Source organism: Condylostylus longicornis, unplaced genomic scaffold, assembly GCF_029603195.1.
Source record: "Condylostylus longicornis isolate FDR11 unplaced genomic scaffold, ASM2960319v2 ptg000289l, whole genome shotgun sequence".
In the NCBI taxonomy this organism is placed as follows: domain Eukaryota; kingdom Metazoa; phylum Arthropoda; class Insecta; order Diptera; family Dolichopodidae; genus Condylostylus; species Condylostylus longicornis.
The window spans coordinates 38676-110764 of NW_026578253.1; the positions used below are offsets into that span (position 1 = coordinate 38676).

Sequence of the window (72089 nt, forward strand, 5' to 3'; positions counted from 1 at the left end):
TGAAACACATCAAAGCATTTCTTGTTGAATCGCATTACTTGAGAAAATCAGTTACAAAAACCTATATTGATGGAGACTTAAATGTACCGAAAATGTATCGCCTTTTCAAGACTTCGTTTGAAGAAAAAAATCAGGAATGCAAAATAACTGAAAGGCAATACCGCGATATATTTAACATTCAATTTAACGTAGGTTTTTTTGGACCGAAAAAGGACCAGTGTGATACTTGTATGGCCTGCGATAATTTAAGTGATTCTCAGAAAAGTAAAGTAAAAATCAAATCTGCTCACCTTCAACATTTAGCAAACAAAAATAATTCTCGAAAGTTAAAAATAAAAGATAAAAAAAAAAGGCAGAAGAAAACCAGAACGTAGACACAGGTGTATTTGATTTCCAGAAAATTCTGTCAACGCCCCAAGCTGAAACTTCGGTTTTTTACTATAAAAGAAAGTACAATACTTACAACTTCACAATATACAGTATGGCAAGTAAAACGGGATATTGCTACGTATGGCATGAAATTATTGCGAAAAAAGGTCGAAGTTTTTAGCTGTTTAAAAAAGTATATTGAAATGAAGACAAAAGAAGGCTGTAATGAGTTCTATTTTTGGTCAGGCAATTGTGCTGGCCAAAATCGCAACAAAACTTTATTTTCTTTTCATGCTTGGGCTGCAAATAAATATAACGTAAGCATAACCCATATATACTTAGAAAAGGGCCACACACAAAATGAAGGGGATAGCGTTCACGCAAACATCGAAAAAAGGAAAAAAGGTACGGATGTTTTTGTGCCAGAGCAATGGTATTCCCTTATAAGATGTTCCAAAATTAACTCTCCATTTTATATTGTCATAGAAATAACACAAAATGATTTTTTTAAATTTTAAAGTAATATCAAACCTTCTCGATTTCGTTAAAAATACATGTAATCTCATTTTTGAAGCAGAAAATTATCAATGTATTGCAATTATAAATCGTACACAAAGGATCAGAATATCAAAAAAATACGTGGATTTAAATTCTGAAATTCCATTACAATATAATAATTTATTACCAATTTTTTACGCCAAATATGATGATTTGTTATTTCTTTGTACTAAAAATTACGTTAATACTTCATATTTTTACAAAAATTTGCCGCATATTAACTGTGAAAATCTTAAAGCAGAAGAAGAAGGCGACGAAGAACATTAAAATTATAATTTAATTTTATATTTTGTCAATCTTTCTTTTTATCAATATTCAAAAAATGAATTATTTGTGTTGAATAAAATGAAGATTTTAATTAATTTTTTTTTATCAAATTTTATTATAAGTAAAATTTTTTATTTTCCAGCTAAAATAATTTCTTTGGACGTTGGTAGACTGAAATGAAAAAATGTTCCAAATAAAAGTATTACAAAATTTTTTGTTATAGAAATAAACCGAATTTATGACAAATAAAACTATTCCAAACGACTTTGAAATAAACATTTTTAAAATTTTTCCGAATAAGACTATTACAAATAGGTTTTCGCTTCGTATCTTCTTGCAATTTATTTTAAATCTTGAGTTCATTTAACTCAAGATTTTTACAATGAATTTGGTTTCAAAATATTTACCTTCAAAATATATAATACACTTCCTATACTAAAGTTTCCCATATGGCTGTAATTCACGAAAAACAGAAAAATCGCTCTCCTGAAACATTCACTTTTGTAAAAGTGATACTATTGACTGGGATAGTCGATATGTATGATTTAATGTAAAAGAAACTGACATAAATAATAGTTTTTTGTAAACAAATTTTTTTCTATGATTCCAAGCAATTTCTTTGAATTCAAATTCAAAGTATTGCAGCTTACGCTATGCTTATATAGCATTTATTCTATATCAATGTCAGTGTATATCTGTATACACATTCTTATACATGCGTACATTGTTAAAGTGAATAACAAATTATTGCATATTTTACTATCTCTTTAAACCAAATTTATTTTTGAGAAAAAACAAATTATGGCACCAGTACATGATTATTAATAAATTTTTCTTAACATCCAAATTGCAAATGTAATCGCAAACCTAGCACTAGTAAAGCGTGTGAAAGCAATGTTTAAGAAGCAAACTTGTTGCTTTGTAAAAAATATAAATTTGCTTATAATTTGCATTTTGGATAAGAATTTGAGCTTTATGATTTACGTCATACTTATTATTGTCATATAATTTTTTTTAATATGCATATTATAATAATCCTCACGCTTTTTTAATTTACTTACCTTTTTTAGCACTTTTCCAAAAAATTTTTTGAAAAAAGTGCTTATTAGTTTCACTCTGTCCGTCCGTCCGTCCGTCCGTCCGTCCGTCCGTCCGTGGACACTTTTTTTGTTTACAAAACTTCTACACCCTTTAAGATAGAAAGCTGAAATTTCATACGTACATAGATCTTTACTAGAAACTTATTTCCGTAGAACAAAATTTTTACCTATCTCCCCCCCTCTAGAAGTGATACCCCCCAAAACCCTAAAAATGGCCTTTTTAACTATTTGTTGCAATGAAACCATAAGCATTTTTGAAATTTCGCAAACGCAGAAAGGCAGTGGCTTGCTTCCCCTAGCGCGATATACTATAGTTAAACTTTAGAAAAACAAAATGGCCGTTTAAATTTACCGTTATCTAAAGTCCTTTTTTTCCAAATTTTTGATGTCATTTTTCTTCTAGACCCCAGCCTGTAGAAGCTTGAAATTTTAGGAGCTTTTAGACATTAACAAATAGTTCATTTCGTTAGAAGAAAATTTTTTTCCATCTGCACCCCCTCTCAAGTTATCACCTCTTGAAATTCGTAAAATTTGAATTTTTGACACCTTATATTTCCGAAACCGCAAGCTTTTCCAAATTTTTATAAACGAAAAAGCTAACGGTAAATTCCATGAAATTAAAAAATATAATTATTTTTCTTAACTCACACAATTAACCCTTAAAATCGAGCATTATGTTAACCCCTTTTTATATTAATTTTTGCTTTATTTCAAAGACTGCATATATGCGTCATCCTAAATATATGCAATTCTAGAAATAGTTTTGTATATGAATGAAAATAATTTTAATAGTTTGATAGCTATACATAGACTGTATTTAAAAGCAGAATTTTCACTTGTTGAAGGGAAAAGTGCTACAATACAAACCATTGCTTTGACCCAACTTTATGATTTTTTAAAATTTCAAAGACTCAAAAACACTTTACCAAATACGAATGCAAACTAAAAAAAAAAATAAATTTGTTCTAGAAGTACCAGCTTGTTTTGCGCTGGTAAAACGTGAAAAGTGCAATATGGATCATACAACATTATCATTTTTGTAATTTGAATCTTGTCACATTACTTATTTTACGCTTTATTTGCAAATTGGATGTTAAAGTACGTGTGTATGGATATCAGACAATGAGATCAGTAGAATAACAGATTGATGTAGTAAAATGACATACCTTTATTTTGTTTGTTTTGATTCTACTGTGAAGGTTTTCCAATGATATTTCACAATTTTTTGTCGCGTTAATCATTATTTTTATATTATACGTATAGTACATAGGCGTGAAATATGCAAATCAAAAGCTTTCAACATTGTTATGGGCATAACCATAGACTATATAAAAGTACGATTTTTATAATTTACCCTTGTCAGCGCTTGTGCTAATTTAGGTATAAATTATGTTATGAATAAAGGAATAATATGATAATATTTTAAATTAAAAATATATTAGTAATCAATGAAGAAGGTACAACGATTGGGGGGTAGAACAAAAAATGGAGTAAACTTAAAAAGATTACTGGTATCTTCAAAACAAATAAATTTTTATTAAGTATAATTTATTTAAAATATTATTCAATTATATCTATTTTTTTCAGCTTTGCAATAATTGAGTTGATTTTGGTGGAATTATTATAGTTGCCAGCTATTTGTGATGGAATTACAATTTTTAATCCTTTAACTAATTCATTTGGAATATCCCAACGAGTAAATTACGTTGGTGTTTCCAATGTGGAAGGTTGCATTTAAAAATTTGGTATAGCTAAAATTTTCCTGATTTGATATTTCCTATTCTATTGTTGTTAGCTAAATCTTTAATATCCTTATCAGGTGCATTTTTTTTCAAATTTTCTTGCTTAGGTAAATTAGTTAAGTTTTGATTTGTAATGGTAGTAGTTAGTCCATTAATGGATCTCACAATAGGTTTAAATGTCTTCTTTAAAGCATTTTCTTGTGTTATTTTTTGAACATTCACAACATTATATTTTTTATGTAAATCTTTTCTGATTTTAATCAAAGTATTTATATTGATAACATAACACCACGTTACAAGGCGTAATTGCTTCATGAAAACAAAAGTTAGGTTTAGAATTAGTTTTTAATATTGATAACACAAATTAGTCCTTTTTTTAGAATTTTAAAAGATAATCAATACAATATTATGAATCTTATCATCATTATTTATGTTCAATGTCCATTATTTGAAATAATAGTTTTTTACGCAGCTCAATGTTCATTAACTTAAATAATATTTTTTCACGCATTTATATTTTAAAAATGAAATTTTACATAATTATAATTAAATCGTACTATATGTATGATTTAATGTAAAAGGGACTGACATAAATAATAATATTGATAACATAACACCACGTTACGTCTCAAACCGGTACCCCAATCATGTCCAATTTAAATATGGTTCTGGCAGTTACTACAAAATTAGTTTTTGAGTTATTTAGCTTAATTAGTTTTTGAGTTATCGATGGGACGGACGGACGGACAGACAAAGCTAAAACAACTCAGAATTCGACGCTGATCAAAAACATACAGTCTATATCTCAGAGCATTATTTCTTAGCGTTACAAATGGTAAGGCAAATTTAGTATACCCTTCGAACATACGTTCGTACGGGTATAAAAATTATGTTAATTATTCAATTGGGTTATAATGTCATTTCAGTGCTAGTGCTATATAATGGTAATGCACATATAAAAAATAATTTTTTAAAGGACCATTCTCTAACCGGGTTTCTCTAACGTATGTAAGGTTTTTGAAGAATCTTAAGAAAACTTGTTAAAGAAATGCAAACTTTGTTTGTTAAACGAAAGATTAATATAGAAAAATATAATATTATTTTTTCTAAAGATTAAATGATTTAAAAAATTTAGTAAAAATGTAGGACATATTATAAAGTTTCTGTTTTCGATGTGAATTATGTATTCATAATAAAATTATGAAATATAATTGCGAAATAACGCTAATTTAGTTAGCGTTACTTCGCAATTTAGAAATTAATTTTGTTAACTAAAAATTTGGGTTTGGTGCCTAAGATATTAACAACCGTAAAAAAGTATACAAAAAACCGAAAATACTATATTTTTATTCCAACGAATGTAATCCTATAGAAGGATTGATTTAAAACAAAATTGTGTGCACATACAGCGGCGAGCGGAAGTCTTCAAATAATTACAAAATTTTTTTTTAATTTTTTTTTTATTTTCTTAAAGAATCCAATTTTATCACATAACATAAATTTTAGGTGCAATATTGATTTAATAATTCATAAAATTATTTTTTATTTTCAAATTAGAAGTGTCTCTTGGGACAGTTTCTAAAAAAAAAAATAATTTTAACGATTGATGGGACATAGACCCAGCTGTGAAAATAAATAAAATAATGACAAAAGAGTTATATTTAGAACTCTTGCGAACTTATTTGCCTACTTTTGTAGAAGAATGTGCTTATCTGGTCGACGAAATAGTTTCTCAGCAAGACAACAACTCAAAGCATACGGCAAAAATCGTTCAAAATCGTTACTGACGAACTTTTCGTATAATTCGGACGGCACAAAATGAAGCTCTACTAAGAGCCAAATTCATATTTTTCTAGGTATGTTAACTAAAGGTTTATTAGTGTCCTCAAAATTGTAAAGAAGACGCATTTTTATAATCTTATAGAATATATTTACTAATCTAGACAATATACATCGTGGTCGGTTATGTGCTGATCACATCAAATTTTTTTTATACTATTCTACTAATAAATCGAACATCAAATATGAAATTTCCCTTTCTTATACTTACTTATTTATTTTCATTTACGTAAGCATTAAATTTTTATCTAACAAATGTTGGAGCAATTTTAGGTACATATTATGTACATGTGAAATAAATTTTAATTGAGTTTGCAAAATGCTTTTGAAAAAAAATAATATATACTACTGCAAAGTACAATGAATCTGCAATATGTATCGATAATTATGTGCATATGTAAATACTAAGATTGTAATACATTTATTGATATGTTATGACCTTCGTATAAGGGTTGGCATCAGTCTGTGGTTTTTTTATGTAGTTTCCGAAAAGTAAAATATTACAAAATGTACGAATCAGAATATTCAACACAGAAGCAAATAAAAATTCTTGTTTAGAATGTTAAGAACATACATGTGCTAAATATTCTATACGTGCAAAACTAAACGCGCTCACTTAATTATTCCTAATAATTTTTAGCACTTTTCCAAAAAATTTAAAAAAAAAAGTATTTATTAGTTTCACTCTGTCCATCCGTCCGTCTGTCTGTTCTTGTGTCTGTTTACAAAACTTCTACACCCTTGAAGATAGAAACCTGAAATTTTATATGTACATAGATCTTTACTAGAAACTAATTTTCATAGAACATAATTTTTACCTATCTCCCCCCTCCAAAAGTTATACCACCCAAAAAACTTTAAAATGCCATTTTTCAACTATTTATTGTAGTAGAACCATATTAATTTTTTGAATTTTGCAAACGTAGAAAAGTAGTGAGTTGCTTCTTCTATCACGGCATACTATGCTTGAACTCATTCGTCGTTTCATCGTTCATCATTGAGAATCGTAGCAGCAAAGTTATAAGTAAAAAATTAATATAATTGCAAAAAATTAATTAAAGTGTATATAAAATGTATATAAAATTAATAAATGTAATGCCATAAATGTATAACGAGGATAAAAGGAGAGACAGGAATACAATGTGCTGAGGTATAAGAAAAAGTGTATCACAGTACAGTAAAATGTTGTGGTTTGGACCAATCGGCGCTAAGGGTTATGGATAGTAACCCAAATCTCAAATTCATTTGTGACGACTGAATTCAGTACATACAGAATGGGGACAATATCTGTCAGAGTATGGGGCGCAATGTAGCAAAAAATTCAGAGTATCTCAAAGAATACAAATTGCAATTCGAAAGTGCACTCAAGAAAAATGAAATAAAAATTAAAGAACCTCTACAGGCGATCGAGCTTAGTTATATGAAAAGATTAGAAAGCATATCTAAAGAACAAGAAAGGAAAATGGAAGAAATAAAACAAATATCTCAGGGATTCAAAACAGAAACGGAAAAACTAATGCAACGTTGAAGTCGGCACTTCAAAAAAATATTGAATAGTGTCATGAAGCAAAAAATGCTTAATAGTAGCACATAATAATATATCGTTCGCTGAAATAATGAAAAAAGCAGGAAGTATAAAAACAATACCTTCAATGAAAAAAGTAGTGCCACTGGTCGTTAAACCTAAGACAAAAAATCAAACGTGTCACATTACAAGAAGTGAATTAAACAAGAAGGTTGATCCAAAAAATTTGAAAATAATAAATATTGTGAATAAAAAAATTGCATGTCATTGATTGAAGCTGATAACAAAGAAGAACGGGAAAAAATTAAAAAAAGTATTAGAGGGAAACTTAAAAGAAAAATATGAAATAAAAATCCCAGTAGATGAGAACAAAGAATTCAACGCTGTTATGGAAATAGATAGAGAATCCTTCCCCAAAGTAATTGAAAATGAAAAAGTATGCATAGGATGGGAAAGATGTAAAGTATTTAATGCAGTGCCTGTTCTTCGATGTCACAAATGTAAGGGCTATAACCATAAAGCATTTGAGTGCAAAACTGATGAAACCTGTTTAAATTGTCATGGTAAACATAAAACCTCCGAGTGCAAAGTAGAAAAAAGTGACAAGTGTATAAACTGTTCGAAAGCAAACGACAAATTTAAACTTGGATTGGATGAACCATGATACGTTGGATAAACTATGCCCTGCGTATTTAAAAAAGTTGAATATGCTAAAGGAGAAAATGAGATACTAGCAATTACAGATACATGCCGATAACCATAACAATTCAAAAGCATACGACTTTAAAACACCAGTATCAGATAACACGAATTGCAAAAAAAACATTTAGTAGAAAATCGTTTAACGACATATTCAAATAATGCAGCAACTGTAAGTGTAAATCGAGTAGTTCATTATATTCAATGAGAAAGTACTGAATAAATGCTTTACAAAATTAAAACATAAATGTATGAATATAAATAAAAATAACAACAATAATAATGGTTATAATAATGATAACAATAATAATAATAAAAGCAATAATAATAATAAAATAATAATCATTAATATGAATAATAAAGTTAACAGTAACTATAACGATAATGATGTTGATGTGCACAATATTATTTTGAATGATGGTAATAATGGAAATTTCAATGTTGTCGACGAATAATACAAGTAAGTCTACCAGTGAAAATTTGAAAATGTATTCCAATTGGATATAAGGTGAAACATTACACCCAGCCATTGAAACAAAAGCAAATATAGCTACATCTCAGAATATAAAAGCTATATTAGTCCAATATTCTCACCAGTTGCAAAATTAACACAAAAAGCGCTAGAACAAGGTGATATAGGTAAATGATTTTTAAGGAATTTTAGGTAAATGATTTTTGAAGAAAATAATTTAGATTTTGATATTAGTTATAGTGATAGTTCTGACTTAAATTGTAGTAGTGTATTTGAATCTTTCTCTGATACTAACATGTTTTTTATTGTACAGCAAAATATAAGAAGCCTAAGACGAAACTTTGATTTATTGCTAGTGCGTTTAGAAACTCTTGTTAACAAGCCGGACTTAATTTTTGTTTCTGAAATTTGGATTTTCGAAAATGAAATAGTTGATTATAACATTCCTGATTACACTTTTTTTACTAATACTAATGAGTCGTATGCTGCTGGTGGTGTGGGTGTGTTCGTAAAAAATAAATATTCGAATTCAATTCTTACAAATTATAGTCTTGTATCTGCTGATATTTTGAACATTGATTGCAAAATTAATGATATTTCTTTTTCTTTTATGTGTGTATACAGACTACACAGTTGTTCTGTTAATATATTTCTTAATGAGTTCAAAAATTTGGTTTCAAATATAAATTCTTCTATCTAAAAAATCTAGATTATTTAAACAATATAGAAAGTGTTGACTATTATCTCTCAATTTTAGGCGATAACGCCTTGTTTTCTTTTATTAATGAGCTTACTAGAATTAGTTCTGGCTCTTGTTTAGATCATATTAATGCTCGTTTCGATTTTATTGCTGTGAAGTTGTGTGAAAAGGGAGTTTTCAATTTTGAAATTACGGATCATTGCATAATTCTTTAAAAGTTGATAAAACAGACAATGCTCCTAGTACGGCTTCAATTACAAAAATATATTTTAAAAGGCTAAATAATATGCTTCTCTTTGAATTTTGCGATACTGTTTACAATGAAACAAACGCTAGTTCGGCATACAATAAATTTATTGTAATTTGGTCAACTATATATATTTCTCAATGTGCTTTTAGTTATAGACCTAGTGTGAAAAGTAAAAAGTTAAAACCATGGATGAATGATGTTTTGCTGAGAAAAGTAAAATTAAAGAAAAAATTTAAGTTATATAAGCACAATTCTAATTGTAGATTAACAAGTAAAAACGTTTCAGTCAGTATAAACCGATTGAATTATACCCTGCACCTTTCGTTATTGTGTAGCAATTACACGAACCCGTGAAATCATTCTATAGAAACTTCACGGATATGTCTGACCTATAATTGGACATCCGACTGCCAAGTTTCATGAATCTGACTTTATTATTTTTCCAAATATTAAAAATAAGCTTTTAGGCTTGTATGGTATCTACTCGAACCTGTCAAGCAATTCCACCAAAACTTCAGAAATATATCTGACCTGTAACTCGACATACAAGTGCCAAGTTTCATGAATCTGACTTTATTATTTTTCCAAATATTTAAAATAAGCTTTTGGAGTTGTATGGCAAGTACCCGAACCTGTCAAGCAATTCCACTAAAACCTCACAAATATATCTGATCTACAATCGGACACACAACTGCCAAGTTTCATGAATCTGACTTTATTATTTTTCCAAATATTAAGAATAAGCTTTTAGACTTGTATGGGAGCTACACGAACCTGCCAAGCAATCCCACCAAAACTTTAGAAATATGTCTGACCTATGATTGGACACACGACTGCCAAGTCTCATGAATCTGACTTTATTATTTTTCCAAATATTAAGAATAAACTTTTAGACTTATATGGGAGCTACTCGAACCTGCCAAGCAATTCCACCAAAACTTCAGAAATATATCTGACCTATAACTCGACATACAACTGCCAAGTTTCATGAATCTGACTTTATTATTTTTCCAAATATTTAAAATAAGCTTTTGGAGTTGTATGGCAAGTACCCGAACCTGTCAAGGAATTTCAATAAAACTTCACAAATATATCTGATCTACAATCGGACACGCAACTGCCAAGTTTCATGAATCTGACTTTATTATTTTGCCAAATATTTAAAATTAGCTTCTGGAGTTGTATGGCAGGTACCCGAACCGGTGCAGCTATCCCATTATAATTTTTAGAGCATGTGTAGAATATAATTGGACACATGTATACAAAATTTTATATTTATAGCTTTATTAGTTTTCGAAATATTTAAAATAAACTCTTTGAGCTGTATGGCAGCTACCCGAACCCGTTGTCCGAATTAGTCCAATAACAATAGGGTTCGTCCTTGGCACAAAAGAAAAAACTTGTGAAAGTTTGGTGTCGATTGCATTATTCGTTTTTGAGTTATCGTGCGATCGGACGGACGGACGGACGGACGGACGGACGGACATGTCTAAATCGACTCAGAATTTTACGCTGAGCAAGAATATATATATATGTCCATACCGCAGATGACTCCTTCAAGTAGTTACAAACTCCATACCAAAGTTAATATACCCTTCACGAAGTGCAGGGTATAAAAACGCGTTACAAAAAGCTGTGCTAAGAAATAAAAAAAGAAATTCCTGAACGCCGTGATAAATTTTATCAAAATGAATTTATTAAATGTAAAAATGACATAAGGTACGAATGGAGGCTAGTTAATAACTTGCTCAACAAGAACTCGGGAAATAATAAGAAAATAGAATTAATACATTGTGGGCAGTTGATGACAGATGAGTTTCTGATTGAAATGAATTTAATGATAATTTTTCTTCGCTTGCTACCAAGTTGTCTTCTGATTTAGGTTCTAATTGCGATTATAGTACAATTGGAATAAATAGCGTTCGTAACAGTTTCTTCTTTGATAGCTTCTCGGTTCCTGAGATTCTCCGAATTATTCTGTCTTTAAAAAACTCAAATTCCATGGGTATTGATAAAATTTCCAATAAATTATTAAAGGAAATCGCATTTAATGTTGTCGAACCTCTGGTATATTTTCAATTTCAGTGTGCTTTCAGGCTTATTTTCAAACCAGTTAAAATCGGCAGTTGTGATTCCTCTGTTCAAAAAAGGCGAAAAGTCTGATACAAACAACTATAGACCCATTTCCCTGCTTCCTACAATTTCAAAAGTTTTCGAAAAGGCAATGAAAATTAGAACATCAAAATATTTAAACGAATTGCAGTTTTTTAGCTCGAAACATTTTGGCTTTAAAAAAGGTATGTCAACTGAAGTGCATTGTTAAATTTTTTTCGCAAATAAATGCAGGTCTAGATAATAAACTAAATTGTGCAGGTCTTTTTGTTGATAAGGCTTTCGACATGGTGAATCATAAAATTCTCTTAAATAAATTATTTGCGCTAGGTTTTCGTGATTTTATATTTGATTGGTTTAAATCCTACTTAGAATGTAAAACACAAAGAGTCAAAATAGGTAGCAAATTTAATAGTGTTCAATGTATTAGGTTGGGGGTCCCACAGGGGTCAGTTTTGGCACCTATACTGTTTCTTATATATATTAATTCGATTTTTGATCTGGAGTTTTAGGGTAATTTAACAGCTTTTGCTGATGATCTTGCCATTTCCTGTTCTTACAATAGTCCACTCAATTTATCGTGTGCGATCAATAAAGATCTTAGCTTGTTAAGATGATATTGGTTCTTTCGGCATAGGCTAATTGTTAGTGATAAAACAAAATTAATGTTTTTTAATCTTACACAGAAGAAACTTTTTGATATCAATCTTGTTTTCCATTCATCTGGTTGCAAAAGTGATTTTATGAATAGTTATTATAACCTTAGTGACACAAATAAACATTCTGTCTGTTGTAACTCTGCATGCTTCCCTATAGAAATAGTTAATCAATTCAACTATTTAGGTGTGTTTATTGATAGTATGTTGAATTGATCAGGACATACAAATGCTCTAAAATCTTATTTGTGCTCTGCCATACGTAATTTTTATCGTTTAAATAGAATTTGTTCCCAGAAAATTCTATTGATGTTTTATTATGGTATTTTTAATCTAAGTTACAATATGGCATAAGTTGTTGGGGTGGTACATATAAAAATAAAATTTATCCACTATTGATTTTGCAAGGGACGGTTGCGACGTCGTGGTACTGGACGGCGACGACATGCCCAAACAGCATGTCTGCGTCACTTACGTACCAAAGGACGAGACAACCGTCAGTCTCTCCAGGGACAAATTTCTAAGTAGGATAGGGAAGCAAAATCCCGGCCTCAAGATAAGTTCCTGGAGGGTGCTGAGGATGAATAAGGAAAAGGACGGGGGCTACTCCATCACCTTTGAAAATGGCGGCAAGGGAAACGGAAGGACCATCGACCAGCATGCCAAATACAAGCGTCCCGGGTGAACCAAAAGGGCTCAAGTCCATTGGAAAGCCCGGAACTGCTTCGGTATTTGCTGTTGGAGGGGCTAACGTGGCACGGCAAAAGAGGCTGTGGCAGGGCAAGCGCCCACCAAGATGTGTAAAAAGGCGGTAATGGGAGGTTAGGCTCATGTGAAGCCGGAGGAAATTATATGGCTGTGAGGTGCATCCAAATAAATCTACAGCATGCTAGGGCATGCTGTAGATTTATTTGGATCTTCTGATGTTCTAGCTCACAGATTTATGAAGGACCACCTCGATATTGCCCTTATCCAAGAGCCTTACATAGTGAAGGATCAGGTTAAGGGCCTAACAGGTGAGCTATTGTATGATAATACAATTGGGGGCAGGCCTAGGACTTGCCTTTTGTTTAGTAAAAGGCTAACGTATTTTCCCAATCCAGATTACTGTTCTAAGGATCAAGTAGCTGCGTTGGTGAAGGTGAAGTCCTCCGGGGGCTGGAAGTTCATTGTGTGCTCATCCTACCTCCCGGGGGACTGTGCCCACCCGGACGAGCAACTGAAGGATCTAGTGGACTTTTGTGGAAGGAGGAACTTCTAACTTATAATAGGAAGTGATGCCAATGAGCACCACACCGTCTGGGGAAGCAGCAATATAAACAAAAGAGGTGAGTGCCTACTTGAATTTATATATAGCAATAAATTAATGATTTTTAACCGAAGGGTCTCGGGTTCAAACCCCGGTCAGGTCACTATAAAAATTATATTCAATATTATATAACTTAATATGCAATACTAATAAATATTAAACAAGTAATTTTCAAATATTCATAATATTCGATACTAAAAACTAAGAAAAATAAACAGTAAATATTAATAACCTCAAATAATTAATATAAATAAAACTACGGCAGGCTAGTCACCTACCTAGCTAACTCTCTATGACTATAGAAACTAGGGCATGATAGATATCATGCACTAGCCCTATACTCCTCCTAGGAGTGAAGAAGGAAAAAAAAAAAAAAAAATAAATTAATGATTATGAATGAGGGCTATAGGCCGACATTCATAAATGCAATTAGGGAAGAGGTCCTTGACATCACCCTTTGCACTGAATTTATCGGCAATAGGGTTGGTGAATGGCATGTCTCAAATGAGACATCCATGTCCGATCATAGGCAGATTAGGTTTGATATCATGGTCTCCGGGGGCCAGGCAAAAGAAATATATCGGGTACCCCGATCCACAGCTTGGAGTCAATTCGAAACGCTCCTCATGGATGGGATTGGATCCGTTCCTGCTTCTGTCAGAACAGTGATGGATATCGAACTGGCCAGCGAGGCCCTGACGCCGGCTTTTACTAATGCCTACCACGGGAGCTGTCGCGCTAAGCCGGGGCGGAGCAATAGGAAGTGCCCGTGGTGGAATGAAGAGCTTTTAAGGCTTAGACTTAAGACCAGAAAGCTATTCAATAAGACCAAGGCGTCGGGTTCGTGGGAAGAGTATAAAGACTCACTCACAAAATACAATAAAGAAATTAGAAAAGCGAAGAGAATCTCGTGGAGGTCGTTTTGCAAGGGCATTGAAGAACTCTCCAGCAGTGCGCGTCTTCACAGGGTGCTTTCCAAAAAGTACGCTAGCGAATTGGGTCTAATGGAACGTCCTGATGGCTCCATGACTGAGAACGGAAAGCAGACGTTGGAGCTTATGGCGTCAACGCACTTTCCTGACTCGGAGATTCTTCGGAATCACTCAAATGCGGTCATTGAACCGAGGGCATAATGGCCCAGGAGGAATGACTGGTAACGATCCCGTCTAGTCTTCACGATGGGCAGGATTAGATGGGCTGTTTTCTCTTTCCGGCCCTTCAAATCTCCAGGTGATGACGGGATATATCCTGCATTTTTGCAGATGGGTTTCCAACATATCGCCAGAGCACTGTTGGAAATTTTTCGTGCCAGCTATGCGTGGGGTTACATCCCTCAGACATGGAGGGTGGCTAAAGTGACGTATGTTCCGAAGGTGGGTAAGCGACCAAGCAACCACCCAAGGTCTTTCCGTCCAATCAGCCTTACTTCTTTTCTATTGAAAGCAATGGAAAAAGTGATTGATAGATTTATACGGGCCGATGCACTGGGAAACAAGCCTTTGTATGAATCTCAGTACGCCTATCAGTCGGGAAGGTCTACTGTACTCGCTCTGCAGAGTCTGGTGGGGGTCCTTGAAAACTCACTGGAGGTGCGGGAGGTGGCAGTTGGCTGCTTCGTTGATATAGAGGGAGCTTTTGACAACACTCCATATCATGTCATCTGTGAGTCGTTGCACAAACGAGGGATTGATGCGACGACTAGCAGATGGGTTAATCGGATGCTACAGGATAGGATTATTAAGTCCACCATAGCTGACGATATACTCTTCATCTCCGCTGCAAAAGGATGTCCGCAGGGCGGGGTTCTTTCGCCCCTCCTGTGGTCCATTGCAGTGGATGATCTAATGGCTGCTCTCAGGGGCTCCGGAGCGCGTGTCTGGGGATACGCAGAATTCCCAAAGCAAAATTTACGTGTTGTGGAAAGGTGGTGCAAAGGCGTTGAGTTAAATATAAATCCAAGCAAGAGCACTTTGGTCGCCTTCACCAGACGCAGAAGCAGTGATAGATTAACGAGCCCAATTCTGTTTGGTGAACGTATTAGTTACTCTAGAGAGGTGAAGTATCTGGGGGTAACCCTGGATGATCGTCTCTCTTGGATAGAGTTATCGGGAGAGCTACGGCGGCCTTGTGGATGTGTAGGAGCTTCATCGGGTGGACCTGGGGAATTAGTCCCAGAATAGCACTTTGGCTATATACGGCCCTTGCTAGATCCATCGTCACCTATGCGTCGATTGTATGGTGCCGTAAGGCTCAGCAGGCGGGTGTGCGGGCCAAGCTGGAAAATCTACAGAGGCTGGCCTGCCTGGGAGTGACCGGGGCAATGCGGACGGCTCCCACCGCTGCATTGGAGGTGATGATCGGATTGCCGCCACTGCACCTCCATATATTGAAGGAAGCTCGGCTAGTGACTTACCGACTTCTCTCTGGCGAGGACGGGGCAGATCTAAAGTTGGCCCACAGAACTCACAGAGACTTCATTGAGAGCGATTCAATTCTAAGAATAACCATGTCGGATACCTGTCTGCCGCGGTACAACTTCGACCACAGGTACAGGGTTATGTTTTCCGATCGATAGACGTGGGATCGGGGTGGTCCGGTACTTATTTCGGGTTCGAGCGTGTGGTATGCGGACGGCTCCAAAACGGAGTCGGGTGTGGGCTCGGGAGTATACGGTGTCCGCCCGGACACGCGTGTATATGCAACCCTTGACCCGTATTGCACAGTGTTCCAGGCCGAAATACATGCAATAGAGATCTGTCTGAGAATCAATTTGGAAAGGGGGTATAGAAACCGCACCATCTATGTGTTCTCAGACAGCAGGGCTCCACTGCTGGCGCTTCGTTCAGCTCAGGTTACATCCAAGCTGGTCTGGAGCTGCCTTGCTGCACTTATGGAATTGGCATCGGAGAACAGAGTGACGCTCATTTGGGTCCCGGGCCATAGTGGCCATGTGGGCAACGAAGTTGCCGATGAGCTGGCGCGGAGGGGATCTGGGGCTGACTTTGTGCAGCCGCTGCCTTTCTGCGGTCTGCCTTCTTCAGCCGTGGGGGCCAGGCTTGCCTGCCTGCTCGCGACGGAATGCGGCCGTCACTGGCGAGACACGAAAGGGTGCCGTCATGCGAAAGTGTTGGAGAGTTGCTGGGGATGAACAGGAGCCGGGTTCCCACTATTGCGAATTTCTTCACGGGGCACTGCCCAGTGAAGTACCACCTGCATAGGCTGGGGAAGTTGGGCTCCCCCCTGTGCAGATTTTGTGGCGGTGGCGATAAGACCGCAGTGCACATTCTTTGCGACTGTCCGGCACTGGCTGTTCGGCGCCGCAATTGTCTTGGACATGGGTCCCTCAGTGTTCGGGAACTGTTGTCCAACTCTCTAAGGGATATCTCTGGCTCTGTGATTGGGACGGGTATATTATAGGCGGGAAAGGGGGGGGCTACAATAAGTCAAAAATGGCTGCGGTGGCTTGGGGGGTTACTTCTGTCCCACTCGGTTCCCTTAGAATCTAAGAATCTAAGAATTGATTTTGCAAAAATGTGCAATTAGAAAAATTTGCAACAAGCATCGTTTATTTCAAAGTATGGATTTATTCAGAAACTTCAAAATTCTTCCAGTTAGACAACTTTAATATTATAAGGTTTTTTACCTAAGAGGTGGTTACTTAAGTAGTAGAGTTTCAAATCGCTATGGTTTACGTATTAATCAAAGATTCTTAGTTAATGTTCTATTAAAATAAATTATCGCAACTTCTTTGATATAACTTCTGTTCGCTTGTTTAATAAACTTTCTGAGCAAATACGTGCTACTAGAAATTTAAATAATTTTGTTAAAAACAAATGTAAAAGATTGGTTTTTCGGTTTTGAATTTTAGATAATTTATTAACTAGCCTAATTTGATTTAACCTTATTTAGTGAAATCCTTAATCCAAATCATGTTTTGTAAATTATAAATTGAAATACATATGTATAAGTAAATCTAAATAGTATGAATGAATTTTAATTTTTTTTGAATTTAATTATATTTTGTAGTAGTAATAATTATAGATACATAGAAACAAATAGTTTTATTATTTATATAATAATTTTTGCGTAAATAATTTGTAGCATTTACACTATTTTATAAAATAACACTGCCATATTTCTTGTTCTCTTAGTTTAGCAAACCTTGTAATGATATAGAGAATAAAGTATTAAATAAATAAAAAACTTAAAAAAAAACAAAATGACCGTTATATAAAATCCGTTTTTTACAAGTTTTTGATGTCGTTTTTCTCCTAAACCCCAAGTTGTAAAAGTCTGAAACAGCTTTCAGACATTAATAAATAGTTCATTTCGTTAGAAGAAAATTTTTTTCCACCTCCTCCCCCTCTCAAAGTATCGCCTCACGAAATTCGTAAAATTTGAATATTTGGCACCTTATATTAGCAAAACCGCAAGATTTTTCAAATTTCTATAAAAAAAAAATTTAAAATTCTATAAATATAAAAATATGCTATAAAAAATATAATTATTTTTCTTAATCCACACAATTAATCCTTAAAATCGAGCTTCATAAACCGTTCATTCAAAATATATGCAATCCTAGAAATAGTTTCGTATATGAATGAAAAATTATTTATTTTTCATTCATATGCGAAACTATTTCTTCAACTTTCTTGTATTTTATTTCTATATTTTTATTCTATTTGCATATGTACATACATATATCAATCATTTATCATATATATGTATATGCAAATACACAAAATAAATATGTAAATGAACGCATGATACATCATATATTCAAAACAAGATTGCAAAAAATTATGCCGCACGAAAGGGCAAAAATTTACGTTTTGAAAGACTACCTTGCTAACAAAATGTTGTCATAAAAAATAAAACTTTGATCTGGTAACCGCAAAGTTTATTTCTCTGATTATTGTTAAAATTTCAAGGATTTCCAGTTTTAGTAACTTGTGAGTATTCAATTTTTCTTTTAAAATTTAAGAAAGTTAGTAAGCAAGTCTAGGTTAATTAAGTAAATTTTTTCAGAATTTAAAACTTCCATTTAACGTACAATTTAATTTTACCACGATGTCTGTAAACAACAATTTTTTTTAAGGGTATTTAGGTTAGGAAAAGTGTGGTCTGCAAACAACACTTTTTTTTTGTTTAAGAAAAATACCAATAATTTAAGAATGTCAATATCAAGAATTTGGGAGTTTTCGGAAAAGCTGTTAAATTAGAGTTAGGTAGAAATCTACTTGAATGGCAACCCAGCTGATTGTAAGAAAAAACAAGTAAAAACGTAGAAGAAAATCACCTTTGATAAAGTGCGTATGTAGCGCACGAAATATATTAGCGAAAAAAAATAAAAGTATTTTATTCCGAATAAAAGGAAGTTTTCTTTTCATAACAATAAAAAAAAAAGAATTATATTTCGGAAAAATTATCAAACATTGATAAAAAAACAATTTTTTGAAGTAAAAACGTTTCAGTCGGTATAAACCGATTGAATTATACCCTGCACCTTTCGTTATTGTGTAGCAATTACTCGAACCTGTGAAATCATTCTATAGAAACTTCACGGACATGTCTGACCTATAATTGGACATCCGACTGCCAAGTTTCATGAATCTTATTTTATAATTTTTCCAAATATTCAAAATTAGCTTTTGGAGTTGTATGGAGATTACCTGTCAAACAATTCCATCAAAACTTCACAAATATATCTGGTCTATAATCGGACACACAACCGCCAAGTTTCATGAATCTGACTTTATTATTTTTCCAAATATTAAAAATAACCTTTTAGACTTGTATGGGATCTACTCGAACCTGTTATCAAAACAATTCCATCAAAACTTCAGAAATATGTCTGACCTATAACTCTACACACAACTGCCAAGTTTCATGAATCTGACTTTATTATTTTTGCAGATATTTAAAATAAGCTTTTAGACTTGTATGGGAGCTACTCGAACCTGTCAAGCAATTCCACCATAACTTCAGAAATATATCTAATCTATAACTCGACATACAACTGCCAAGTTCCATGAATCTGACTTTATTATTTTTCCAAATATTGAAAATAAGCTTTTGGAGTTGTATAGCAATTACTCAAACCTGTGAAACCATTCTATAGAAACTTCACGGATATGTCTGATCTATAACTGAACACACAACTACCAAGTTTCGTGAATCTGACTTTATTATTTTTCCAAATATTTAAAATAAGCTTTTGGACTTGAATGGGAGCTACTCGAATCTGTCAAGCAATTCCACCAAAACTTCAGAAATATCTTTGACCTATAATTGGACACACGACTGCCAAGTTTCATGAATCTGACTTGATTATTCTTCCAAATATTTAATATTAGCTTCTGGAGTTGTATGGCAGGTACCCGAACCTGTCAAGCAATTCCACTAAAACTTCAGAAATATATCTGACCTATAATTGGACACATGACTGCCAAGTTTCATGAATCTGACTTTATTCTTTTGCCGAATATAAAAAATTTTCTTTTGGAGTTGTATGCAGTCACCCGAAGCGGTGCAGCTATCCCATTAAAATTTTTAGAGCATATGTAGAATATAAATGGACACATGTATACATAATTTTATATTTGTACCTTTATTAGTTTTTAAAATATTTAAAATAAACTCTTTGAGTTGTATGGCAGCTACCCGAACCCGTTGTCCGAATTGGTCCAATAACAATAGGGTTCGTCCTTGGCACAAAAGAAACAACTTGTGAAAGTTTGGTGTCGAATTTTACGCTGAGCAAGAATATATATATATATGTCCATACCGCAGATGACTCCTTCAAGTAGTTGCAAACTCCATACCAAAATTAATATACCCTTCACGAAGTGCAAGGTATAAAAATTATATATACATACATACAAATTCCTTTTTATCTATGAAATAGTAAACAACAATTATGTATGTCCTATAACCTTAAAAATTTATTTCAATTTTTTTTTTGTAAAAACATTTACGTAACAATACTTAAATAGTTATTTCAACTTCTTTTTAAATATTTTTCAAATTCTTTCATTCACAAAAAATAATGATATAAGGTACTAATAGAAAATTTCTATACATTTATTATACATATGATGAACCTTATTCTAGTTATCGCGTAACTTATGTGACATTTGTCGTTGTCGCTGTCACATCATTTGAAATGTAGTAATCTGGTTATCGAGTGACGTGAGTGCGAGAAATAATCTAAAATGAAATGTTCCAAGAAATTTTGGCGAGTAAAATTCAAACTAAAAAAAATTTCAGTGTATATATTCATATTTTTAAATAATAAAAAAAAATTCATTTGCGTTATGGTTTACGGATTTAACTGATTCCGGCAGTGATGAAATAAAAAAAACAACAATTAAGCATCAAAAGATTTAAGATTAGGAACAGCTCTAATCCATTGGATTTGCCAAATGCAGTGTAAGCAAATACAATAATTTTTTCAAGCAAGTTAGTTACAAACATTTTATTTTGTTCACAAATTTATAAACTATTCTTCCAAAGGACTTCCAAAGGAGGCCTTTGTATATTTACTGAATATATTCGTGGGAAAAACGAGTACCCGTAAAAGGCGTTCTCTGTCATGAAATTTCTAATTCTTTAAATTTATAAATACTTTCGCGCTAAAAACAAAAATTAAATTATAAATTTTATGATTTAATTTATGTATAAAATTTATTATTTTTTGTAATTTTGTTAAATTGTTTTGTTTTAACTTGCATTTTTGGTGTTTCCTTCTTGCTTGTCGCTTGTTAAATACATTTCGACAAAAAACGTCGCTTCACTACGACATATCTCAAATCAGAACGACAACTGGAATATAACTGAAACACATTTTCCCGCTATTCCGCGACAAGAGCCACTGCGATCAAAAATTCAGTTGAACCTTTTAAAAACTCAGTTTTGTCCAGATTTACATGAAAATTTTTATCACATCGTTGATTTATAAGTCGAAAAGTGATCTATAATTCTCTACTAGTATTTTTAACTTTTCTTGCGTTTCTGCATTTAGATGTTCATTTCTGATTTCTAATTTGTTTCTCCTTTAAGGGAATGTGGATATTTGGTGCTATTTTCATTGTGTTATTTTTTCTGTCAATAACTGCTTCTATTCCCTTTAATGTATCATCTCCTATAATAACGTCAAAAATTTTAAGTTCAGGTAGCGCGAAGAATGTGGTTTTGGTGGAGTTATTGGTGGTTTTGGAGAGTTTGGTGGAGTTACCTATGCTGTTGAAGAATTTACCTGTTATCTTTTTAGTAAGTTTAATATTCCAGCCGCCGATGTTATAATAAATGTTTTTTCTACAGGTTTTGAACTTGAAGCTAATTCGGTTCTTATAAAAGTCTTTCTTGTGTATCAAAACTTTCAATAGCTGGTTGTGTTCAGTGGCATACTCTAGGTGTGGTACAATAGACAGGCCTGACTGATAAAATTGAGTTCATTTTCTCCGTCATTTTCCGTTCCTGCTAATTCTTGCTCGTTATCGTAATTCTTGATGTACTCTTCATAATAATCTCCTTCCTCTGGTTCAGCGCAAAACATTCTCTGGTGATTTAGCTGGAAGCACCTTCTGAAATTATTCATATGGTTAATATTTACTGACCCATCTTTGGTTCTGGCTGTGTTGATCTGGCTGGAGTTGCAGTTGAACAATTTTCGTTAGTTTTTGGTAAGTAAATATCATGGTTACGCTTTGGTGCCACGATTGGTATAGCTTGTCTTTTTGTCATTTGATTCACAGGTGCTACGTTTGAATTGTCAAAGTTTTTGTTGTGTACTGGCATGTTTCGAAAATTGAAGTTTTGTATTTCCATACAAGAAGAATAAGCTTCGGATAGTGTTAGCGGCCTCTGGATCATTAGCATACGCGTGAAGTTTCCATTTGACCCTCTTATAAATACATCTAAAGCCCTGTTCCTGCAGGTTGCGTTAAGGGCGTTTACGGTTTCTATTGTTTAGCTCTCTGTTTTAATTTTGTTAATTATTAAAGACGACTGGTGATTAACTGTTAACTGTTAAGCAAGAAGAACCCAGCTGATGTTCCAAAGTGGGAAGATCGCGCTTTCCGGAATCGGATTTCCTTTAGTTCTTTTTCATCTTTTGGGCCTTGTAGGCGTTTTGGGGGAAAAGTTTGAAACTTCGTTCCGGCATTTTTGAGGCTCTGTTCCATTTGGTTGAGTCTTACTTTTGATTTTTTAATCATTTCTAGCTCGGCATTTACTGACCAATTCAACTGTGTTAAGGCAGTTTAGATAATTTCCATTTTATTTATGCAATTCACTTGCAAAATCCGATGTTCATTGATTGCTTTTCGGTTGTGGAAAAAAAATTTCCTCTAAATTTTTATGTAGATTGCTTGGATTGACATTTCCTCGGATGGCTGGATATCTCGTAGATATCCAGCCTAAATATCACTTCGGTGCAAAATCCTCTGACTTTCCTCTGAATTGCACCAAGCTCCGGAACGATCTTATGCTTTCACGCATGTAGAATTGTAAGCTTGTCCTGTCACGATCGCTAGTTATCGAGTGTAGTCTTTATTAATTGAATTGAATTACAAAATTAAACTTAAACTCTAATGTATCAGTTAATTATATTTATACTAATTAATGGTTACTTTGTATTTAAAAGTGTGAGAAATAATTTTGAGCAAAGTAAGCAGAAGTACGAAAAGTAAGAATTTAAAATTATAATTTACTTAAAAAAAGTTTCAAGTTACAATTTTATAATAATAAAAAATTATGAAATTTGATTTTGAAAGTATTTTTTGTGGAAATGTTTTTGTAAAAAAATTTTCGTTGATATGTCAGCTTTTTGGTATAGCGCGTGTACTACGTTATACGATTCTATCGTTAACTTACATATGCAATATGAATGTGCTCCTAATAATTTTTGTATTTTATTTTTACATTTTTATTCTAGTCACATGCATGTTCATATATTTAAATACACACCATAAATATGCATATTACCTCATTTACATGGCAGCTTGAGTACTTGATTTGAAATTATTTCAATATTCAGGATGCATTTTTACTATGTTAGTTTGAAAGCTCGAAAATGACGTTCAGCTATTACATCTCAAGTCAAGTAAACAAAGTATTTTGATTGACTTAAGTGAAGCTGGCTTCTAGTCAAGTAAAATTTACATGGGCATAAAATAGGCTTCAAATACGTTTCAAGTTGCCATGTAAACGGAACATATAATACATCATATAAAAAGCAGATTGTAAGGAGGGTTGCCACAAGAATTGCAAAAAAAGCTATAATTTACATTTTGAAAAGTTATCAAAAGTTTTTCGAGATAAAAGCAAAAAAAATCCGATGTGGTCAGCACATAACCACAAAGTGTATTTCTTTGTTTAGTGGAAGTGTTGCTCAAAATTACAGAAATTTCCTCAAAAAAAATTTATATTGTTCTTTTAAAATTTAACAAAGTCAGTAACCCTTTAGATTCTTTTTCTCGACAAATAAAACTTTCATTCACAATAAATTTGCAAATGGCGTTTGAAAGCAACAAATTTTTTCTTAAAGTTCAGTAATAAGAATTTTAGAATTTACGAAAAAATTCCCAAATAAGATAGGAGGTTACCAGAAAAAACTGCTATCATATTACGGTAGGCTAAATAAAATAACATTATTGAAAGCAGCTGACTATATTTTTTGTGGAATTTTTTCAAAATTGTTGAAATAAATGATAGAATTGAAAAGCAAGAGTTCTAATTAATGAATTACTTTTGACGAGATATACATCCAAAAGGGCTTCAATAAATAAAAAATTCTGCCCGTGAAAATATACAAAAATTTTTAGTTGCACATACTACAATATAACAATATTACGTTAACATTACTGAACGAATACAAAAGTCTCTGTCAATATAACAATATTACGTTAACATTACTGAACGAATACAAAAGTCACTGTCGCAATATTTTATAACACGTTACCAAAAACTAAAGTAAACCAAACATTGTAGAAATACCGATCCTTTTGGCTTTAATGAAAAAAGCCAAATGGACTGTATGAAAATGAAGAAAATATTTTATTTGTTGACAAGCGATTTATTTTAATTCATGCCAAAAAATAATTATAATAACAAAAAGTAAAAATAAAGAGTTCATATGTTTATATCATCATTACGTTATTCATGTACTTATTGTCGGTAATTTATATGGCATCGTACCCTTCAGCGCCACTTGGTGTTGATAAATCACTTGGCCCAGCTGTACATCCATTTTGTAAAAACTTTACGCCATCCTTAGAAGAAAAGTTTTATTTTTTTATAAAATTTTAAAAACACAAACGACTTTAAGCAACAATATATACATACACTAACTCAAGGGGAACCAAATTGTAACCAATTCCCACCAAATAATGCGAGCATTTAAAAACATGGGACAGACTTTTAGTTTTAACTTTTAGTTGAAATATTACCATATTAATTTATGCAAAATTTCAGTACTGTGTTGTCAATATTTTTTAACTACTATTGAAGTTGTGTGGCTGCTACTAGAAAGAGCCAAGCATTTTCAGCGACATTTAATAAACGCATTGACCCTACTAATATATTCCTCTGTGTGAAATTTCAATATCATAGCTTTTATAGTTTCTGAGATATAGCCAAATAACTGAAGTTATATGACAGGATTCAAGCAATTTCAATGAAGTTATATGCCAGGATCCAAGCAATTTCAACGATTTATATTAATCTAGATTATGTTCAATTCAAACAGGATTCTGACACTTACTACAGTAAATCATTTGTGAAAATTTGGTGAACTTAGTTCAATTAGTTTTTGAGTTATCATTGGCACGCACGGACGAACAGACGGACTGACAAAGCTAAATCGACTCAGAATTCGACGCTGATCAAAAACATACACTTAAGCCTATATCTCAGGCCATTATTTCATTATCCTCTGGTTTTTTCCCGTCAATATGGAAAACTTCACACCTCATACCTATTCATAAAAAGGGGGATAAGACTGCGGTTGAAAACTATAGGGGAATTGTCATTCAATCTGTCTATTGGGATCTTACTTCAATTTGTCAAGTTCCAGAGTGTTAAGTCGAAACCTATCCATGTCTACTCTGTAGTTCCCCAAGGAAATCATTTAGGCCCTATTCTTTTCAATATCTTCATTTCTGACCTCTCTGTGTTTGGCGGGTGTTCCGCATCTGATTTATGCTGATGATCTGAAAATGTATCATATTGTAAAGGATATTTCTGACACTAATTATCTCCAATTAAAGTTAGAACATCTAAATTCTTGGTGCGAGACTAGTAAATTAGATCTTAACGTTAAAAAATGTTATGTTATTAGTTTTTCACGTAAGCGTTCAAACCTCTTTCAAGAATATTCACTTCAAAACTCCACTTTAGAACGCGTTGACCATATTACTGATCTGGGTATTATTATGGACAGTAAACTCAATTTGAATTTTCATTATGATTCTATTATTTCTAAAGCAAGCAAAATGCTAGGTTTCATTAAGAAGAGAGCCAGAGAATTCAATAATACTGAAGTAACTAAATCGCTCCATTGCTCAGCAATAGAGAAGTATTATTTGGGATTCGGCATTTTCTGTACCCAGAAATAAAATTGAGTCGGTTCAAAAACAATTTTTATTATTTGCTTTGAGAAGCCAATATAATCCCAATGACTTCCACAATATTCCTTCATATAAAATAGACTTCAATCCCTGAATATGTTGAGTCTGGAGTCACGCCGGTCTTTGTTGTCTTCTTATTTTACCTATGATGTCCTAACAGGAAAAATAGACGTGGACTTCATTAGAGACATAATTATTATCAACAACGACGTCAAACCTACCAGACATACTAAATTCTTAAAAGAATATACACATAGGACTGAATATGCTAAAAATAAACCCATAAATAGATGTTGTACTGTAATCAATCGTTTTAGTCATCTTTTTTCACCAGCAGTTACAAAATACACCTTCAAAAAGAAAATTCATAAATCACTACTGACCTAGTACAATATCAAATGATAATTATATGACCTAATAATACAATTATTAAATCGTATAAATATTAAATACCTTTTCAGCATAAATGATAACATAATAAAATTCTTTCTTTTTATTTATTATTTTTTTTATATGTATCATATTACATTACTGTAATAAATTCATTTTATGTTTTGTTAGTGTAATTCAATTTAGTTTATAAGTATGTATAATGTTTATTTTTGTTAATTGGTGCAAATTAAAATAAAAAAAAAAAATTTACGAGTGTGTTTTTGAAGAAAAAAAAGTAAACTTATAACAATATATCACACACAGAATGGAACACAATTTCAAAACTATCGGCATAATACTTGCAAGGCAACGCGTATAGCATACGATTTCTATGCTAAAAGTCTCAGGTTCGATGAACTTTTTTCATACATATATTTGAATAAAATTATTATTTTGTTTTTGCCTAAACCTTTTCTTTATTTGAAAAATTTAGTTCTGTATGTTACCCCCATGATTTAATAATTATGTGTTTCTATATGCCACACCACAGTTTTGAATATTATTCAATTCATATAGAAAGCTTAACAAAAAATAGTTAGGAAGCTTTTTTTTTTTTTTCTTTATTTAATTCGTAATCTTAATAAATAAATTATAAAAATTACGGCTTAATATTATTATAGAAAAGCTAGAGATCTGAGCCTAGGCTGATAGATCACTATAATTCTTATGAATAGATAAGAATAAGAAAATAAATTCATAACATATCTTAAAAAAATAAAAAAAATAATAAAAATACAAGAGTAAAGTTCAATTGAAATATATGATATTAACACTAGTCTACATAATGTACGTTACTTATTTATATTACATAACTTATCGAAATGTAGTCATTATAGAAAATACAAATTTATTTATATCCTAATAGTTTTTTACAAGGACACTTATACTACTTTATATAGTTCAAGATTACATAATAAACTATTTCCTCGATATTTCCAAGATCCTGCATTATAAGCCCCCTCAACTCAGCTTCGCATTCAGCAGCATACTTAATACTCGCATCGTCAGTAAATAACTGCAGAGAACCCTTCAATTCCAACTTGGCCCTGCGGCACTCCCCTACTACTAACTCTTCCAGAACTAACATAACTCCCATTACGAACTCTCTGGACTCTGCCCCGCAAGTAAGAGTCAAAAAAAGCAAGCTGAATAGGTGTAAAATTAAAAGTTCTGAGCTTCTTCAAAAAGAATCCTGTGATCCACGCAGTCAAAAGCCTTCCTGAGGTCCAAAAGTAAACAAGCGACGAATTTACCCTTATCTAGATTCGTAGTAATAAAGTGAGTCAAACTAAGGCAAGCAGCACCCGTACTAGAGTGCTTTTCGAAACCAAACTGTTCCGGATGAAGGACACCATTATTTGAAATAAAAGTATTAAGACGTGCCTTGATTACCAACTCAAAAATTTTAGAGAAACCATTCAAAATGGATATTGGTCTGTAATTAGGCGGATCCGTAGTACTTCCCCCCTTTAAAAATCGGAACAACAATTGCCTCTTTCAACGATTGCGGGAAAGTGGAATTCTGGAAACACCTGTTTATCAAATTTGCTAATACAGGAGCCAATAAATTAGAGTACCTTTGAATAAATTTTGTTGAAATATGATCATAGCCCGTAGCAGCAGAAGGCTTTAATGAAGAAATCACATCTTTGACTTCCCCGGAGCTCGTGAGGCACAAGTCAAAACCACTATGAATTGTTCTACTAAAACTCCCTATATGATTCAGATCTAAACTACCTGTGACAATATTAAGATCATCAGTAATGTTAACGAAAAATTCGTTAATTTTATCAGCTATTACAATTTCTTCGTCCAAAGACTCACCATTAATATTTAATACCTTTATTGTGGACCTAGCAACTGATCTTTTGTTGTACATAATTTCGTTGTATGTCCTCCATACTTTCCTGCCATCAGAGCCACCACTCAACAGTTGGGTCGAAAAATAAACTTTTTTGGCCTGGTCAATCAATTTATTTACCTCATTCCTATATTTACGGTACAATTCTAATATATGTTCATCATCTCTATATTTTCGCGAGAATCTATAAAAGGAGTCCCTAATTTTCATTTTTGACAAAATTTCTTCTGTCATCCACTCTTTTTTTTTCCTAATATGTCTGTTAGGGACCGTCTCCGTATTATTAGACACAACCTGACACAAATCTCGAACTAGCGAGTCAAAACAAGTGTAAGAAGAAAAGCAACTCCAAATCCTATCAGCATCTACCCCACCGTAATTTAAAACACTTCTAGTCATATTAACTGCTTGAGAAATCGGTTCTAGGTCAATACTTACAAAAAACATCTGGTGATCTGACAGACAGCAATCGGAAATCAGAAAAGTATATTCAAATCTCAATAGATCTCCTACCTAGTAGCAAAACCTAGTAGCAAAATCAATTGAAAGCCTATTACATACAATAAAACCATTAGTATATAATGCGTTCACATAAGCCCGAATAACTTCGTTATTCAGAAGATCTAGATTAAAATCCCCAACCACAACTGAATTTGAAAATTTTGATGTAATATCGTCAACCCTTTGTATCAAGTTATATTGATTTGTCGCATGTGACCTATGAACCGCTACAATATTTAAATTGTTCCTCAATAATTTAACAACTAAAAAATTTGATTTATCAAATTCCTCACTATGTACCAAAGTACTACTAATTTCCCCAATTATATAAATACCAACACCTCCATAAGAGCCTCGACGATTTGAAAAGTAAGCTACATATCCTGGTATATTAAAAAAAACTTGTTTTCCGTCTCTCTTAACCATATTTCAGTTAAGACGATAATATGAATTTTACAAGAATAAGACCGTATCAAAATTCCAAGGACCCCAATTTGTTCCTGAGACTTCGAATATTAAAATAAATCACATTTAAATTTTTAAAGCTTTTAAAAGCTTTAAAAAAATATACATACATATTTATGTACTTAGCTATTATAACAATATTTTTTTTGAAATTTTCTTTAAACTTTTAGAATAATATTTATCTGTTATATATTAAAAAAAAATAAAAGAAAAAATTTAAATAAAAAGAAAAAAAAATTTTTAAAATAATCCAAAAAAAGAAAAATACAACAACATCCTAGGCAAGCATTGATCTAATAACTTTCTGGCTATCAGACTACCACGCTACCCACTAGGCTACACAGTACCTTGAATTTCCCTTTATAATTCTATATTTTATTCAAATTTCGTATAACTCTTCAAAAACCATACTATTTTACATTATATATAAATAGCTACTTCTCAGGTGCCAAAAATTACGGGTACTTTTAGAAGGGCTATAGACATGGGACAAAAGGCATTAGATAGGGTTTTGCCTCTAGGGTCACAGAAAAAGCAAGAATCCCAGCCGCCCTCCCCCTTCACCACCTCCCAAGATGCGTTGTAACTGTTTTTTACAAAATGATACTACATCCTGTAGGGGTAATTTTTCATTTACTTTTGGTTGTATAAATATTGTATGTAAATTCATATTTGGAAGTGTGAGTTATAACAAAAAGTGATCCCTTTCTTAAGAAAATTGTAATGTTTTAATAAAATCTACATTGTTTAATAATAAGTATGTACGTACGCATTTAGTTATGTATTCTTTTCTCGATCTACTGCGAAGTGTATTAGAAAGCAAAACATAAGTTTACTTTAAACTTCTTGACAAAATATTTTTAGGGTAAAATTTTATAAGAAAATGTTATTCTATTGCATTAAACTTTTTACAAGTAGGGTATTTTGAAAAAAACGTTCAAAATGGGATTTCGCTGATATTGATTTGTCAGGGTGAAGCTTTTTTAATTTCAGTTAAAAAAAAAAAAAAATTATCAATAAAAAGAAGTTCATTTGGCAGATCGCATTTTTAAGGGTTCGAACCTGAGAGTTTTTGCATAGAAATCGTCTGCTATATGTATTACCCTATGCACGTTAGTTTTGGTGCTAACTCATTTTACAGACACGCGTTTTATTCGCATGTATTATAAACTCCAAATACATCCGTGCATGAATTTTAGTAGCGAATTACTTCATGCGTATACAGTAATTTATCGCTTAAAGTGTTTATTGCAAAAGGTGTTTTACGATTTTATGCGACATAACTCAAAGCGAGGTTCTAAAATAAATTACTCAAAAGGTATTAGATCTCAAAGGTTTTTGGTAATTATTTTTCAGAACTTTGCTTATTTTAAGTTTTATCTTATTATTTATTAGGAAAAAACATACCTATATGCATATTACGGCTGCGTTTTTGAAGAAATAAAGTAAACTTAAAATATCTCAGGCACAGAATGGAACGCAATTTCAAAACTACAGGCATAATACTTGCAAGTCTTGCAATGCAAGCACACACGACTAGTTTCACAAATAAAGAAAAGGTTTAGGCATAAACAAAATAATAATTGTATTCAAATATATGTATGTACATATGAATGTAATTTTTCAAATAAAGAAAAGATTTACGGAAAAACAAAATTATAATTTTATTAAAATATAATTGTATGTACATATGAATGTATTAGAAATGAACATTTTAAAATTTTTCGTTCAAAAAATTAGAAATAAAATTTTAAGCACAAACATGCATAATTATGAATGGCTACCTATTAAACCTAAACTGTGGGTGAACATATAGGATTAAATTTTTCAAATAAAGAAAAGGTTTAGGCAAAAACAAAATAATAATTTTATTCAAATATATTATGTACATATGAATGTATTAGAATTTACCATTTTAAAGTTTTTCGCTTGGAACAATAAAAATAAAATTTTAAGTACATACGTACATATATTCTGTATGTATATTTTTTTAAAGCTTGCTGACGAAACATAATGTTCAAAACAATAACTCGAGGATCCTGATCTGATGCGTATATTGTTAAGTCATCAGCGAAAGCTATACTAAAATTTGTCATTAAACTTTGTTTTAAAGAATCTTGAAGTTCTTAGAATCTAGAACATTATTAGAATTACTTTCACGCATATATGAATATATTTCAAAAATTGCATACCTTTAGGCGTTAAAAAATGCTCAAATTGATAGGTTAATTGCTTGAGTTAAGAAAAATAATTTTATTTTTTAATGGCATGGTATTTACCGTTAGTTTTCTACATTTATAGAAATTGCGAAAAGTTTACAGTTTCGAAAATATAGGGAGCCGAAATTCGAATTTTATAAATTTCGAAATGCGATAATTTGAGAAAGGGTGGAGGTCGAACAAAATTTTTTTCCACCCAAATGAACTAGTTGCTAGTGTCTAAAAGTATATTCGTATAGTAGATTGTAGATTTGTACAAGGGGGCAACAATGCACCGCGACCACGTATAAGGATCTATTGTGCGCCCACATCCGAGTGCGGGGCATGCCCTACAACACACGCTCGAGACCAGAAAACTGTAACCCCGGCACAGTTAGAGTCTCTGCAATCGTTCCAGGTTCCTTCTAGCTTCTAGCTAGAGTTATAACAAAAAGTGATCCCTTTCTTAAGAAAATTGTAATGTTTTAATAAAATCTACATTGTTTAATAATAAGTATGTACGTACGCATTTAGTTATGTATTCTTTTCTCGATCTACTGCGAAGTGTATTAGAAAGCAAAACATAAGTTTACTTTAAACTTCTTGACAAAATATTTTTAGGGTAAAATTTTATAAGAAAATGTTATTCTATTGCATTAAAATTTTTACAAGTAGGGTATTTTGAAAAAAACGTTCAAAATGGGATTTCGCTGATATTGATTTGTGAGGGTGAAGCTTTTTTAATTTCAGTTAAAAAAAAAAAAAAATTATCAATAAAAAGAAGTTCATTTGGCAGATCGCATTTTTAAGGGTTCGAACCTGAGAGTTTTTGCATAGAAATCGTCTGCTATATGTATTACCCTATGCACGTTAGTTTTGGTGCTAACTCATTTTACAGACACGCGTTTTATTCGCATGTATTATAAACTCCAAATACATCCGTGCATGAATTTTAGTAGCGAATTACTTCATGCGTATACAGTAATTTATCGCTTAAAGTGTTTATTGCAAAAGGTGTTTTACGATTTTATGCGACATAACTCAAAGCGAGGTTCTAAAATAAATTACTCAAAAGGTATTAGATCTCAAAGGTTTTTGGTAATTATTTTTCAGAACTTTGCTTATTTTAAGTTTTATCTTATTATTTATTAGGAAAAAACATACCTATATGCATATTACGGCTGCGTTTTTGAAGAAATAAAGTAAACTTAAAATATCTCAGGCACAGAATGGAACGCAATTTCAAAACTACAGGCATAATACTTGCAAGTCTTGCAATGCAAGCACACACGACTAGTTTCACAAATAAAGAAAAGGTTTAGGCATAAACAAAATAATAATTGTATTCAAATATATGTATGTACATATGAATGTAATTTTTCAAATAAAGAAAAGATTTACGGAAAAACAAAATTATAATTTTATTAAAATATAATTGTATGTACATATGAATGTATTAGAAATGAACATTTTAAAATTTTTCGTTCAAAAAATTAGAAATAAAATTTTAAGCACAAACATGCATAATTATGAATGGCTACCTATTAAACCTAAACTGTGGGTGAACATATAGGATTAAATTTTTCAAATAAAGAAAAGGTTTAGGCAAAAACAAAATAATAATTTTATTCAAATATATTATGTACATATGAATGTGTTAGAATTTACCATTTTAAAGTTTTTCGCTTGGAACAATAAAAATAAAATTTTAAGTACATACGTACATATATTCTGTATGTATATTTTTTTAAAGCTTGCTGACGAAACATAATGTTCAAAACAATAACTCGAGGATCCTGATCTGATGCGTATATTGTTAAGTCATCAGCGAAAGCTATACTAAAATTTGTCATTAAACTTTGTTTTAAAGAATCTTGAAGTTCTTAGAATCTAGAACATTATTAGAATTACTTTCACGCATATATGAATATATTTCAAAAATTGCATACCTTTAGGCGTTAAAAAATGCTCAAATTGATAGGTTAATTGCTTGAGTTAAGAAAAATAATTTTATTTTTTAATGGCATGGTATTTACCGTTAGTTTTCTACATTTATAGAAATTGCGAAAAGTTTACAGTTTCGAAAATATAGGGAGCCGAAATTCGAATTTTATAAATTTCGAAATGCGATAATTTGAGAAAGGGTGGAGGTCGAACAAAATTTTTTTCCACCCAAATGAACTAGTTGCTAGTGTCTAAAAGTATATTCGTATAGTAGATTGTAGATTTGTACAAGGGGGCAACAATGCACCGCGACCACGTATAAGGATCTATTGTGCGCCCACATCCGAGTGCGGGGCATGCCCTACAACACACGCTCGAGACCAGAAAACTGTAACCCCGGCACAGTTAGAGTCTCTGCAATCGTTCCAGGTTCCTTCTAGCCGTACCAAGAGCCATCCTTCTTGCCCATGCCACTGTTTCATAAGTTAGGAGCAGCAAGACCATCATGGTATACATCCACCACATGACAGACGGGGAGCAGCCCCACGACCTACCCGAGATGACCCTGCAAACCATAAGTGCCCAGGTTTCCCGTGTACACACAGCTTCCTCATGACTTCGCCAAAGGAGCTTGGAATCAAACACCACTCCTAAGTATCTGAACTCCGATTTTCTCTCTACAGCCGCTCCGCACACGTATATTGTGCGCAGATGCTCCAGCTTCCTTCTCCTAGTATATAAATACGAATATCGCTTGGTGCGATACTGTGCACCAGGCGATATTCGTATATAACATTTCGGCTACGCGTAATATTCGTATATGAATGAAATTAATTGTAATAATGTAGTGTATATATACTCGTACGAAAGTATGTTACTTACTTATCATAAAACAATGTAAATTGTATTCACTTTAACAATTTTCTTGAGGAAGTTTTCACTTCTTGTTATATCTCACACTTCCAAAACACAATTTTTATAGAATACTTATACTACCAAAAGTAGATAAAAACGAGAAAAAATAGAGTTGATCGTGTCAACTCTGTGATACCCGTACGAACTTGTTACCCTATGTGCGAGTAAATATGCACTAGCTGACTATGGAACAGACTAGGACTTTTAGTTGACATATTACCACTTTATTTTAGGCAAAATTTCAGTACTGTGTTGTCAATATTTTTTAACTACTATTGAAGTTGTATGGCTGCTACTAGAAAGAGCCAAGCATTTTCAGCGACATTTAATAAACGCATTGTCCCTACTAATATATTCCTTCAATTCAATGAAGTTATATGACAGGATCCAAGCAATTTCAATGATTTATATTAATCTAGATTATGTCCAATTCAAACAGGATTCTGACATTTACTACAGTAAATCATTTGTGAAAATTTGGTGAACTTAGTTCAATTAGTTTTTGAGTTTTGAGACCATTATTTCTTAGCGTTAAAAACGGTAAGGAAAATTTAGTACACCCTTCGAATATACGTTCGTACGGATATAATTACCCCTACAAATTGTATTACCATTTTGTAAAAAGCGGTCACAAATCATCTTGGGAGGAGTTGAGGCGGGAGGGAGACGGTGGGTGGAATTAATGCTTTTTCTGGGACTCTAGAGGCAGAACTCTATCTATTGTCTTTTGTTCCTTGTCTCTATCTCTTCTAAAAGTATCAGTATTTTTTTGACACCTGAGAAGTAGCTGTATACATATAACTAGTCGTGTGTGCTTCCATTGCAAGCCTTGCAAGAATTATGCCGGTCGTTTTGAAATTGTGTTCCATTCTGTGTGTGATATATTATTTTAAGTTTACTTTTTTTTCTTCAAAAACACACTCGTAATATACATATAGATATGTTTTTTTCCTATATTTGAAGATAAAACTTCAGGCAAAAGAAAGCTCTGAAAACTAATTACGAAAAGTACATAATTAAACAATTAATTAGTACCTTTGAGATCTTATTTCTTTTGAGTAATTTATTTTAGATAGATCAGCTTTCTATCTTCAAGGGTGTAGAAGTTTTGTAAACATGTCCACGGACGGACGTATCTGTGTGTGAAACTAATACGCACTTTTTTTCAAAACTTTTTTGGAAAAGTGCTAAAAAATGGCAATATAATATATTGCCATATATAGTATAATATTATCTATAGTATAATATTACGGTATATTATACTGTAAATCGACATACAACCGCGAAGTAAATAACATTTTTAGTGTATTCATATTACTAGGAATTTATTTCACAATTCTTCATGGATACGAATACATTGAAGCCCCATTCACTACTGCAGATTATGTTTATGGATCTACAATCTTCATAGCAAGCGGATTCCACGGGCTTCACGTCAAAAAAACAAAAATAATTTCAAAAATCAGGTGTATGAATTATTAATGGTTAGGGTCGTAAAAAAAAATTTTTAAACTATTAAAATATAAAATTATTTTTAAAAAAGAAAATGAAAATACAAAACTGGTGCAGAAACGCTGGGATTATCAACTAGACTCAGTACTGTTATAATCAAAAAAATATATAATATGCTTTTCACATTTACGACATAAATCAACAAACTGAAATATATTATACAAAAAATTCACAAGTTGATCCTAAAAGAACGCTAGGTTTTTGCCGAAATAATTTGTGATAAAAGTATTTATAGAAATAAAATAAACTAATTTTGTTTTAAAAGTTTGTTATGGTTTCATTCAAAACGCGAAAGGTTCGTAAATCAAGGAAGAAAGTTCGTTTGTGAATCGAAAGGTGAATGTGTGAATTAAATACAAATAGTGAAATTGATTTCTTGTCACATATATGTAATATTGATACCAATTAAGATGGCACTTAGCTTGAAATCAATAGGTGCAAATGATTTAATTAAGGAAGCAAGATCCGTATGAATATTCAGAGGTGACGGAAGCTCCGAAATAGCTGCATTTTTTAAATAGGCCGATATTATAATGGGTCTAACACTAGATTATGCTTTGAAGTATTACTTGTACAACATGCACACTTATTTTCAAAATTCAAGGGCAAGCAGCAACAAACTTAAGACAACTTCAAAGACAACAGCAACAGACTAACGACTTAGTCAACATGGGATAATCTCAGCTTATAAAGTCATTTGATGTTCAAGAAAGTTATCCTCGATTAAAGAAACAGGCAGATCCAATAAAATTCAATAGCGAAAGTCAATTTTATTTAGAATTATCTGTAATATTAAATAAATTAAACTAAGAGTACTATAAGGTCAAAACTCTCCTGTAGAATTTAAACCGAATCATAAAGAAAATAGTATCTTAGAAAAAATTTTATTGAAAATTCCGAGGTGTTATGATATGTTTTTGCGAATTCAAAATGTTGACTGATACAAACAGGAATTTCTAATAATTCATATCTAAAAAATAAATCATTTACTGCGTGCGTAAATACTTATTATAAAACAATGCAGATTTTTTAACTTAAACGATTTTTTTAAGGAAGTGTTTACTTCTTGTTATAATATACACTTCCAAAACACAATTCTTAACATTCTTATGCTACCAAAAAAAAAAAGCGGTCCAAAAGCATCTTGGGAGGGAACCCTAGAGGCAAAACCCTATCTAATGCCTTTTGTCCCATTTAGAGCCCTTCTAGAAGATTAGTTTCACTCCGTCCGTCTGTCTAAAATTTTTACTTATCTCCCCCCTCTAAAAGTTATGCTCCTCCAAAACCATAAAAATACCATGTTTCAACTATCCATTGTAGTGGAACCATATGCATTTTTCAAATTTTGCAAACTCAGTAAAGCAGTGGGTTGCTTCTTCTATCGCGAGATACTATACTTGAATAATTTTTGATACCGTTTTTCTCCTAAACCCCAGGCTGTATAAGTCTGAAATTTTAACAGCTTTTAGACTCTATCAAATAGTTCATTTTGTTAGAAGAAAAATTTTTTCCAACCCCGCCCAATCTCAGTTACCACCACACGAAATTTGTAAAATTTGAGTATTTTGCACCTTATATTTGCGAAACCGCAAGCTTTTTCAAATTTCTATAAATGCAGAAAGCTAACGGTAAATTCCATGCTGTCAAAAGATATAACTATTATCCTTAACTCACACAATTAACCTTTAAAATCCCCTTAAAAGCCCTCTATAATTTAATTTTTCATCCTAAATATGTGCAATCTTAAAAATAGTTTCGTATGTGAATGAAAATAATTTCAATAGTGTAGTAAATATACATAAATTATTTTGTAAAGCAGTATTTTCACTCGTTGAAAGTTCTACAATACAAACCATTTGGTTTGACCCAACTTAATTTAAGTAGAAACAAATAGAAACTAACATGTGCAGATGTTTCGTTTTCAGCTAAAAAGAAACGGTATATACTCGTAAGCTAGAATACATTTTCATATAAACAGTGTCTAACATGACATATCTATATTTTAATGCCTTCTTAGAAAATTTTATAATCTCGAGAAGGAAATAAGTGTGCATTAGAAAATGCTTAAAATTTTAAATAATACTGCATTCATAACATTTTTTTGTCAAAACCCTAGAATTATACATTCATGCTCTTTATTTATATTTAAATATGTATTGTATGTGTTGACAAAATATGAAAATTTTGTGTTGGAATAATATAGCTTAGAACTCTATAGAGCAAAATGAGATCTACATATTCTAAGCTCAAGAACTGCATTTTCAAAAACAACCTTTGTTTTTGCGATCTTTGTTCTATTATCTTTTCTTAATTTCCAGCAATTGTGTTTTTGCGATCTTTCTTCTACTCGATTTCCATTTTCTTTTTCTTAATTTCCAGCAATCCCATTTCCAACAATATTTTGTATTTTTCCTTATATGAATCTTAAAATTTCAATTTTTATTCTTTCAATTTTCTTAGTTGTCGTATTTCTCAAACTCCATCTTTAAGATAATTATTTCTTTTTTTCATAACCTTACAATATTTTTCTTACAAATCGATTTGTTTTTCCAATAATCGAAATTTTTGTTGCTTTGAATTAAGTTTCTGTCTTCTCAGTATTATTTTCAATCTCAATAGCACGAGGCTCCTAAGCAGTACACTTAAGCCATTCATACCCACTGTGGCTTCGACAGATCTTACTTCCACTCCATTAGAAGCAGCCAGAGTTCCTTAGAAGTGTACCAGCCAAAGCAACTAGCATTTACATTCGGTAAGTCCATAGCCCACTGAAACAAGTTGAGGACGAAAACTCCGTTTAGAGTTCACCAACCCAGGGTATGACCCGAGTAGGTGGGTCTTCAGTTCTTCCTTCTGTAAAGTAGAGTTGAGAGATGGCCTACAATATAGGTCATCTCTTAACTCTACTCTACTTAACATTAATGGTGGTAAATAAACAAAGTTTTAAATTCTATTATCACTATTATCAGTATTACTATAACTGGCCGGTACAAAATTTAAAATTATTTAAACTTTCTTAATTTTTATGATCATACAATATTTCTAGATTGCGTCTGCAATGTTTCACACCAAAATAAAAACATTAATGAACATGATCATAAAAATAACTTCCACTTTCCGTAAAAAAATTTTTATAATTTGGAAATTTAGATGTTTTTGACAATTCATGGTTTTAAAAAAATAACTCTAAATTGAAAACGAGGATACTAGAATAGATAATTTGAAAGAACATTATTTAAAAGAATATCTATAGGAATGACATTTGAAAATGCTAATAAAACTAAAATAAAACTATTGTTTCTTACCCAGCATTTACACATACAAGTTACTTGCAAGCAAGTTTGTATAATATTAATTGTCAATTAGTTTTTCGAAATGTCAAATTACTTGCTATTATGACGTAGGCTAATGTCTTTATATCTAACAAGTCCCAATGCTCAGAGAGAAACTTGAAAGAAACATTATTTTATATGGCCTTTTTTAAATCGAAGTGGCTATTTTTTGAGAAGAAATATTAAAATAAATTCACACTTATTATAAAGCAGGTAAAATTTAGAACATATATTTGAAAAATCAAAAAAATATATTAATATTTTCATTGATAATTATTTTAAAATTTAAAAAAAAGCGGAAAAACAACAAACACAACCTTCGCCTTCAACGTTTTATTTGTTACTGAAAGCATTTCATTATTTTTAAGTGAACAGCTTTTTTTTCTCATAGGGTAAGTTAACGCAAGATATGGGAAGTACCTGTGGTGTCAAGTTGAAAATATAATTAATGAAAGATAATTCTTAAATATTGATATAAATACATAGTAAAGAAAAAATTTGAAGAGTGAATTAGAAAATAATATCTAAAATACAATCAAATATTATTTGTTAAATACAAATTTTATATAAACTTCAAAATTTTACCTCTATTTTTATTTGAAAAAATATTAAAAACTTACTATCATTTATATCAATTACCTAAGAAAAAAAAAATATTTAAAATGTTTGGAAAAAACAATCATATATTTTTATGACCGGATTTGAATATTTTTCTATTTTTGAAATAAATGGTATTTTACCAAATGACTCGAAAATTCCGACTGTAAAATAACAGGTATTTTAAAATTTTTGTTCAGGTATTTTAAAATTCTTTCCGTTTAGAATTAAGATAGGTCATACATACACATACAGGGACATTTTATAAATAGATTGCTCTTGTTTACCTGCTAATAAAATATGAAAAAAGAGCACAGCAAAATTTTTGAAGCACTCAATATAACATGTTTGAAATAGTTTTAAAATAATTATTTAAAAAAAAATTTATTGGAAGTAGATACATACATATTTATTTTTAATAACTTAAGAACTAACTAAAATTAATTGAAACAATTTGATAAGTAACATATAAATATGCCAACCTATATTACTTTTACTAACATTTTTGTTAGCCGACACTACTCAACTTACCTTATTGGGAAATACAAAATGTGCATAAAAAATCATACATCCTTCCTCATTAACATTTGAAACCATACTGAAATATGAATTTGAAATTTTTTTTCATTTTTTCTTTCCTCCTACCTTTCTTTCTTTTTCGTGCAATAGAATTTAAATGGGAAGCTTTTTAAAAAATGTGTATAATATCCTGAGATTTTTTAAAATATTAATCTCTTTTTTACGTAAAAAAGAAAAAAATAATAAAAAATATGACACGATCAGTGGCATTTAAAATTCAAAAATTCGTAACATTTCGTAAAAAAAATTGAGTATTTTGACCAGCGTTCCCACTTGGATACAATTGTATCCATTTGGATACATTTTTGCTTTAAATTTGAGCTTAGATTTTACTGAAATATGGATACATTTTTTTTCAACCACTAAATATAGTGGTTAGTGATATACAAAACAGTTAAAATGGTGCTAATATTAAATCGCGAAGTTGCTTTATCTTCCATAAATGTTATTTGCTGGCTTTTACAGAACGTACAAGAAATATTTTAGTGTAAGCTAGGTGTAATAGAAAATGTATTGGATGTACATGTTTTTTAAAATTTGTCCGTTTTCATGGTGAATCATCTTTACCGCATAGTTTAACAACTACAGAACTTATACATATGTATTTTCTGACTTTATTTAAAATGTAATGGAACTTGCATGTGATTTCTTAAAGAATTTACTATAAGTAACAAAACTCATATTGTGGAATAAAGCAAATTATTAATTATGGGTTAATTTGTACAAAATACGACGGCTTATTATAATAATGCTATTTTAAGAGGTTGGATACATTTTGGATACACTTTTTTCTCGAAATTGGATACATTTTGTTTTTACCGAGTGGGAACACTGATTGGGACTTGTTAGATATAAAGACATTACGTAGGCGTTTAGCAAGTTAATTTTTGAAAATGTCTTTGAGAAGAAAACAACTAGCAATATATATATATGTAATTGTTTATAAATTTTAGAAACCATAAGTTTGCTAAGTTTAATTTTTTCAAAACAAAATTCAAAAATTTTAAATTAAAAAAAAAAAAAATCAAAACAACAAATTTTTTTTTGTGAATTTCTCAATATGTCAAATTACTTGCTCATATTACTGGCAGCAAAATTTTCTTGCAAGTTGAACTGCAAGTAAACAAGCAAGTAGAAATATTTCAATGTGTTAGTAAAATTTTTGTATGTATTGCAACTTTCTTGCAAGTAACTTGTACGTATAAATGCTGGGTTAAAGAAGTTGAAATAAAATCAAACATTTTCAAATTAAATATTTTAAGTTTATTTAAATTTTTCCTGGAGGCGCGAATTTTTCCCCTTTAGTGAAAAAGTGGATTTTAAATAAAAGTGTAGAATGCAAAATAATACTAAAAAGTATTTGTATTATTAACTAAATATAGTAGGTAATTTCTAATTTATTAATGTTCTGACACTTAAAGTTTAGCAGACATAAGTCTACTAATAGTCTACTAAGTTTACAATTATCCAATAAATTCACTTTATCAATAGATATGTAAGTAGACAAAGTGCATTCACTGTCTGCATCTTCTAGGTTAAATGAAAGTAGACTTGCATAATTAACTTAAAAATTAAAGCTTGTTTTCAAGAACCTTCAGTTCTTCACAATTTGCGTCCGTTGTGCTTTTAATTTAATTGTGAATCAATTACATCGTCATTTTATTTTAATATTTTAAAAATTTTACTTTTTAAATATTTAATTTTTATATAAATTTAAAATTCTTAAGTTTGTTGATTTTAGTGATGAATTTTTTCTTATGTTCATTTTTATTCTCACAAAACATCGCAAAAATAAAAATATTGGCGGTACCCTAGGTACATACATACATACATATGTATGTCAAAAAGAAAGTAAAAAGGTAAATAACTATATATGTATACTATATATATATAATATACGTAACTACCTAATTTCCGGCATTAATCTGAAAATCATTTAATTTTCATTCTGTTCCCTTTTTCTAATGAAAGATATCTATGATAAGATATGTATGAAACAAATAAAGATATCTTAAAATTTGTACAATATTCAAACATAATCCATTAGTTGCGCCACTGATGGGCTTAAAAAGTTTATTTGATAGCATATCGAATATTCGGGAGTATAAAAAATCTTTCAGGTCTTTATGAAGTTTTGCAAAAATAGCGCGCATGATGATTTCAACATTTAATATCACGTCAAAGCTGGTACTACCATCTACGTCTACTAAAATAGAGCTTACATGCGATACATCTAAAATGTTTTAGATATATATGTAGGTATGTATGTAACTGCAAGAACATTTATTCAAAAAATTAGCATTTTTACAACCTAGTGAAAAAAAATGTAAAAAGTTTTAATTTTCATTATTTTATTTTTATAAAATAATGAAAATTAACACTTTTACGATCGCAGAATAGCCCCCGTTAGCCCTTGCTAAAAAAACGCGAACATTTTTTTTTACCAAAATGCTTGTTTTTGTACCAAAGTTAACTTTTCTCCAACGTTAATTTATTTTAAAATTTAAAATTGATAATTAGATTTTTGATGTAATTAATCGCATTCTTTATACTTAGGTATATAACTCATATGTATGTATATATTGATTTGTAAACATATAGAACTTTAAAAATAATTTTTTTACCAAAACTAATGCTGGAAAGTCTTTCCAAAAATCTAAGTTAGGCATCATTTCAATACCACGGGCTCCCACCAAACAAAAATTTACTGAAACGCCAAGACCTAAAATTATAATCAGTTATTTCCTAATTAAACTGAAAATTTTAGCGCATACCTAAATAAACAAAACATAGAGTAAAAAATATTATAACTAGTACTGATCCTGTTGAATAGCCCTTGATTTCATTCGGTGGTGCATCACAAGGATATTGTAACACCAAAGTAAAAAGCTAAAATTTTTAATTTTAACATTGAACCTAAAATTAACTATTTGAAAACTACATTTGTATCCTTCTGCAAAATAAAATGCAATGGCTTATGTATTTCAGAATTCGATCTGTTCTCTTTAACAAGAGAATCGCACGTCACTTCGTATTTTAAATTTGAGGAAGCCACTGAATTTGTAGTAATGCTTTTACTGGTCTCACAAATGTTTATTATGTTCGAATCATATTGAAATGGCAAACCATTTTCAGGAAAAGTCAATGTAGATTTAGTTAGATTTTTGATTTGGCATTTACAACTGCCCCGCATTATACAAAAATTACAGTAAATAAATTGAAATGTGCTAACGAAAACAAAGTACTTAAAATAAAAAGTACATGTTTTTGATCTTAGCATTATGTTTTTTTCTTTATATGACACAAACACAATTTAAACAAACTAAAATAAAATGTGATGGACAAAAAAGGGTTTTAATTTTTCCGTTTTATAATCTAATAATTTACAAAAGATTCTGGAAAGTCGATGTCATTTGCCATATTTATCATGACGTCATTGGGAATAAATATGTTGTTTAAAGTTTATGGACAATGCTATTACCAGACCATCATGCTCAGAGAGTAACTGAAAAATAAATTCCTAATTAATGTCTTTATATCTAACAAGTCCCAATGCTCAGAGAGAAACTTGAAAGCCCGACCTTATTTGATATGGGTTTTTTTTAAATCGAAGTGGCTATTTTTTGAGAAGAAATATTAAAATAAATTCACACTTATTATAAAGCAGGTAAAATTTAGAAACTATATTTGAAAAATCAAAAAAATATATTAATATTTTCATTGATAATTATTTTAAAATTTAAAAAAAAGCGGAAAAACAACAAGCACATCCTTCACCTTCAACGTTTTATATGTTACTGAAAGCATTTTATTATTTTAAGTGGATAGCTTTTTTTTCTCATAGGGTAAGTTAACTCAAGATATGGGGAGTAACTGTGGTGTCAAGTTAAAAATATAATTAATGAAAGATAATTCTTAAATATTGATATAAAGAAAAAATTTGAAGAGGGATTTAGAAAATAATATCTAAAATACAATCAAATATTATTTGTTAAATACAAATTTTATATAAACTTCAAAATTTTACCTCTATTTTTATTTGAAAAAATATTAAAATCTTACTATCATTTATATCAATTACCTAAGAAAAACCAATATTTAAAATGTTCTGAAAAAACAATCATATATTTTTATGACCGGATTTGAATATTTTTCTATTTTTGAAATAAATGGTATTTTACCAAATGACTCAAAAATTCCGACTGTAAAATTACAGGTATTTTAAAATTTTTATTCTTTATGTAATATTCTTTACGTTTAGAATTAAGATAGGTTATACATACACATGCAGGGCCATTTTATAAATAGATTGCTCTTGTTTACCTGCTAATAATATATGAAAGAAGTGCACAACAAAATTTTTGAAGCACTCAATATAACATGTTTGAAATAGTTTTAAAATAATTATTTAAAAAAAAATTGATTGTAGGTAGGTACATACATATTTATTTTTAATAACTTAAGAACTAACTAAAATTAATTGAAACAATTTGATAAGTAACATATAAATATGCCAACCTATATTACTTTTACTAACATTTTTGTTAGCCGACACTACTCAACTTACCTTATTGGGAAATACAAAATGTGCATAAAAAATCATACATCCTTCCTCATTAACATTTGAAACCATACTGAAATATGAATTTGAAATTTTTTATGCAAATAATACTTATAAGCCGGAACCATGCGACATAAAGCAACCATCGGGAGCTTTTTTCATAGGCGATTAATTGCTCTCTATTTTCAGTCTTACAATCAGTTGGATTAGAGCCACAGCATTCGAGTTAAAGTTCGTCAAAATCCATGTACCTTTCTAAGGAAATATCAGGTAAGAAAAGGAAAATATTTGTAGTAAAATATCAGTCAAATAAAAGGTAAAATAATAATTGTGTATCTCGCTTTTTTACTCATTTTTACATTAGAATTCTTCTTTTTCAGAAAGAGTTTATCAGTATTCTTTTGTTATATTTTTGCAATTTTTAACAGATTACTATCAAAACAAGATGAATAAAATAATAATTAAAATTTGTATACATTTTGGAAAAAACGAGATATTCAAATTCAATACGGAAAAATTAAAATATACAGACTGGAAAATTATATTATACAGTTAATCAATTACCTTCTTTTCCTTTGAACTTTAAATTTTAAAAAAATGTGTTTATTATTATAACCAGTTATAACCTACATACATATATTGTATTGCATATTCACTTTGCTTAGCTTTTTAATAACTTAAATCAAAAATTTTAAAAACAAAGACGTACCAGCAAGAAAAATTTCGAATTTTGAAAAAATCAATTCTGAGTGGACAGACACATGGCGGAACAAAAATATATATACTTTTAGTCTTGTGTGTTTATTTTATCATTCCCGCTCTCTTTCTTTTCTCATTTCTTTACAATTTTTTTTGCTTCTGTTTAATTTTGGTATGTGTGTTTGTATCTTGACATTTCAAAAAATCGAGGCCTGGACATTCGAAAAACAAAGGCTTGTCAGGTTTACACTTTTAGTAAGGAGGTTGTCAATGAAAATAAAACTCATAAAATTCAAAAATTTAATTAGTTTCTTTGCAATAACAATCCATAAGCCACAATAGCTTCCTGTTTTTTAGTAATTAATAGTTAATTTTGAATATTGATGTTACGGTTTTCTTCTTCAAAAATCAACCACTGTATAGCCAGTTTTGACTGGTTATCCGTACATCTAGGTACAGATAACAATAGGATCTAGGACTTAAAAACTTAGATAACAATCTACGTTTTTAGGAATCAGTCTAATGGCATTGAGCTTAACAAAATTTCTGTGAAACACTTAATTGCAGGCTGAGACTAGAGTTGTAGCTCCTAAGAAAGCTTCTACATTACACTCAGTTATAAACAATTTTCGAAAATTGAGACAATATTTCCTTAATACTTATCATGTATACTGTACTTTAGAATATCATGTTGCATATCAAATATTCCACTTTCATGATTTTCATAATATTCTAAAAATATCTCAAATTCTTTTGTTTTTATGCTATCTACTCTGAAGTATTCTATAGCTGGTAACAAACCAACATAATTAACACTTTCCATGGTACTAAATTTGTATGGAAAGTAACCTTTTTAAATTTGATAGCAAGCTAAAAGCAATTCGGAAAGAACCATAGGAAAATAATATAGTGGAACTATAAATTGTATGTTGTTAATAATAATTTTTGTTCCTCTCATGATTAATTTAGGTTTCAATACAGTTTCCTGTAGTAAATAATTCAAAAGAATGTAACGATCAAACGCTTGACCATTGTGAGCTATAGCTAAGCTTTTGATTTTTTTTCGATCTCAATAAATATGGAATAAAGTCGATTATAGTATTATTATTTTCTTTAATTATTTTGCCTCCAAGTTTGTATTTTTGGCAAACCAACAATTTGAACTCATCGATACAACTATCGCATCTTTGTGATAGCACAGATAAATTTTCTTTAATCTTGATCAAGCGGCGAACAATATATTAGATACAAACAAAAACATTAAATTTTTATGTGATGAATGTATTCTTTACATTCAAAATGTGAATTAGAAATTAAATACCTGTTAAAGGCAATTGAAAACAGACATTGTGAAATGTTAGAAAGCATTAAATACGCTCAGTAAATAGAATTTGAGAAGGTAGCGAAAATAACGGAATTGTTAAAAGCCGACAGAGAAAAATTAAATACCGTTATGAATAAAACTTTAGTAAAAAGTGACGAACTGTGCAAAAAGCTCAGACCTTCAATGAAAGCGAAAATAAAAAAAATGTAGGTCATTCCTTTTCTGATATTGTGAATCAAACTGCAAGCATATGCAAAAATATACCAGAAATGAAAAAAGTTCCGCTGGTCATTAAGTTACTAAACAAAATTGCAACAGCATGCGTATGGATTTGAATAAAAAAGTTGATGCGAAAATCGGAGTAATTGTAATTGAAACCGAAAGTAGTGAAAAAAGAAACGAAATCAAAAGTGCTATTAAAAAGAATTTGGAAAAGAAATATCAAGAGAAAATTCCTAGTTAACTTAAACCCAGAATCGAGGCTATCCATATAAGCTCCAAATATACGGAAACAGAATTGCTTAACAAACTAAAGGGACAAAATCAACAACAAGAATCAAACGAAATGAAAGTGATAAAAATATACAAGGTAAATAATCACAAGGAGGAAAAATATAATGCGGTAATTGAAATTGACAAGTTCGCATTTCCAAAAGTTACAGCTCGTGAAAAAGTTTCAATTGGCTGGCAGCGTTGCAAGGTATTCTATTCGGTAAGGGTGCTTAGATGCTTCAAATGTAAAGGTTTCAACCACAAGTCGAACGAGTGTAAAAACGAAGAAAAGTATGCTAATTGTCTCCAAAAAAGATAAAGTAACAAAATGTATAAATTGCGTCATTGCTAATGAAAAATTATCACTTAACCTTGATGTGTGCCACGACACGTTCAGTAAACTATGTCCAGTTTGTATAAGCAAAATAAATTCTATGAAGAAACGAATTGGTTACTAGCAATTACAGCTTAGCAAGAGTGACACAAACTCTAACGATATGCCTAAACAAGAAACAGTTACTACTAATAATGAATTCATTTCCAATATTCAAGGTCAATGTTGTAGAAATGCCAACAATAAATATTTTTTATAACGCACCAACTACAAAGGAACAAAAACACAATGGTACTACTACTCAATAACAGTAATAACTAGGAATAACTGATTCTAATAAATTTCAAATTTAACTCAATGATAAAAATTTCAAAAAATATTTTTCTAAATTATTTATATAATTTATATAATTTAAAAAAATATTTACAATAAATAATTTTCTAAATTTTTTTTATTATTTAAAATAGTCAATTTTAAATAATATCGTTACCAATTGCATCGAAACGGGCCAAACGGTATAATAGTAATAATTATTGTATAAACGGTATAATAGTAATAATTAATAATAGCAATAATTATTGTTATTATTACTATTAGTATTAATATACAAAATTAATACTAATAGTAATAAAAACAGCAACAGTAAAAATAATAATAGTAACACTAATAACATTAAATCCAATAACAATATAAACAATAATAGCAACAATAACGTTTGCAGTTACTCAAATTGGGATAAAGGTGAAACATTAAACCCACAATTAAAACTCGAAAGAAATAAGTGTGTATATTCTACCTCGGTTTAGGAACCACAGAATATACAGTAATGTAAGAATTTTCCTTGCATACTTTTATGATCAAGATGATGTCTGCTACGAGGGAATAACGCAAACTGTTATCAAAGTACTTATTGATTAGGAAGGTTTACTCACTGGATCATCAGGAGTTGCGCAAAATATACTTTAAATATCATGAAAATATTGGTGTCACCCACGATAAAGTTGAAAAAGACTTAAAAATTTAAAGACGACAAATACAGGGAGTACCTCCAAAAAATTAGAGTGAATTGGCAAAGTTATATGTTAAGTATACCTTGATGATGGTAAGCCACAATAATATAATTGATATAGGTAACTCAGATTTTGACATTAATAATGATCCCATTTTTAAAAATTGTGATAGTGTTTTTGAATTTCGTTGTACTAATAACTCATTATTTTTAGTTCATCAAAATAAAAGAAGTTTAAGGAGGAACTTTGATTTGTTTGTTGTACATTTGGAAGATTTTAAAAATTGTCCAGATTTTATTTTTGTTTCAGAAATTTGGATTTTCAATAATGAAATATGTAAATAGTTACAATATTACCAACTATAAATTTTATGCTAACACTTAAACTTATTCTGCTTGTGGTGTTGGAGAATTTGTAAAAAACAAATATGCTTGTAATGTATCTCATTGTAATATAACTTCTGCTGATGTAATCAAAATTAGTTGTTCTATTAGTAGTGAGTCTTTCTCTTTTGTCTGTATTTACAGATCACATAATTTTTCTGTAAATTTGTTAATTAATGAAATTTCTAAACTTTTTTTTTTTTTTTTTTTTCCTTTTTCTACTCCCTTTGGGAGCATAGGGCATCTACAAAGCTTCGCCATCTGACTCTGTTTTGCGCCATTTCTTTTATTTCTGACCACGATTTTCGGGTGCCCCCCACTTCTTTGTTCACAGATCTGCGCCATGTCTCTTTTGGTCTGCCTACTTTCCTTTTACCCTGTGGGTTCCATTCAAGAGCTCTTCGCGGGATGTTACTTCTTACTGGCCTTCGGAGTGTGTGACCTATCCAGCTCCACTTCCTTCTCTTGATCTGGACGTACACTGGTTCCTGCCCCGTTAAATCCCATAGATCCTTGTTACTAATTGTTCTAGGCCAGAATATTCTGCATATTGTTCGCAGGCATCTATTTATGAAAGTCTGCACCCTATCTGTATAGCTCTTCTTAATCAGCCATGTTTCGCTGCCATACAGGAGCACCGATTTTACGCACGCGTCAAAGATTCTAATTTTGGTGCCCCTTGCCAAGTGACGTTGCCTCCAAACCGCCCACAGTCTTCCGAATGCCATTCTAGCAAGTTTAAGTCTGTTCTCTATGTCTCTTTCAGCACCCCCATCCGTAGTAACTATACTACCCAGGTAGCAGAACTCGGAGACATCCTCTATGATTTTGTTATTTATTTGAAGAGGCGTTGCTGTTCTCGCATTAATTCTTAGGCATTTCGTCTTGTTTATATTTATACGAAGACCAACTTCCGCGGCATTTTGTTCCAGGCTTCCTAATTTTTCTTGCATGTCGTTGTGTGTGTGTGTGATGAGAGCTATATCATCCGCATATTCTAGACTCTCCAATCTATCTGTGAGGTTCCACTTTATTCCTCTAGCAGTGTTTGTTGTTTTCTTCATTATTTCATCAAGCACCACATTGAACAGGAGGGGAGAGAGTGGACATCCCTGTCTGACTCCTGCTCGCAGCTCTATTGGGTCGCTCAAGCGCCCATGATGAAGCACTGCCAATTCCGCTTCTTCATATAGTGCCTTGATTATGTTTATTATTTTCTGGGGAATTCCTCTAGCTGTCAGGGAGCGCCACAATGCTTTTCGGTCAATCGTGTCGAAGGCCCTTTCAAAGTCAACGAAGGCGACGTATAGCGGTGAGTTCCACTCAACTGACTGTTCTATTATTATCCTTAGCGTGTTAGTCTGGTCGATACAGCTTCGTCCCTTTCTGAAGCCCGCTTGTTCTTCCCTGAGGTCCGCTTCTATTTTACTTTCTAATCTTGTGTAGATTATGAGTGCTACTACTTTGACAACAGAGTTTAGTATTGTGATGCCTCGCCAATTTCGGCATTCTGAAATGTCACCCTTTTTTGGTATCTTTATTATGATGCCGTTTTTCCAGCCTCTAGGTATACTTTCTGTGCTCCATATTGTGTTCAGGATTGGAAGCATAGTGTCGGCTATTGTGTTAGCGCCTGCTTTCAGGAGTTCTGCTGGTATTCCATCGAGACCTTCTGCTTTGTTATTTTTCAGTTTTTGGATAGCATCAATTATTTCTCTTTTGCTTGGCCCTGATTTACTCTGTTGGTGTTGCCGCTGCCCTCTTGTGGACGCTGTTCTTGCTGATACTGCTGGTCGCCATTGTTGACCTCCCCGAAGTATTCCTGCCATCTCTGTAATTGTTCTTGTGCGGATGTGAGTGGCCGGCCTTCCCTGTCTTTGACTGGTTGATTTTGCTTCTTGTACTTGTTTGAGAGTGTCCGTATGTTCTTGTATAGAGCGCGCATATTGTTGTTTGCTGCAGCTCTCTGCGCCTCTTTTGCCAGTCCGTTGTAGTAGTTTCTCTTGTCTTTTCTTGCTGACTTCTTTACTTTTCTGGCCTTCTCTCTATATTGTGATGCTAGTTCTGTGTCATGTGGCTGCATCAGAAGTTTTGCTCTTAGTTGTTTTCTCTGTTCGATTTTTTTCCCATGTTGCATCTGAGATCCATTCTTTTCTATGTGCTTGTGATGTGCCTAAGACCTCCTCACCCACCTCTCTAATTATATTTTGAAGATTATTCTCGTTCACACTTGTCTGATTTGTAATCTTATTGTCTAGTTATGATACAAATTCCCTTTTTGTACCTTCGTTATTGAGTTTGTGCGTGTTGATCTTCTTTTTTCTTAGAGGGTTTTCGTTTCTTATTGCTACAGGTCTTAGGCGGATATCTGCCGTGAGAAGCATGTGGTCTGATTGTATATCTGCACCCCTCCATGTCCTTACATCGAGCAGAGATCGTCTCCATCTGTGACTAATGCATATGTGGTCTATTTGGTTGCGGGTACGCTGATCCGGTGATGTCCATGTATATTTGTGTATTGTTTTGTGTGGGAACAAAGTGCCACCTATCACCAGGCCATGTTCCTGACAGACCTCGATCAGCCGTTCACCATTGTTGTTCTTAGTGCCCATACCATTTCTACCCATCACTTCTGTTTTTCCATCATAATCTGAACCCACTTTCGCATTTAGATCGCCCATCACAATGACTATGTCTGTTTTGGGTGTGTTGCTCAGCTCTGTTGTTAGTTGTGAGTAGAACAGTTCCTTTGCTTCATCATTAGTCATCTCCGTGGGTGCGTAACATTGGATGATAGTGCTTTTTCTGATGCGTGAATAGAGTCTCGCAGTTATTATTCTGTCAGAGATTGCATGCCACTTAATTAAGCTTCTTTTTAGTCGTTTAGATATTAGTAACCCAACTCCACCTTCGCTGTTGTCATTTCCACAGTATATTAGCGTATTTTCTTTTGCAGTTGTCATTTCTCCAGTGCCAGGCCACCTCATCTCGCTTATTCCAAGAATTTCAACCCCATAGTTTGACATTTCTTTCTCAACTTGCGCTAGTCTTGACGCTTCTTTTAGTGTTCTTACATTCCAGTTTCCTATTCGTGTCCTTTTTCTAGTTCTAATGGTCGTTACCGTGTTTTCATCTGATATCCGAGGCTCTGTTTCAGTTTCGAGAATCGTTATTGTTCACTAGGCTAGGTGATTAGCCTGCCGTAGCTATCTACCTTGATGTGCGTGAAGCGCGCCATCTATCGTCTAGTAGAGGGACGTCGTCTGTTTTGTTGTCTCTTCTAAATTTCTAAATTGCTGAGTAGCATTAGCACAAATTCTTTTAGGTGACGTGAATTTAGACATTTTCTATGATAGTGAGATTATTGAATCTTAGCTTTCAGTAATAGCTGCAAAATGGTTTGGTTTCTATTATAAATCAACCAAGTAGACCGATTTCAGGGACTTGTTTAGATCATAATTTTCTTCGCTTGAACAAGACTCCTATTGAAAATTGCGAAAAGGGTGTTTTTGAATTTGACATCACAGATCATTGCATGACTGGTTTGCTTGTCAAAAACTTTAAGAAAAAATAGATAGTTCCAAAGATGCAGCTCTATTTACAAACGTTATAGATTACAGAAGACTTAATAATTTACTAAGGTTCGAATTTTGGGATAATGTGTATAATGTTGAAGATATTTCTGATATGTGTGAAATCTTTATTATTTTGAGTTGTGTACTTCCATATTAGAGTTAACAAAAATAAAAACTTAAAACCTTGGATGAATGAAGGCCTTTTACGTAAAATTAGATTGAAAAATAAATTAAGGATGAAATTATACAGACATAGGAATAATACTCGCTTGAAAATTCGATATAATAAGTTATCAAAATCTGTGAAGCATGAAACTGATAGATGTCATAATAGTTTTTATCATTCCGAATTTGTTAAATGTAAAGCTTACTTAAGGGAAGAATGGAGTTTAGTTAATGATCTGGTGAATGGAACACCACGTAATGCGACCATACATTTAAAGAAAAATGGCCAAATTATCTCAGATTAAAATACGGTTGCTTGTGAGTTTTACAATCACTTGTCATCTATTGTGGCCGATTTGAATTTTGGTCTTGGTAATAGTTATGTCAGCTGTGTTGATGAAATTAATATAAAGTATAGTTTCATCTTTGGTAGCATCACTGTGAATGAAGTTTTTGATATTATAAAATTACTGGATAATCCAAACTCTGATGGTATTAATGGTATTTCTAATTAAATATTCAAGCACATTGCTTTAAATTTAGTTGATGTTTTAACTTATATTTTTAACATTAGTGTTTTATCAGGTGTTTTCCTCAGCCAGTTTAAGTGTGCAGTTATAGTACCGCTTTTCAAAAAGGGAGATTTCTTTGCTGTCTACCATTTTAAAAATTTTTGAAAAGGCTATTAAGCGTAGGGTCTTTAATTATTTGAACAAGTTAAATATTTTTAGTGATAAACAATTTGGTTTCAGAAATGGTATCTCAGCCGAAGATGCACTTCTGCAATTTTGTTCGAACATTAACAAAAGTTTGGATAATAAAAGACATTGTGCCGGTAATTTCGTTGATGTTACTAAAGCTTTTGATGTCGTTCTATTCTTTTTACAAAAAATGTCTGCCTTGGGTTTTTGCGGTTTCATTTTTCATTGGTTCACATCATATTTAAGTGGCAGAACACAATGCGTTAGAATTGAAAATTGCTGCAGTAACTATAAAAATATTAGTTTGGATGTACTTTAAGGTTTAGTTCTGAGCCCGGTCCTGTTATTAATTTATATAAATTCACTTTTCAATTAGGAATTTCTAGGTAATTTAACAGCCTTTGCTGATAACTTTGCTGCGTTTTATTACTGTGATAGTCCTCTAAGCTTAGCTAGTGATATTAATAATGATTTACACGCTTTTCATAACTGGTTCACTAAGCATAAATTATTCGTAAGTTATAAGATTAACTAATATTTTTTAACCTCACTCAGCAGGACAATCCTGATGTAGATTTTGTTTTTCATGATTCTATAAAATTTAATTGGTTGCAACATACTTCTAAGCTGAAATCATATTTCCGCTGTAAATCAAGACATTTTTATCAGTTGAAGAAGATATGTTTAGTAGACGTGCTTAAATAATTTCACTACGGTGTTTTTCATTCTAAGTTGTGGTACGGCATGAGTTGCTGAAGGAGCGCGTACAGAAATAAAGTTAACCCTCTTTTGATATTGCAAAAATCTGTCATCAGAAATATATGCGACATGTTTAGATATTCTAATAGCATATTACTGTTTAAATCTTAAAATTCTTCCGGTTAGATAGCTATATTATTACAAAGTATGGAAGATTTTGTTACGAGATGTGGCTATCTTAATAGTAGGATTTCTAACGCCTGCGGCTCGCATTCTAATCAAAGGTTCTTTGTAAGTAATCCAGCATTTCGAACTACAAACTATTGGAACTTTTATAATATTGTATCTTCTCGTTTGTCTAATATGTTACGTGAATCAATATGTTTACGAAGGCGTACGAACATTTTCCTAACTAAAGTAAAATATTGGCTTTCAAATTTTGAACACAGTGAAATTGAGAATCTGTCATTAACTTTAGCGTAATTATATATATTATTTTTTGTTCAGTTTCCATTATTTCTTTGTTTTTTTTAAATATGGATGGCATTAAACATAGATTCCATGTACTACTCAATGCTTTTTCTCATTCTTCTAGTTAGTATGTATATTTTATAATTAAATCAAAATTGCTTTTTTCATATATAAGATTTTGTAATTACTAATTATCTAAATAAAAAATTGCAACTATGAAACATTTAATAGGAATTATTTTATGTTTAAGAATTAGAATTCAAAAAATTTAAATGTGTATTATTAATCAAACTTTATATGCTTGTAATTTAGTTTTGTATTTAGTATTAAGATGATTAATTGTATTACTATTAACTAGAATGAATAAAGTTTATTCACTTACTTACTAACCAATTTGACGTACTTGACATACATTTGACGTTTTCCTATTTATTCGATCAACCTGTTCCTTTAAGTTTAAGTACCGTTCCATAACACCATGTTTTTTTGGCTTCACGTTAGGTCTCGAAACTTTCGTATTGAAACAGCGGCGTCTTTCTGAACCTTTGCGTATAATATTCTCTTAACATAGGCTTTTCCAGCGTCGTCAGTCGCTAGATTTGATAAAGTTTCCACTTTGGTTATGAACGAAGTTATTTAAAATTTGCTATTATCTTTTATGTTTTATTTTTTGAAATCTACGATTATTTTTGGTTTTTCTGTTCCGTTTGTATTGATCAATAGCCTCAGCAATAGATTTTGGTTCAATACCAATTATAAATTTTTTAGCAAAAGCCACTGCACTAACACAAAAAAAAATTAATATTCTACTTTTATTATTATTAACAGTTATCAAGTAAGTTTTTAAAAAGTTAAAAATTTATTTTATTTTGTTGTTATGTTAATTTATTATTAATTTGTAGGCAGTGTCGGTATCTTACAGGCTGCGTTAGTTTCATATTTATCTTCTTTTTAATTGCAAAAGGAAAATGAAAAATCAAAACATAAGCAAAAAGAATGAAGTAAAAATAAAATTCATATTTTACAATCACAAATAAATGTGTTTTATTTTAGCTTTTTTATTGACAAATAATTACAAAGTAATTTATATTTTAATTATTTAGAAATAAGTCTAATTTTTTATTTATTTTGTATGTATTTAATTTATTTAAAAACAAAACTGATTTTTTATATATTTATATAGATATTTTTAATAAAACCGGGAGACTTACTTAATGCATTTTGGATATTTAATTTGGACGAACAAGACTGATCACTTATATTTAATAATAAAGATGTTTTAATCAAATCAAGGATCTAACAAGACTAACTTAATGTATTTCGTATATTTAATTTGGACGAACAAGACTGATCACCTATATTTAAAATTTGGATGTTTTAATCAAACCAAGGAACAACGAGTAGCAAGATTGAATCTAATTTTTTAATTGCAGCATTAAATGCAACACGCAAAAGTGCAAGAATCAGCATTTTCGTAAATAAACCGTTGTTAAATACTTTTATTTTAGAATGGAATTTTTTAAGAAAAAAAAGTTGGAGAATCTTAGATAATTTTCTCACATTAGAAATATTTAAAAGCTAAAAGAAAAAAATTTATATTATGTGTTTAGCTGCAGTAAATGACCTGCATTATGGAAGACATATCATACATAAATAGCAAACTTGTTAATATCAAATGTAAATTTTCTCAAATTTGAAAATATACACAAAAAACAACTTACACAATTTTTTTTTCTTGTAGTGTAGCATTTATTGGAATCTTCAAAATTGGAAAATGAAAGTACTAATAAAGTAGAAAAAAAATGAGTTTTAATTTTTTCTCTTTAAAAATTTAAAAATGGGTGATCTTGGAGATTTATGATGTTAAATAGGGCTCTCTATAGATCCTATAAAAATACGTGTAAATGGCGGTACAGAAATCTAGACAATTAACTAATGTTGTTAATAAATCAAATTGGAATGGCATATTTATGAAAATAAATCGACAATGCCAATTCAAGTAATGATCAGATACTTCAGGATATTAAGTGTGAACTTATCCAAAGATGTCATACACGTAAATGTCATAAATAAAATAAAAATAAAACAAAATTATGCGAATATTACCAAAAGTTGGTTCTTTTGATGTTGTTTTTCGACGACAAAAGACATTAATGAAATATATAAAATAGAATATCTTTAGCATATTGTAGTAAAAGTTGGATCTGGGAACTAACAGTTCCATCCCGTAATTCAAGAGATGCCAGAGGTTTGAATATACACGAAGATGTTGCCAAAGAGGTGCTAAATATAGTAAATGTGCTGATAATCATATGACAGCAGAATATAATGAAAAACATAATTTTCAGGCCAGGTTTAACGTGTCACATGCTGCTCGTTACCGAAGTTAATTAGTAGCTAAGGAATCATAAAAAATGAAAGTGAAAAGAAATCCGCCTGAATGGGTCTTGGGTAATCTTAAATAGAACCGAAGAAGGATTAAAGCTCATAAGGTAAAAACTGGTGCTACTGACAAGTAGTTTCCAAAATGGCAGAAGGTTATATAGATAAAAGATCTGAGAAAGGCATGAAAACTAAGGAAATGACACAATGCAAAAATCTAAGGATATTGACGGTAGCATAATGCAAATGATGCAGACACGCTACGAAGAATTGATAATATCTAAAAGAGATTAACTTCTATTAAGAATGGACACACTAACGTATATCTAGCAACCCCGAAGCGATTTCTGAAAAATGCCGGCTAAAATGAAAGAAGGTAAATAAAGTTGACTCCTAGGTTGTAAGTAGAGATTGGCAATATACAATAAGGCGTTGATATAATATAACCAAATTATTAAGGCTATATAGACGTACGGATTGCAGTTATGGAATTGTGCAAATAAACACGTTCCAGAACGAAGTTATTCATGATATGGTGGGTTCTCTCTAGTATATTTTCAATGGTACAATCCCTCAAATAAGTGAAGAAATAAGAATCTGTGTCATGAAACATGTCATTTTAGGTACATTCAGGTTAAAATTTAGGTTCAATGATTTTGAGCACCTGTATTAAAATCTGGTTCGATGTTTGCGCCATTGGATTTGGCTTATATAATATAATATAGATTGTATTGTACTATTTTAAATTCTTTCATTGTATCATTGCTTTCATTAATTGACTTAATTTAATTTTCTTTTATTTTACTATTTTTGATACACTCGTTTATTTCTAATATTTCGTATCACAGAACTTTTGCTACCATCTATTATTTATTAGTAAAAATAGAATATGTGTTTTGAGAATAGTGGAAGTGTCAAGCCAAAGTATATCTATTTTATGAGCAATTCGAGTCTGCATTTATAACGCACTAATCACAGACATCTTTACGAGTATATAAGACTTGACAATACACAATTTACTAATAAATTCATACTGTGTATTGAAAATTGATCATCGTTCTTTTTGTTAAGAAATATATTTTATTTTAGGTATTACATTATAGGAGTTTATGCACTAATACTATCACCTACCAATATTTGTATACAAAAAATTCCCTTTGCTAAAAGAGTTAAGCCTATACCTTCATTAGTTTCATTTTTATACAAATACACGTACGCAATATACATCTACATACTTATTTAGATATCTATTGCCTACGTGTATGGGTATCTATATCTACTTGTTTACAATGTAGTTTTAAATGCGCACAAAAGAATTATTTTCGTATATGAAGTATAAGAAGAAATAGGGTATCTTCGGAATTGCATATACCACGCATAAGACACATTGTATAATCTTCTAAAATATCAACAAAAAAATTTGACGATGTGTTATGTTCAGAATTTACTTGATGTTGTGTCTGCAACGTCGCAGACACAACATCAAGTAAATTCTGCACTCTATCATAACACTCAAATATTTGTCAAATTGTGTATCCAAAATTTTTTGAAACATATGTTTTTTTATATACTTTTTTCAGTTCAAAATAGAAATTTTTTATGGCAAATAATATTAAAACAATAATTTAAATTAGTAATTAGTAACTGTCAATACCTTTAGTGATATGAATATAAATTATAGAATTTTTATTTTAATCTTGTCTTTAAAAATTTAAAGCACATATTTCCTATGAGTATACATCCACCCGGAAGAGATCTCACCTTATCGCGATGGGATGGCTTATATGTTAGCGGACTCAAAAACGATGTCGGCGGGCACTGCAATCTTGTAGTATCTGGCAGGTTCAACCATGCCGATAAAGTCGAAAGGAAGGTTGCAAACTAAGAGAATCTCAGTTGGCGTAAAGCAGCGGTTAAATCCTATCTTCAATAAAACCCAATCCCTCAATCCAATATTTTGTATCTTCGACACAGATGTCGAGAGTTAGTTGAGAGGCGACGAGTCCACGATCATTGAGGTTGGCCAGGTAACAACTTCGATTGCGGAGGCATTTGGGGCGATGAAGTTGAATAGGAAGAAGACGTGCGGGTTGACACGGAAAAAGGTTAAGAAGGTGAAAGTGGCTGGCGTAAACTGCGAAGACACTCAGAAGATGTTGGAAATTAGGACGCTAACAGCTTCTTAGCAAAGAAGGTTGGCGATGTATCTCTCTTAACTAAACAAGATAATCAATCATCTGTTATAAATAAGAGAAATCGGTCAGCCGGTTGTCCGCCACCGCAGGCATAGTAGAGGCCAAAATTGACACATGCGTCATGTGCCGAGGCGTGTGAGAGTCATAAGGTTGGTATAGTTACAAGCTGGCACCCTGAGACCCTTATGAATGTCGAGTAACTCAAAGCGCCAGTGCCTCAAGTAGGTGGAGTAACTCAAACAATAAGGGATTAGCTAAAGGAAGTCGTCTCAGATCTTCATCCGTTTGATAAAGTACAATTGACGGTGGTGGAGTGTGCTGGTCAAACTCATTGTCTGCTCGGAATTCTTTCCGGATGAGGACAAGTTGCGCGAAAGCAGTATTCTGTGCAGGCTGAGGAAGTAGAACCACAGCCTGCTAATTCAGAACTGGCATGTTCTTAGTGAGGAGAGAGGGTCAAGAAGTCAATTCGTGACGGTAGCCGTAGATGAGATTTCAGCTCGGGCTTTGGAACGAATGGACTTCAGGCCATGGTTTAGCTTTGATCTTTGATTTACCCGAAAAGACGCCCACCAGGAGATGGAATTGAAAAAGCGTAGTTAGGCAAGGTGGAAAATACGGCGGAAGGATGCCGTAAAGTATCCGAATCTGGCTCTGACTGCCCGTAGTTCAGGTAAGGCGACTGCTGGTCGGTCCTCCGCTACTGGAGAAGCAAAGCTGGTGGAGCTATACAGGCTACAAGCAGGTCGCGGAACGTGGCGTTACACCTGGATGCTGCTAAAAATGAAGGTTAAAAGGATGACAAAAGGCGTTCTAGTACCTCCTCAAAAGATGCTTCTCGTGGCGGAGAAGACGCCAAAGGAGCGGGCTAGTTGAGACGGTATGAAGGCAGGGAGAAGCGCTCAAACCTTTGTAGGACGAGCCGGCGAATCTATAACTTACTGGGGCGTCTTTGACTGCCTTATCCCGTAGATTTGTGTGGGAAAGTGTGGATAAAGCTCTACAAGAGCCATATCTTGGTAAGAAGTGTAAGCAAATCTAAAGGCGGGGCGAATCAGATGGAATATCTCGAGTCGAGCGTACCAGAGCTTGTTAATTGTTTGGGAAGCATATTAACTTTGTTCCAATATCAGAGTTTTGTCAGGGAGATCTGGTGGCAGCTTATGTGCCCCTGCAAGGAGGCCAGGCCTACTTTAATGGACATGTGAATTGCCCTCCTGCATGTCTAGAACGGATGGTGGAATTCGCTAGACGGGCTAGAAAGCAGGTGTTGATTGACTGTGATGCTAACACCCATCATATTCTCTGGTGGAGCACGGATACAAGTGGAAGAGGTGAGTCTTTATTTGATTTCCTTATTAGTAGTAATCTTAGTATGGCTAACGTAGGTAATAGACCCACACTTGTAAATAGGATTAGGAAAGAAGTATTAGACCTTACACTGGTTTCGCCCTTTCTAGGTTATAACATTGTAGATTGATATGTCTCTAATAAGCCATTCCTATCGGATGAGAGGCACATTGAGTTCCAGGTACTCGTTGGGCATCAACTACCGACCTGCTATCGACTCATGAAAAGGACGGACCGGTTCACATATATGTAGGAAGTGAAGGAACGTCTCGGCTCAATGGCAATGGGCTCCTTTGAGTGTAGTTATTCTCTGCGTGTAAGGCGCAACAATAAGAAAGTTCTATGGAGGAATGATTGTTTGTCCGAAACGCTATACGGAGGTGCCCATGGAACGCAATAGAGAGATAAGATCTTCCAAGAGGGCCTCCTACAAGTCGTTCTGTGAGGTCATTGAAGAATTGCCTACGGCGACAAGGAGTAATCGGATTCTGTCGAAGGAATCTAGCAGTGGAGTGGAGGGTCTTATGAAGTTAGATGGATGGTACACTAAGGCCAGAGTGGAAACGCTTCAGGTCTTTCTTGAAAAAAACTTCCCTGGTTCGAAGGTGGTCCTTTCTTGCATGGTGGTGGGGCTCAATTGGGCCCACATGGCCACAGGGAGCTACTGAAGCAGGATTGAACGCTGTTCAATAAAATTGTCAGCTATGAGAAGCTTACGTCGGCCACACGGTCATTCAAATCCTTCAAGTCACCTGGTGCGGACGGGATCTTTCCCACCTTGCTACAGCAAGGACATAGAGGGGGCTTTCAACAATGCCTCGTATAAATCAATTGTGATCGCCTTGAGAAGGAGGAGTGTTGATGAACTGGTGTATGGATGTATCTTGCGCATGCTGTATAGCAGGGCTGTGCAGGTGTCTCTCGATGACACGTGGGTTGTGGCTAGTACCTCCAGGGGCTGTCTCAGTGAGTAGTTCTTTCGCCGCTCATCTGGGTCGTGGTTGTTGATTATCTGCTGTGTCGTGTGCATGATCAGGGCTTTGTGTCTCAAGGATGTGTAGACCATTATTCATCGTGATCAAGGGAAAATATGGCTGAGTGCTATCGGATCTCAAGCAGGTGGCCTGCAATATAGTCCAACGATGGTATGTGGAAGTTGGGCTAGCAGTCAACCCCTCCAAAACCAGGATTGCTCTCTTCACTAGTAGTAAATTAGGAGTAAATTAGGTGGACTGCGGTCAATATCATTTTGTGGGCAGGAGATTGATTTCTCCGTCAGTGTTAAGTGTCAACGACTCTGGTGGCTGCAATGGAGGTTCTGTTAAACTTGCTCCAATGCGTCTTGAGGTAGGGGCTATTTTTATATTCGGAGATGTAGCGACCTGGTGGAGCATCCAGCCGTGAGAGGAGCTTTGGAAAGCTTGGGCTACCTCGGTTTTCCCTTGGACGAGTGTGAGCTAAAATTAAATTTCGACAGGCCTTTCAAGGTTGTGTTTCCTAACAGGGAAGCAAATGGTACACGAAGGGATGCAAAACTGGAAATAGATTTGGATCAGGTGTCCTTGGATTGAAACCGCACTAGGTTGAAACGGTTTTCCGGGCAGAGATCTTTGCGTTTGGTCTTTGTATACACGAAAACATTCGTAGAGGGAGACCGTCAACATATTCTCGGATAAAAGAAGCGGCTGTCACATCATCAATCGAGTTTGGACGGGGAGGCAGACGCTCTTGCGAGATCGAGGGCGCGATGGACTTTGCCTGACCCGAGCCTCTCTGTGGGCTGTCGCATTGTCACATGAAGGCGTACGAGGCGGAACGAGTGGGCCGCCCTCAACAAGAGTGTTGTGCTCGGGCGTCGGGAATGAGGCGGCCGAGGTTTCTTATTCCTGGTCCGTAGCCCAGATGGGCTAAGAAACTGTTGGGATCTTGGAAGGAAAAGGCTAGGCTGATGATGGGCCTTCTCACTAGGCATTGCAAGCTTTTGTATCGATTGCACAAATTGGGACAACCTGGGGACGGTTTTTGTAGATTTTGTTATGATAAAGATGAGACGGCTGAGCATATTATTATCTGCTTTTGTAAAGCATGGACATAAAGGCGATTGGTTCACTTAGGCGGATATGTATGGTGGCACCTTCAGACTTGTGGTAGGTGGCGCTTAGATAAATCTGTAATTTTGTCGAAATTATGAGCCTGATTTGCGCTTTATAGGTTGCGCTTATAAATTTTTGAGACTGCAGTGACTTGGTCTGAGGTTGACCCTTGTTAATCTGCAATCTAATTGTATACATAATCTATTAAGTATACAAACACACGTATCGGTGATGGATTTCATAAAGAATGAATCAGCATGCGTACACATTTTTTTGTCTGTAATTTAATTACTATCTCGTATGAGCATCGTATGCCCATCATATGAAATCAGCTGTGCATCAATTTTCTTTGCGATTTTGTACTGATGCAAAGCTTTTTAAATGGAAGTTGAGAAGCAAATAATTTATTATTTTAGCTCAATAACTAATAAAGTTAATTATTTCCCTATGCACGGTATTAATATTTTCAAAGGTATATTAAAACTCCAAAAATTGGTTGAAATTAAAAAAATATTTTAATAGATTTTTCGTTGTGAATAATTTCAATACTTTTACACAAAACCTTTGCAAAATAAACGCCAAAAACCATATGATTTAGAAAGTATCCAAAAAGGCAAAATAATATTGCATCAGCAAGGTAAACGCATCACTTTTTTTTGCATCGTCGCTGCATTGATGCATATTTTTGATTACTTTCCGATTATACCTGGTCCTTATTTCCAAATTTAAACATATATTTAAATAAACAACAACTTGAACAAGTAATAGAATATAAATACCTTGGAATGTGGATCGATTCTCATTTAAAGTGGAATATACATATGAGTACATTTAAATTACGAAAAAAACTTGCAGTGTGGCTAGAGTATTTCGAAGAATAGCACAACTAATTCCAACCTTTGTGAAAAAGTAAATATTTTATTCGTTATTCGACAGCCATATAAGTTATAGAATTAAACGCAATTAAGTAACAATTTTTATCTCATAGGTTCTTTTAGAGCTGTCTTGAGAGTTCTTAAAGAATATTATTCTTATAATTTCACTCTTGTAGAACACTAAAAGACCCTAGTGAGATCGTTATAAGAACAAAAGAGCGCAATTACTAGAGTTATTAATTCTTGTAACGAGAGTTAAGCTTCCATTAAAAGGGCTTTTAAAGCATATGTATATCTCTCATACCAAAACTAGTTTGAGAGTTACGAAAACTCTCACAAGCCATTTATAATGGTGTTACTAAAGAGAAAGAAATACATTGTAGAATAAATATATCGATCTTACATCGAACTTTATAAAAAATATATCTATTCCGCTTTTAATAATTATTTTTTTAACAAAACTGGAACATAATATACATATGTATATTACGTATATGATATGCAACCAATAAATATTTGTAGTCAAAAATTTAATGTTATTAAATTATAAGTATGGCAAATTAAAATAATTTTTTTGCCATGATTATTAATCAAAAAATTGCTGGCATTAAAATTTTATTGATAAAAGTTGGCATTGTACTTCGAAAAAAAGCACCGCCAACTAAAAATAATTAAAATTTATAAAATAAACATTTTTTAGCCCTGTCAAAAATTTTGCTACTCTCATAACAGGACTGCTTTCAGAAAACCATAAAAAATTTTAATTTTCATGATATATGCTTTAAAAGCCCTTTTAATGGAAGCTTAACCCTCGTTACAAGAATTAATAACTCTAGTAATTGCGCTCTTTTGTTCTTATAACGATCTCACTAGGGTCTTTTAGTGTTCTACAAGAGTGAAATTATAAGAATAATATTCTTTAAGAACTCGCAAGACAGTTACTTGCGTTTAATTCTATAACTTATATGGCTGTCGAATAACGAATAAAAAATTTACTTTTTTACAAAGGTTGGAATTAGTTGTGCTATTCTTCGAAATACTCCAGCCACACTGCAAGTTTTTTTTTTAATTTATTGTACTCATATGTATATCACTTTAAAATATTTCTTGTACTCATATGTATATTCCACTTTAAATGAGAATCGATCCACATTCCAAGATATTTATATTCTGTTACTTGTTCAAGTTGTTGTTTATTTAAATATGTATATGTTTAAATTCGGAAATAAGGACCAGGTATAATCGGAAAGTAATCAAATATATGCATCAATGCAGCGACGATGCAAAAAAAAAGTTCCTAATGCTATACCGATGTAATGCGTTTACCTTGCTGATGCAATATTATTTTGCCTTTTTGGATACTTTCTAAATCATAAGGTTTTTGGCGTTTATTTTGCAAAGGTTTTGTGTAAATGTATTGAAATTATTCACAACGAAAAATCTATTAAATTTTTTTTTAATTTCAACAAATTTTTGGAGTTTTAATATACCTTTGAAAATATTAATACCGTGCATAGGGAAATAATTAACTTTATTAGTTATTGAGCTAAAATAATAAATTATTTGCTTCTCAACTTCCATTTAAAAAGCTTTGCATCAGTACAAAATCGCAAAGAAAATTCATGCACAGCTGATTTCATATGATGGGCATACGATGCTTATTTTTGACATTTTTGGAAACCAAACTTTAAAATATAACAGTATACATTTTCGTATGTATTTTTTACACGATTACACATCGATGCTGAATCGATTACTCTCCTATTATACCCACGCAAATTACAGAGAAATTTTAGAGATAATAATTAAATTACGGACAAAAAAATGTGTACGCATGCTGATTCACTCTTTATGAAATCTATCACCGATACGTGTGTTTGTATACTTAATAGATTATGTATACAATTAGATTGCAGATTAACAAGGGTCAACCTCAGACCAAGTCACTGCAGTCTCAAAAATTTATAAGCGCAACCTATAAAGCGCAAATCAGGCCCATAATTTCGACAAAATTACAGATTTATCTAAGCGCCACCTACCACAACTCTGAAGGTGCCACCATACATATCCGCCTAAGTGAACCAATCGCCTTTATGTCCGTGCTTCACAAAAGCAGATAATATGCTCAGCCGTCTCATCTTTATCATAACAAAATCTACAAAAACGGTCCAATTTGTGCAATCGATACAAAAGCTTGCAATGCCTAGTGAGAAGGCCCACCATCAGCCAAGCCTTTTCCTTCCAAGATCCCAACAGTTTCTTAGGCCATCTGGGCTACGGACCAGGAATAAGAAACCTCGGTCGCCTCATTCCCGACGCCCGAGCCCAACACTCTTGTTGAGGGCGGCCCACTCTTTCCGCCTCGTACGCCTTCATGTGACAATGCGACAGCCCATAGAGAGGCTCGGGTCAGGCAAAGTCCATCGCGCCCTCGATCTCGCAAGAGCGTCTGCCTCCTTGTTATCATAAATACGTACGTTGGGGCTCACGACAGAGTAACATTGCTCCTTCTATCAAGTTCCGCTAGCGCCTGCAGACACACCAAACTCGATTGATGATTTGGTAGCAATCAAGCACCCGCATCGCCGCTTCACTATCCGAGAATATGTTGATGGTCTCCCTCGCATATCCTCTACGATATGCGCCTGCGTGAGATCCGGCAGCACTCAGCCATACTTTCCCTTGATTACGATGAAGAATGGTCCACATATACTTGAGACACAAAGCCCTGATCATGCACACGACACGGCAGATAATCAACTGCCAGGATCCAGATGAACAGCGAAAGAACTACTCACTGAGACAGCCCCTGGAGGTACTAGCCACAACCCACGTGTCATCGAGAGACACCTGCACAGCCCTGCTATACAGCATGCGCAAGATCCATCCATACACCAGTTCATCAACACCCCTCCTTCTCAAGGCGATCACAATTGATTCATTGTTTATTGTTGAGACAATTTTATTGACCAGCGTTCAATCTTGCTTCACTAGCTCCCTGTGGCCATGTGGGGCCAATTGAGCCCCACCACCATGCAAGAAAAGGACCACCTTCGAACCAGGGAAGTTTATTTCAAGAAAGACCTGAAGCGTTTCCTTTCTGGTCTTAGTGTACAACCCATCTAACTTCATAAGGAACTCCACTCGACTGCTAGATTCCTTCGACAGAATCCGATTACTCCTTGCCGCCGTAGGCAATTCTTCAATGACCTCACAGAACGACTTGTAGGAGGCCCTCTTGGAGGATCTTATCTCTCTATTGTGCTCCATGGGCACCTCCGTATAGCGTTTCGGACAAACGATCATTCCGCCATAGAACTTTCTTATTGTTGCGCCTTACATGCAGAGGATAACTACACTCAAAGGAGCCCATCGGCATTGAGCCGAGACGTTCCTCACTTCCTACATATATGTGAACCGGTCCGTCCTTTTCCTGAGTCGATAGCAGATCGGTAGCTGATGCCCAACGAGTACCTGGAACTCAATGTGCCTCTCATCCGATAGGAATGGCTTATTAGAGACACATCAATCTACAATCTTATAACCTAGAAAGGGTGAAACCAGTGTAAGGTCTAATACTTCTTTCCTAATCCTATTTACAAGTGTGGGTCTATTACCTACGTTAGCCATACTAAGATTACTACTAATAAGGAAATCAAATAAAGACTCACCTCTTCCACTTGTATCCGTGCTCCACCAGAGAATATGATGGGTGTTAGCATCACAGTCAATCAACACCTGCTTTCTAGCCCGTCTAGCGAATTCCACCATCCGTTCTAGACATGCAGGAGGGCAATTCACATGTCCATTAAAGTAGGCCTGGCCTCCTTGCAGGGGCACATAAGCTGCCACCAGATCTCCCTGACAAAACTCTGATATTGGAACAAAGTTAATATGCTTCCCAAACAATTAACAAGCTCTGGTACGCTCGACTCGAGATATTCCATCTGATTCGCCCCGCCTTTAGATTTGCTTACACTTCTTACCAAGATATGGCTCTTGTAGAGCTTTATCCACACTTTCCCACACAAATCTACGGGATAAGGCAGTCAAAGACGCCCCAGTAAGTTATAGATTCGCCGGCTCGTCCTACAAAGGTTTGAGCGCTTCTCCCTGCCTTCATACCGTCTCAACTAGCCCGCTCCTTTGGCGTCTTCTCCGCCACGAGAAGCATCTTTTGAGGAGGTACTAGAACGCCTTTTGTCATCCTTTTAACCTTCATTTTTAGCAGCATCCAGGTGTAACGCCACGTTCCGCGACCTGCTTGTAGCCTGTATAGCTCCACCAGCTTTGCTTCTCCAGTAGCGGAGGACCGACCAGCAGTCGCCTTACCTGAACTACGGGCAGTCAGAACCAGATTCGGATACCTTACGGCATCCTTACATTTTTCCACCGTAATTTCTGCCTTGCCTAACCACGCTCTTTCAATTCCATCTCCTGGTGGGCGTCTTTTCGGGTAAATACAGACCCGATCAAAGCCAAACCATGGCCTGAAGTCCATTCGTTCCAAGGCCCCAGCCGAAACCTCATCTACGGCTACCGTCACGAATAGACTCCTTGACCCTACCTCCTTACTAAGAACATGCCAGTTCTGAATTAGCAGGCCGTGGTTCTACTTCCTCAGCCTGCACAGAATACTGCTTTCGCGCAACTTGTCCTCATCCGGAAAGAATTCCGAGCAGACAATGAGTTTGACCAGCACACTCCACCACCGTCAATTGTACTTTATCAAACGGATGAAGATCTGAGACGACTTCCTTTAGCTAATCCCTTATTGTTTGAGTTACTCCACCTACTTGAGGCACTGGCGCTTTGAGTTACTCGACATTCATAAGGGTCTCAGGGTGCCAGCTTGTAACTATACCAACCTTATGACTCTCACACGCCTCGGCACATGACGCATGTGCCAATTTTGGCCTCTACTACGCCTGCGGTGGCGGACAACGCTGACCGATTTCTCTTATTTCTAACAGATGATTGATTATCTTGTTTAGTTAAGAGAGATACATCGCCAACCTTCTTTGCTAAGAAGCTGTTAGCGTCTTAATTTCCAACATCTTCTAAGTGTCTTCGCAGCTTACGCCAGCCACTTTCAGCTTCTTAACCTTTTTCCGTGTCAACCCGCACGTCTTCTTCCTATTCAACTTCATCGCCCCAAATGCCTCCGCAATCGAAGTTGTTACCTGGCCAACCTCAATGATCGTGGACTCGTCGCCTCTCAACTAACTCTCGACATCTGTGTCGAAGATACAAAATATTGGATTGAGGGATTGGGTTTTATTGAAGATAGGATTTAACCGCTGCTTTACGCCAACTGAGATTCTCTTAGTTTGCAACCTTCCTTTCGACTTTATCGGCATGGTTGAACCTGCCAGATACTACAAGATTGCAGTGCCCGCCGACATCGTTTTAGGGCCCGCTAACATATAAGCCACCCCATCGCGATGTGAATATGTGCTTTAAATTTTTAAAGACAAGATTAAAATAAAAATAAAAATTCTGTAATTTATATTCATATCACTAAAGGTATTGACAGTTACTAATTACTAATTTAAATTATTGTTTTAATATTATTTGCCTTAAAAATTTTCTATTTAGAACTGAAAAAAGTATATAAAAAAACATATGTTTCAAAAAATTTTGGATACACAATTTGACAAATATTTGAGTGTTAACAACGTCGCAGACACAACATCAAGTAAATTCTGAACATAACACATCGTCAAATTTGTTTGTTGATATTTTAGAAGATGATACAATGTGTCTGATGCGTCGTATATGCAATTCCGAAGATACCCTATTTCTCCCTATACTTCATATACGAAAATAATTCTTTTGTGCGCATTTAAAACTACATTGTAAACAAGTAGATATAGATACCCATACACGTAGGCAATAGATATCTAAATAAGTAGATATATATTGCGTACGTGTATTTGTATAAAAATGAAAATAATGAAGGTATAGCCTTAACTCTTTTAGCAAAGGGAATTTTTTGTATACAAATATTGGTAAGTGATAGTATTAGTGCATAAACTCCTATAATGTAATACCTAAAATAAAATATATTTCTTAACAAAAAGAACGATGATCAATTTTCAATACACAGTATGAATTTATTAGTAAATTGTGTATTGTCAAGTCTTATATACTCGTAAAGATGTCTGCGATTAGTGCGTTATAAATGCAGACTCGAATTGCTCATAAAATAGATATACTTTGGCTTGACACTTCCACTATTCTCAAAATACATATTCTATTTTTACTAATAAATAATAGATGGTAGCAAAAGTTCTGTGATACGAAATATTAGAAATAAACGAGTGTATCAAAAATAATAAAATAAAAGAAAATTAAATTAAGTCAATTAATGAAAGCAATGATACAATAAAAGAATTAAAAATAGTACAATACAATCTATATTATATTATATAAGCCAAATCTAATGGCGCAACCATCGACCCAGACTTTAATACAGGTGCTCAAAATCATTGAACCTAAATTTTAACTTGAATGTGCCTAAAATCACATGTTTCATGACACAGATTCTTATTTCTTATTTGGGGGATTGTACCATTGAAAATATACTAGAGAGAAGCCATCAGATCATGAATAACTTCGTTCTGGAAAGTGTTTACTTGGCACAATTCCATAACGTCCGTACGTCTATATAGCCTTAATAATTTGGTTATATTATATCAACGCCTTATTGTATATTGCCAATCTCTACTTACAACCTAGGAGTCAACTTTATTTCCCTTCTTTCATTTTAGCCGGCATTTTTCAGAAATCACTTCGTTAGTGTGTCCATTCTCAATAGAATTTAATCTCTTTTAGATATCATCAATTTTTCGTAGCGTGTCTGCATCATTTGCATTATGCTACCGTCAATATCCTTAGATTTTTGAATTGTGTTATTGTCATTTCCTTAGTTTTCATGCATTTCTCAGATCTTTTATCTATATAATCTTCTGTCATTTTGGAAGCTACTTGTCAGTAGCACCAGTTTTTACCTTATGAGCTTTAATCCTTCTTCGGTTCTATTTAAGATTACCCAAGACCCATTCAGGCGGATTTCTTTTCACTTTAATTTTTTATGATTCCTTAGCTACTAATTAACTTCGGTAACGAGCAGCGTGTGCCACGTTGAACCTGGCCTGAAAATTATGTTTTTTATTATATTCTGCTGTCATATGATTACCAGCACATTTACTATATTTAGCACCTCTTTGGCAACATCTTCGTGTATATTCAAACCTCTGGCATCTCTTGTATTACGGGATGGAACTATTAGTTCCCAGATTCAACTTTTACTACGATATGCTAAAGATATTCTATTTTATATATTTCATTAATGTCTTTTGTCGTCGAAAAACAACATCAAAAGAGCCAACTTTTGGTAATATTCGCATAATTTTGTTTTATTTTTTTATAAGATATGGGTACAATCATTGACACCCTAGAAAAATTAATTATTTGTATTATTTTTATAATTTCTTTATTTATTATATCCCCAGTTGTAAACCGGAAGACATAAAAGAAGACCTAAGCTCTAGCGGTTACAAGATCTTAGATGTAACCAATAAAATTAAAAAAATAAAAGAAAATGGGAAAAACATTATGGTGCTTCTATCGCTGTTTATGTTAACATTCTCAAATGAAGACGAGATGAAAAAAATTTATGAAATCGATCACATAAACAGGATGAAAGTTGGGATAGAGGCACTTCGAAAGGATAAGACCATTCCGCAGTGTAAACGGTGTCAAAGGTATGGGCATACACAAAAATTTTGCCAGAGAGAACCGAATTGTGTTAAATGTGCAGGCAGGCACTTAACATCAGATTGTAGTGTTCAAATTGCTTGGAGGCCCACCCAGCAAACTATAGGGGATGCCTTGTAGCTAAGGAACTATAAAAACGTAAAAATAAGAACAACAACAACAACTTGAAGAATTTTGAACGGCCACCGAGGCAATTCACCTCAAGAATAGTCTCAAAATATGTAACATATAAGGACGTTCTCCAAACGAAAACTGATGACGGTGGCAAGAGTAATAAACCCAGGGCCAGTGACGTGAATGTTTTGTATAAAATGCAAAATATGGTGCAGAAGATGCTAGATATGAAGGACAAAATCTCTCAGAGATCGAGCACTTTAGAGAGCGAAGGGAAAAACTCGAGTACCAAAAGGCTTGGTAAATGATGGCACCAGGTAA

At 32.8% G+C, this 72089-nt stretch overlaps 1 protein-coding gene across 1 annotated transcript; it reads right to left on the reverse strand.

The window, feature by feature from the left end:
* Positions 1–24640: 24640 nt before the first annotated feature.
* LOC129616781 (uncharacterized) lies at positions 24641–43921 on the reverse strand. Its single transcript, XM_055532354.1, has 4 exons — positions 43505–43921; positions 43338–43452; positions 43188–43285; positions 24641–24871 (listed from the first exon to the last, which is right to left on the reverse strand). Exons 1-4 carry the CDS (start codon positions 43841–43843, stop codon positions 24782–24784), a joined length of 642 nt encoding a protein of 213 aa, XP_055388329.1. The 5' UTR covers positions 43844–43921; the 3' UTR covers positions 24641–24781.
* Positions 43922–72089: the final 28168 nt, after the last annotated feature.

Excerpts from the sequence above, each read along its gene's own strand:
- LOC129616781 (XM_055532354.1), bottom strand. The coding sequence starts at position 43,843 with ATGCTAAGATCAAAAACATGTACTTTTTATTTTAAGTACTTTGTTTTC. Across the intron at positions 43,453-43,504 it reads TTTTGCAGAAGGATACAAAT|CTTTTTACTTTGGTGTTACA; the intron begins GTAGTTTTCAAA and ends TAAAAATTTTAG. Across the intron at positions 24,872-43,187 it reads ACTTTCCAGCATTAGTTTTG|GATGGCGTAAAGTTTTTACA; the intron begins GTAAAAAAATTA and ends TTTTCTTCTAAG.